The sequence below is a fragment of the Dama dama genome, chromosome 1 (genome assembly GCF_033118175.1).
Source record: "Dama dama isolate Ldn47 chromosome 1, ASM3311817v1, whole genome shotgun sequence".
Taxonomy (NCBI): domain Eukaryota; kingdom Metazoa; phylum Chordata; class Mammalia; order Artiodactyla; family Cervidae; genus Dama; species Dama dama.
Genome location: NC_083681.1, coordinates 307,216 through 379,304, shown reverse-complemented (window position 1 = coordinate 379,304; position 72,089 = coordinate 307,216).

Genomic DNA, 72,089 nt, shown 5'->3' with positions numbered 1-72,089 from the left:
CATGTTTTTCAAAACCGCTTCATGGTCCTCCTATTTTTCAGACCATTTCATGCTTCTCATAATTTTGACACCTTTTGAAGCTCTACATATTTTTCCCATCTTTTCATGCTCTTCATCTTTTTAAAAACCGTTTCATGCTCATCCTATTTTTCAGAAAGTTTCATGCTCCTCATATTTTTCACACCTTTTGAAGCTCTTCATATTTTTCACACCTTTTCAGGCTCTTCATGTTTTTCAAATCCGCTTCATGGTCCTACTATTTTTCATACCGTTACATGCTCCTCATATTTTTGACACCTTTTGAAGCTCTTCATATTTTGACACGTTTTGAGCTCTTCATTATTTCACACCTTTTGAAGCTCTTCATATTTTTCATTAGTTTTCAGGCTCTTCATGTTTTTCAACATCACTTCATGCTCCTCCTATTTTTCAGACCGTTTCATGCTCCTCATATTTTGACACCTTTTGAAGCTATTCATATTTTTCACACGTTTTCAGGCTCTTCATGTTTTCCAACACCGCTTCATGCTCTTCCTATTTTTCAGACCGTTTCATGCTCATCTCATTTTTGACACCTTTTGAAGCTTTTCATATTTTTCAAAACATTTCAGCTCTTCATGTTTTTGAAAACCGCTTCATGCTCCTCCTATTTTTCAGAGACTTTCATGCTCCTCATGTATTTCACACCTTTTGAAGCTCTTCAAATTTTTCACACCTTTTCAGGCTCTTCATGTATTTCCACTCCACTTCATGCTTCTCTTATTTTTCATCCCCTTTCATGCTCCTCATGTATTTCACACCTTTTGAAGCTCTTCATATTTTTCACACCTTTTCAGGCTCTTCATGTTTTTGATCACCGTTTCATGATCCTCCTATTTTTCAGACGTTATCATGCTCCTCATATTTTTCACACCTTTTGAACCTCTTCATATATTTCACAACTTTTCAGGCTCTTCATGTTTTTGAACACCACTTCATGCACCTCCTATTTTTCAGACAGTTTCATGCTCCTCATGTATTTCAGACCTTTGAAGCTCTTCATATATTTCACACCTTTTCAGGCTCATCATATTTTTCAACACAACTTCATTCCTCTGCTATATTTCAGACCGTTTCATGCTCCTCATATTTTTGACACCTTTTGAAGCTCTTCAAATTTTTCACATCTTTTGAAGCTCTTCATATTTTTCATACTTTTTCAGGCTCTTCATGTTTTTCAACACCGCTTCATGCTCCTCTTCTTTTTCAGACCGTTTCATGCTCCTCATATTTTTGACACCTTTTGAAGCTCTTCATATTCTTCACACTTTTCAGGCTCTTCATGTTTTTGAACACCGCTTCATGCTCCTCGTATTTTTCAGATCGTTTCATGCTCCTCATATTTTTCACACCTATTGAAGCTCTTCATATTTTTCACAACTTTTCAGGCTCTTCATGTTTTTGAACAACGCTTCATGATCCTCGTATTTTTCAGACCGTTTAATGCTCCTCAAGTATTTCAAACCTTTTGAAGCTCTTCATATTTTTCATAACTTTTCAGGCTCTTCATGTTTTTGAACACCGCTTCATGCTCCTCCGATTTTTCAGATCGTTTCATGCTCCTCATATTTTTAACACCTTTTGAAGCTCTTCATATTTTTCACACGTTTTCAGGCTATTCATGTATTTGAACACGCTTCATGCTTCTCCTTGTTTGCAGACCGTTTTTTGCTCCTCATATTTTTGACACCTTTTGAAGCTCTTCATATTTTTCACACGTTTTCAGCTCTTCATGTTTTTCAACACTGCTTCATGCTCTTCCTATTTTTCAGACCGTTTCAAGCTCAGCTCATTTTTGACAACTTTTGAAGCTTTTCATATTTTTCACAACATTTCAGGCTCTTCATGTTTTTGAACACCGCTTCATGCTCTTCCTATTTTTCAGACCGTTTCATGCTCATCTAATTTTTGACACCTTTTGAAGCTCTTAATATTTTTCACACCTTTTGAAGCTCTTCATATTCTTCACACGTTTTCAGGCTCTTCATGTTTTTCAACACCGCTTCATGCTGCTTCTATTTTTCAGACCGTTTCATGCTCCTCATATATTTGACACCTTTTTAAGCTCTTCATATTTTTCACACCTTTTCAGGCTCTTCCTGTTTTTGATGACCGCTTCATGCTCCTCATATTTTTCAGACCGTTTCATGCTCCTCATCTTTTTCAGACCGTTTCATGCTCCTCATATTTTTCACACCTTTTCAGGCTCTTCATTTTTTTCACACCTTTTCAGGCTCTTCATGTTTTTGACGACCGCTCGATGCTCCTCATATTTTTCAGACCGTTTCCTGCTCCTCATATTTTTCAGACTTTTTGAAGCTCTTCATTTATTTCACACTTTTTCAGGCTCTTCATGTTTTTCAACAACACTTCATGTTCCTCCTATTTTTCAGACCATTTCATGCTTCTCATAATTTTGACACATTTTGAAGCTCTACATATTTTTCCCATCTTTTCATGCTCTTCATCTTTTTAAAAACCGTTTCATGCTCATGATATTTTTCAGAAAGTTTCATGCTCCTCATATTTTTTACACCTTTTGAAGCTCTTCATATTTTTCACACCTTTTCAGGCTCTACATGTTTTTCAAAACCGCTTCATGCTCCTACTATTTTTCAGACCGTTACATGCTCCTCATATTTTTGACACCTTTTGAAGCTCTTCATATTTTGACACCTTTTGAGATCTTCATTATTTCACACCTTTTGAAGCTCTTCATATTTTTCATTAGTTTTCAGGCTCTTCATGTTTTTCAACATCACTTCATGCTCCTCCTATTTTTCAGACCGTTTCATGCTCCTCATATTTTTCAGACCGTTTCATTCTCCTCATAATTTTCACACCTTTTTCTGGCTCTTCATGTTTTTCAACACCACTCCATGCTCCTCCTATTTTTCAGACCGTTTCATGCTCCTCATATTTTTGACACCTTTTGAACTCTTGATATATTTCACACCTTTTCAGGCTCTTCATGTTTTTGAACACTGTTTAATGCTCCTCCTATTTTTCAGACCGTTTCATGCTCCTCATATTTTGGACACCTTTTGAAGCTCTTCATATTTTTCACACCTTTTCAGGCTCTTCATGTTTTACAACAACACTTCATGCTCCTTCTTTTTTTCAGAGAGTTTCATGATCCTCATGTATTTCACACCTTTTGAAGCTCTTCATATATTTCACACCTTTTCAGGCTTATCATTTTTTTCAACACCACTTCTTGCTCCTCCTATTTTTCAGACCTTTTCAGGCTCATCCCTTTTTGATAACTTTTGAAGCTCTTCATATTTTTCACACCTTTTCATGCTCTTGATGATTTTCAACACCGCTTCATTCTCCTCCTGTTTTTCAGACCGTTTACTGCTCATCTCATTTTGACACCTTTTGAAACTCTTCATATTTCTCATATTTTTGAAGCTCTTCTATTTTCACACGTTTTCAGACTCTTCATTTTTTTTCAACACCACTTCATGCTCCTGCAATTTTTCAGACCGTTTTATGCTCCTCATATTTTTGACACTTTTTGAGGCTTTTACTATTTTTCACACCTTTTCAGGCTCTTCATGTTTTTGAACACCGCTTCATGCTCGTCCTATTTACAGACCGTTTCATGCTCCTCATAATTTGACACCTTTTGAAGCTCTTCATATTTTCCACACCTTTTCAGTCTCTGCATTTTTTTGAACAACGCTTCATGATCCTCCTATTTTTCAGACCGTTTCATGCTCCACATGTATTTCACACCTTTTGAAGCTCTTCATATTTTGCACACATTTTCAGGCTCTTCATGTTTTTCACAACCACTTCATGCTCCTCCTATTTTTCAGACCGTTTCATGCTCTGCATATTTTTCACACCTTTTGAAGCTCTTCATATTTTTCACACCTTTTCAGGCTCTTCATGTTTTTGAACACTGCTTCATGCTCCTCCTATTTTTCAGACCGTTTCATGCTCCTCATATATTTAACACCTTTTGTAGCTCTTCATATTTTTCTCACCTTTTCAGGCTCTGCATGTTTTTCAACACTACTTCATGCTCCTCCTTTTTTTCAGACCGTTTCATGCTCATCTCATTTTTGACACATTTTGAAGCTTTTCATATTTTTCACTCCTTTTGAAGCTCTTCAAATTTTTCACACGTTTTCAGGCTCTTCATGTTTTCCAACACCGCATCATGCTCCTCATATATTTCTGAACGTTTCTTGCTCTTCATATTTTTCATACCTTTTTAAGCTCGTCATATTTTTCACACGTTTTAAGGCTCTTCATGTTTTTCAACACCGCTTCATGCTCCTCCTATTTTTCAGACCGTTTCATGCTCCTCATATTTTTGACACCTTTTGAAGTTCTTCATATTTTTCACACCTTTTCATGCTCTTCATGTTTTGAACACCGCTTCATGCTCCTCCTATTTTTCAGACCGTTTCATGCTCCTCATATTTTTCACACTTTTGAAGCTCTTCATATTTTTCAGACCTTTTCAGGCTCCTCATGTTTCTGAACACTGCTCATGATCCTTCAAATTTTCAGACCGTTTCATGCTCTTCATATTTTTGACACCTTTTGATACTCTTCATATTTTTCACACGTTTTCAGGTTCTTCATGTTTTTCCACACCACTTCATGCTTCTCGTATTTTTCAGACCGTTTCATGCTCCTCATTAATTTCACACCTTTTGAAGCTCTTCATATTTTTCAAACGTTTTCAGGCTGTTCATTTTTTTCAACACCGCTTCTTGCTCCTCCTATTTTTCAAACCTTTTCATGCTCATCTCTTTTTTGACACCTTTTGAAGCTCTTCATATTTTTCACATCTTTGGAAGCTCTTCATATTTTTCACACCTTTTCAGTCTCTTCATGTTTTTCAACACCCTTTCTTGCTCTTCCTTTTTTCAGACCGTTTCATGCTCCTCATATTTTTGATACGTTTTGAATCTCTTCATCTTTTTCACACCATTTCAGGCTCTTCATGTTTTTGAACACCGCTTCATGCTCCTCCTATTTTTCAGACCGTTTCATGTTCCTCACATTTTTGACACCGTTTGAAGCTCTTCATATTTTTCACACCTTTTCAGGCTCTTCATGTTTTTGAGGACCGTTTCATGCTCCTTCTATTTTTCAGACCATTTCTTGCTCCTCATATTTTTGACACCTTTTGAAGCTCTTCATATTTTTCACACCTTTTCAGGCTCTTCATGTTTTTGAACACCGCTTCATGCTCCTCCTATTTTTCAGACCTATTCATGCTCCTCATATTTTTGACACCTTTTGAAGCTCTTCATATTTTTCACACCTTTTCAGGATCTTCATGTTTTTGAACACCATTTCATGCTCCTCCTATTTTGCAGACCGTTTCATTCTCCTCATATTTTTGACACCTTTTGAATCTCTTCATATATTTCACACCTTTTCAGGCTCCTCATGTTTTTCAACACCACTTCATGCTCCTCCTATTTTTCAGACCGTTTCATGCTCATGTCATTTTGACACCTTTTGAAGCTCTTCATATTTTTCACATCTTTTGAAGCTCTCCATATTTTTCACACCTTTTCAGGCTCTTCATGTTTTTCAACACCGCTTCATGCTCCTCCTCTTTTTCAGACCGTTTCATGCTCCTTATATTTTTGACACCTGTGAAAGCTCTTCATATTTCTCACACCTTTTCAGGCTCTTCATGTTTTTGAACACCGCTTCATGCTCCTCCTGTTTTTCAGACCTATTCATGCTCCTCATATATTTGACAACTTTTGAACCTCTTCATATTTTTCACACCTTTACTGGCTCTTCACGTTTTTGAACAATGCTTCATGCTCCTCCTATTTTTCAGACCGTTACATGCTCCTCGTATTTTTGACACCTTTTGAAGCTCTTCATATTTTTCACACCTTTTCAGGCTCTTCATGTTTTTGAACACCGCTTCATGCTGCTTCTATTTTTCAGACCGTTTCATGCTTCTCGTATTTTTGACACCTTTTGAAGCTCTTCATATTTTTCACACCTTTTCAGGCTCTTCACGTTTTTGAACAATGCTTCATGCTCCTCCTATTTTTCAGACCGTTACATGCTCCTCGTATTTTTGACACCTTTTGAAGCTCTTCATATTTTTCACAACTTTTCAGGCTCTTCATGTTTTTGAACACCACTTCATGCTCCTCCTATTTTTCAGACAATTTTATGCTCCTCATATTTTTCAAACCTTTTCAGGTTCTTCATGTTTTTGAACACAGCTTCATGCTCCTCCCATTTTTCAGACAGTTTCACGCTCCTCATATTATTGACACCTTTTGAATCTCTTCATATTTGCACACCTTTTCAGGCTCTTCATGTTTTTCAACACCGCCTTATGCTCCTCCTATTTTTCAGACAATTTCATGCTCCTCATATTTTTCACACCTTTTCAGGCTCTTCATGTTTTTGAACACAGCTTCATGCTCCTCACATTTTTCAGACAGTTTCATGCTCCTCATATTATTGACACCTTTTGAATCTCTTCATATTTTCCACACCTTTTCAGGCTCTTCATGTTTTTCAACACCATTTCATGCTCCTCCTATTTTTCAGACCGTTTCATGCTCTTCTAATTTTTAACACCTTTTGAAACTCTTCATATATTTCACACCTTTTGAAGCTCTTCATAATTTTCACATTTTTGAAGCTCTTTATATTTTTCACAACTTTTCAGGCTCTTCATGTTTTTCAAAACCATTTCATGCTGCTTCTATTTTTCAGACCTTTTCATGCTCCTCATATTTTTCACACCTTTTGAAGCTCTTCATATTTTTCACACCATTTCAGGCTCTTCATGTTTTTCAACACCCTTTCTTGCTATTCCTTTTTTCAGACAGTTTCATGCTCCTCATATTTTTGACACGTTTTGAATCTCTTCATATTTTTCACACCATTTCAGGCTCTTCATGTTTTTGAACACCACTTCATGCTACTCGTATTTTTCAGACCGTTTCATGCTCCTCACATTTTTGACACCTTTTGAACCTCTTCATATTTTTCACTCCTTTTCAGGCTCTTCATGTTTTTGAAGATCGTTTCATGCTCCTTCTATTTTTCAGACCATTTCTTGCTCCTCATATTTTTGACACCTTTTGAAGCTCTTCATATTTTTCACAGCTTTTCAGGCTCTTCATGTTTTTGAACACCGCTTCATGCTCCTCCTATTTTTCAGACATATTCATGCTCCTCATATTTTTGACACCTTTTGAAGCTCTTCATATTTTTCACACCTTTTCAGGATCTTCATGTTTTTGAACACCATTTCATGCTCCTCCTATTTTGCAGACCGTTTCATTCTCCTCATATTTTTGACACCTTTTGAAGCTCCTCATATATTTCACACCTTTTCAGGCTCCTCATGTTTTTCAACACCACTTCATGCTCCTCCTATTTTTCAGACCGTTTCATGCTCATGTCATTTTGACACCTTTTGAAGCTCTTCATATTTTTCACATCTTTTGAAGCTCTTCATATTTTTCACACCTTTTCAGGCTCTTCATATTTTTCAACATCGCTTCATGCTCCTCCTCTTTTTCATACCGTTTCAAGCTCCTTATATTTTTGACACCTGTGAAAGCTCTTCATATTTCTCACACCTTTTCAGGTTCTTCATGTTTTTCAACACCGCTTCATGCTCCTCCTATATTTCAGACCGTTTCATGCTCATCTCATTTTTGACACCTTTTGAAGCTTTTCATATTTTTCACAACTTTTTAGACTCTTCATGTTTTTGAACACCGCTTCATGCTCCTCCTATTTTTCAGAGAGTTTCATGCTCCTCATGTATTTCACACTTTTTGTAGCTCTTCACATTTTTCACACCTTTTCAGGCTCTTCATGTTTTTCCACACCACTTCATGCTTCTCCTATTTTTCAGACCGTTTCATGCTCCTCATATTTTTGACACCTTTTGAAGCTCTTCATATTTTTCACTACTTTTCAGGCTCTTCATGTTACTGATCACCGTTTCATGCTCCTCCTATCTTTCAGACCGTTTCATGCTTCTCATATTTTTGACACCATTTGAAGCTCTTCATATTTTTCACACCTATTCAGAATCTTCATATTTTTGAACACCGCTCATGATCTTCCAAATTTTCAGACCGTTTCATGCTCTTCATATTTTTGACACCTTTTGAAGCTCTTCATATTTTTCACACCTTTTCAGGCTCTTCATGTTTTTCCACACCACTTCATGCTTCTCCTATTTTTCAGACCGTTTCATGCTCCTCATGAATTTCACACCTTTTGAAGCTCTCCATATTTTTCACAACTTTTCATGCTCTTCATGTTTCTGATCACCGTTTCATGCTCCTCCTATCTTTCAGACCGTTTCATGCTTCTCATATTTTTGACATGATTTGAAGCTCTTCATATTTATGACACCTTTTCAGGCTCCTCATGTTTTTGATCACCGTTTCATGCTCCTCCTATTTTTCAGAACGTTACATGCTCCTCATATTTTTGACACCATTTGAAGCTCTTCATATTTTTGACACGTTTTCAGGCTCTTCATGTTTTTCCACACCACTTCATGCTTCTATTTTTCAGGCCCTTTCATGCTCCTCATATTTTTCACACCTTTTGAAGCTCTTCATATTTTTCACACCTTTTCAGGCTCTTCATGTTTCTCAACACAGCTTCCTGTTCCTCCTATTTTTCAGACCCTTTCCTTCTCCTCATATTTTTGACACCTTTTGAAGCTCTTCATATATTTCACACCTTTTCAGTCTCTTCTTTTTTTTCAACACCACTTCATGCTCCTCCTATTTTTCAGACCGTTTGATGCTCATCTTATTTTTGACACCTTTTGAAGCTCTTCATATATTTCACACATTTTCAGGCTTTTCATGTTTTTGAACACCGCTTCATGCTCCTCATATTTCTCAGACCGTTTCATGCTCCTCTTTCTTTTGACACCTTTTGAAACTCTTCATATTTTTCAAAACTTTTCAGGCTCTTCCTGTTTTTGAACACTGCTTCACGCTCCTCCTATTTTTCAGACCGTTTAATGCTCCTCCTGTATTTCACACCTTTTGAAACTCTTCATATTTTTCAAAACTTTTCAGGCTCTTCCTGTATTTGAACACCGCTTCATGCTCCTCCTATTTTTCAGACCGTTTCATGCTCCTCATGTATTTCACACCTTTTGAAGATGTTCATATTTTTCACACGTTTTCAGGCTCTTCATGTTTTTGAACATCGCTTCCTGCTCCTCCTATTTTTCAGACCGTTTCATGCTTCTCATATTTTTGACACCTTTTGAAGCTCTTCATATTTTTCACATCTTTCAGGCTCTTCATGTTTTTGCACACCGCTTCATGCTCCTCCTATTTTTCAGACCGTTTCAAGCTCCTCATATTTTTGACACCTCTTGAAACTGTTCATATATTTGACACTTTTTCATGGTCTTCATGTTTTTCAACACCGTTTCATGACACTCCTATTTTTCAGACCGTTTCATGCTCCTCATATTTTTGAAACCTTTTGATACTCTTCATATATTTCAAACCTTTTCAGGCTCTTCATGTTTTTGAACACCGCTTCATGCTCCTATTATTTTTCAGACCGTTTCATGCTCATCATATTTTTGACACCATTTGAAACTCTTCATATTTCTCACAGCTTTTCAGGTACTTCATGTTTTTCCACACCGCTTCATGCTCCTCCTATTTTTCAGACCATTTCATGCTCCTCATATTTTTGACACTATTTGAAGCTCTTCATATTTCTCACAGCTTTTCAGGTTCTTCATGTTTTTCAACACCGCTTCATGCTCCTCCTATTTTTCAGACCGTTTCATGCACATCTCATTTTTGACACCTTTTGAAGCTCGTCATATTTTACCACATCTTTTGAAGCTCTTCGTATTTTTCAACACTACTTCATGCTCCTTTTTTGCAAACCTTTTCATGGTATTCATATTTTTGACACCTTTTGAAGCTCTTCATATTTTTCACACCTTTTCGGGCTCTTCATGTTTTGAACACCGCTTCATGCTCCTCCTATTTTTCAGACCGTTTCATGCTCATCTCATTTTTGACACATTTTGAAGCTCTTCATATTGTTCACACCTTCTTAAGCTCTTCATATTTTTCACACTTTTTCAGGCTCTTCATGTTTTTCAACACTGTTTCCTGCTGCTTCTATTTTTCCGACCGTTTCATGAACCTCATATATTTCACACTTTTTGAAGCTCTTCATATTTTTCACACCTTTTTAGGCTCTTGATGTTTTTGAACACAGCTACATGCTCCTCCTATTTTTCAGACTGTTTCATGCTCCTCAAATTTTTGACACCTTTGGAAGCTCTTCATATTTTTCACAACTCTTCAGGCTTTTCATATGTTTCAACACCGTTTCATGATCCTCCTATTTTTCAGACCGTTTCATGCTCCTCATAATTTTGACACGTTTTGATGCTTTTCATATTTTTCACACCTTTTCAGGCTCTTCATGTTTTTGAACACCGTTTCATAATCCTCCTATTGTTCAGACCATTTCATGCTCCTCATATTTTTGACACCTTTTGAAGCTCTTCATATTTTTCACACCTTTTCAGGCTCTTCATGTTTTTCAACACCACTTCATGCTCCTCCTATTTTTCAGACCGTTTCATGCTCCTCATATTTTTGACACGTTTTGAAGCTCTTCATACTTTTCAAACCTTTTCAGGCTCTTCATGTTTTTGAACACCGCTTCATGCTCTTCCTATTTTTCAGACCGTTTCATGCTCCTCATATTTTTGACACCTTTTGAAACTTTTCATATTTTTCACACCTTTTCAGGCTCTTCATGTTTTTCAACACCACTTCATGCTCCTTTTTTGCAAACCTTTTCATGGTATTCATATTTTTGACACCTTTTGAAGCTCTTCATATTTTTCACACCTTTTCGGGCTCTTCATGTTTTGAACACCGCTTCATTCTCCTCCTATTTTTCAGACCGTTTCATGCTCATCTCATTTTTGACACATTTTGAAGCTCTTCATATTGTTCACACCTTCTTAAGCTCTTCATATTTTTCACACTTTTTCAGGCTCTTCATGTTTTTCAACACTGTTTCCTGTTGCTTCTATTTTTCAGACCGTTTCATGAACCTCATATATTTCACACTTTTTGAAGCTCTTCATATTTTTCACACCTTTTCAGGCTCTTGATGTTTTTGAACACTGCTACATGCTCCTCCTATTTTTCAGACTGTTTCATGCTCCTCAAATTTTTGACACCTTTGGAAGCTCTTCATATTTTTCACAACTTTTCAGGCTTTTCATATGTTTCAACACCGTTTCATGATCCTACTATTTTTCAGACCGTTTCATGCTCCTCATAATTTTGACACGTTTTGATACTTTTCATATTTTTCACACCTTTTCAGGCTCTTCATGTTTTTGAACACCGTTTCATAATCCTCCTATTGTTCAGACCATTTCATGCTCCTCATAATTTTGACACCTTTTGAAGCTCTTCATATTTTTCACACTTTTGAAGCTCTTCATATTTTTCACACATTTTCATGCTCTTCATGTTTTTGAACACAGCTTCATGCTCCTCCTATTTTTCTGACCGTATCATGCTCCTCATATTTTACATACCTGTTGAAGCTCTTCATATTTTTCACACCATTTCAGGTTCTTCTTGTTTTTCAACACCATTTCAAGCTCCTCTTATTTTTCAGACTGTTTCATGCTCCTCAAATTTTTGACACCTTTTGAAGCTCTTCATATTTTTCACACCTTTTCAGGCTCTTCATGTTTTTCAACACCGCTTCATGCTCCTCCTATTTTTCAGACTGTTTCATGCTCCGCATATATTTGACACCTTTTGAAGCTCTTCGTATATTTCACACATTTTCAGACTCTTCATGTTTTTCAACACCACTTCATGCTCTTCGTATTTTTCCGACCGTTTCATGCCCCTCATATTTTTGACACCTTTTGAAGCTCTTCATATTTTTCACACTTTTCAGGCTCTTCATGTTTTTCAACAACACTTCATGCTCCTCCTATTTTTCAGACTGTTTCATGCTCCTCACATTTTTGAAACCTTTAGAATCTCTTCATATTTTTCACAACTTTTTAGGCTCTTCATGTTTTTCAACACCGTTTCATGATCCTCCTATTTTTCAGACCGTTTCATGCTCCTCATATATTTGACACCTTTTGAAGCTCTTCATATATTTCACACCTTTTCAGGCTCTTCATGTTTTTCAACACTACTTCATGCTCTTCGTATTTTTCAGACCGTTTCATGCTCATGCCATTTTTGACACCTTTTGAAGCTCTTCATATGTTTCACACGTTTGAAGCTCTTCATATTTTTCACACATTTTCAGGCTCTTCATGTTTTTGAACACAGCTTCATGCTCCTCCGATTTTTCTGACCGTATCATGCTCCTCATATTTTTGACACCTTTTGAAGCTCTTCATATTTTTCACACCTTTTCAGGCTCTTCATGTTTATCAACACCGTTTCATGATCCTCCTATTTTTCAGACCGTTTCATGCTCCTCATATATTCGACACCTTTTGAAGCTCTTCATATAGTTCACACCTTTTCAGGCTCTTCATGTTTTTCAACACCACTTCATTCTCCTCGTATTTTTAAGATCGTTTCATGCTCCTCATATTTTTGACACCTTTAGAACCTCTTCATATTTTACACACTTTTCAAGCTCTTCATGTTTTTCAACACGCTTCATGCTCCTCATCATTTTCAGAAAGTTTCATGCTCCTCATATTTTTGACACCTTTTGAAGCTCTTCATATTTCTCACACCTTTTCAGGCTCTTCATGTTTTTCAACACCGCTTCATGCTCCTCCTATTTTGCAGACCGTTTCATGCTCCTAATAATTTTGACACGTGTTGAAGCTCTTCATATTTTTCACACCTTTTCAGGCTCTTCATATTTTTGAACACCGCTTCATGCTCCTCCTATTTTTCAGAACGTTTCATGCTCCTCATATTTTTCACACCTTTTGAAGCTCTTCATATTTTTCACACCTTTTGAAGCTCTTCATATTTTTCATATTTTTCAAGCTCTTCATATTTTCACACGTTTTCAGATTCTTCATGTTTTTCAACACCGCTTCATGATCCTGCTATTTTTCAGACCGTTTCATGCTCCTCATATATTTCACACCTTTTGAGGCCCTTCATATTTTTCACATCTTTTGAAGCTCTTCATATTTTTCACATTTTTTTAAGCTCTTCATATTTTTCACACCTTTTCAGGCTCTTCATGGTTTTCAACACGGTCATGCTCCTCCTATTTTTCAGACCGTTTCATGCTCCTCATATTTTTGACACCTTTTGAAACTCTTCATTTTTCTCACACCATTTCAGGCTCTTCATGTTTTTCAACAGCGCTTCATGCTCCTCCTATTTTTCAGACAGTTTCATGCTCTCTCATTTTTGACACCTTTTGAAGCTTTTCATGTTTTTCACAACTTTTCAGGCTCTTCATGTTTTTGAACACCGCTTCATGCTCCTCTTAATTTCAGACCGTATCAGGCTCCTGATATATTTGACACCTTTTGAAGCTCTTCATATTTTTCACACCTTTTCAGGCTCTTCATGTTTTTGAACACCGCTTCATGCTCCTCTTATTTTTCAGACCGTTTCATGCTCCTCATATTTTTGACAGCCTTTGAAGCTTTTCATATTTTTCACACCTTTTCAGGCTCTTCATGTTTTTCAACACCACTTCATGCTCCTCCTTTTTTGCAGACCGTTTCATGCTGCTCATATTTTTGACACCTTTTGAAGCTCTTCGAATTTCTCACACCTTTTCAGGCTCTTCATGTTTTTCAACACCGCTTCATGCTCTTCCTATTTTTCAGACCGTTTAATGCTCCTCATATATTTGACACATTTTGAAGCTCTTCATATTTTTCACACCTTTTCAGGCTCTTCATGTTTTTCAACACCGCTTCATGCTTCTCCTATTTTTCCGACCGTTTCATGCTCCTCATATTTTTGACACCTTTTGAAGCTCTTCATATTTCTCACATATTTTCAGTCTTTTCATATTTTTCAACACCGCTTTATGCTCCTCCTATTTTTCAGACCGTTTCATGCTCATCTCATTTTAGACACCTTTTGAAGCTTTTCATATTTTTCACAACTTTTCAGGCTCTTCATGTTTTTGAACACCGCTTCATGCTCCTCTTAATTTCAGACCGTATCAGGCTCCGAATATTTTTGACACCTTTTGAAACTCTTCATATTTTTCACACCTTTTCAGGCTCTTCATGTTTTTGAACACCTCTTCATGCTCCTCCTATTTTTCAGACCGTTTCATGCTCCTCATATTTTTGACAGCTTTTGAAGCTTTTCATATTTTTCACACGGTTTCAGGCTCTTCATGTTTTTCAACACCACTTCATGCTCCTCCTTTTTTGCAGACCATTTCATGCTCCTCATATTTTTGACACCTTTTGAAACTCTTCATATTTCTCACACATTTTCAGGCTCTTCATGTTTTTCAACACTGCTTTATGCTCCTCCTAGTTTTCAGACCGTTTCATGCTCATTTCATTTTAGACACCTTTTGAAGCTTTTCATATTTTTCACAACTTTTCAGGCTCTTCATGTTTTTGAACACCGCTTCATGCTCCTCCTTTTTTCAGACAGTATCATGCTCCTCATATTTTTCACACCATTTGAAGCTCTTCATATTTTTCACAACTTTTCAGGCTCTTCATGTTTTTGAACAGCACTTCATGCTTCTTCTATTTTTCAGAGAGTTTCATGCACCTCATGTATTTCACACCATTTGAAGCTATCCATATTTTTCACACCTTTTCAGGCTCTTCATGTTTTTGAACAGCACTCCATGCTTCTCCTATTTTCAGTCCGTTTCATGCTCCTCATGTATTTCACACCATTTGAAGCTATCCATATTTTTCACACCTTTTCAGGCTCTTCATGTTTTTCATCACGGTTTCAGGCTCCTCCTATTTTTCAGACCTTTTCATGCTCCTCATATTTTTGAATCCTTTTGAAGCTCTTCATATTTTTCACACCTTTTCAGGCTCTTCATGTTTTTGAACACCACTTCATGCTCCTCCTATTTTTTAGACCGTTTCATGCTCCTCATATTTTTGACACCTTTTGAAGCTCTTCATATTTCTAACATCTTTTCAGGCTCTTCATGTTTTTCAACACCGCTTCATGCTCCTCCTAATTTTCAGACCGTCTCGTTCTCCTCATATTTTAGACACCTTTTGAAGCTCTTCATATATTTCACACCTATTCAGGCTCTTCATTTTTTTCAACACCACTTCATGCTCCTCCTATTTTTCAGACCGTGTCATACTCGTCTCATTTTTGACACCTTTTGAAGCTCTTCATATTTTTCACACCTTTTGAAGCTCTTCATATTTTTCACACCTTTTGAAGCTCTTCATATTTTTCACACGTTTTCAGGCTCTTCATGTTTTTCAACACCGCTTCATCCTCCTCCTCTTTTTCAGACCTTTTCATGCTCCTCAAATTTTTGACACCTTTTGAAGCTCTTCATATTTTTCACACTCTTCAGGCTCTTCATGTTTTTCAACACCGCTTCATGCTCCTCCTTTTTTTCAGACTGTTTCATGCTCCGCATATATTTGACACCTTTTGAAGCTCTTCGTATATTTCACACCTTTTCAGGCTCTTCATGTTTTTCAACACCGCTTCATCCTCCTCCTCTTTTTCAGACCTTTTCATGCCCCTCATATTTTTGACACCTTTTGAAGCTCTTCATATTTTTCACACTTTTCAGGCTCTTCATGTTTTTCAACAACACTTCATGCTCCTCCTATTTGTCAGACTGTTTCATGCTCCTCACATTTTTGAAACCTTTAGAATCTCTTCATATTTTTCACAACTTTTTAGGCTCTTCATGTTTTTCAACACCGTTTCATGATCCTCCTATTTTTCAGACCGTTTCATGCTCCTCATATATTTGACACCTTTTGAAGCTCTTCATATATTTCACACCTTTTCAGGCTCTTCATGTTTTTCAACACTACTTCATGCTCTTCGTATTTTTCAGACCGTTTCATGCTCATGCCATTTTTGACACCTTTTGAAGCTCTTCATATTTTTCACACTTTTGAAGCTCTTCATATTTTTCACACATTTTCATGCTCTTCATGTTTTTGAACACAGCTTCATGTCCTCCTATTTTTCTGACCGTATCCTGCTCCTCATATTTTTGACACCTTTTGAAGCTCTTCATATTTTTCACACCTTTTCAGGCTCTTCATGTTTATCAACACCGTTTCATGATCCTCCTATTTTTCAGACAGTTTCATGCTCCTCATATATTCGACACCTTTTGAAGCTCTTCATATAGTTCACACCTTTTCAGGCTCTTCATGTTTTTCAACACCACTTCATTCTCCTCATATTTTTAAGACAGTTTCATGCTCCTCATATTTTTGACACCTTTAGAACCTCTTCATATTTTACACACCTTTTCAAGCTCTTCATGTTTTTCAACACGCTTCATGCTCCTCATCATTTTCAGACAGTTTCATGCTCCTCATATTTTGACACCTTTGGAAGCTCTTCATATTTCTCACACCTTTTCAGGCTCTTCATGTTTTTCAACACCGCTTCATGCTCCTCCTATTTTTCAGACCGTTCATGCTCCTAATAATTTGACACGTGTTGAAGCTCTTCATATTTTTCACACCTTTTCAGGCTCTTCATATTTTTGAACAACGCATCATGCTCCTCCTATTTTTCAGACCGTTTCATGCTCCTCATATTTTTCACACCTTTTGAAGCTCTTCATATTTTTCACACGATTTCAGGCTCTTCATGATTTTGAACACCATTTCATGCTCCTCCTATTTTGCAGACCGTTTCATTCTCCTCATATTTTGACACCTTTTGAAGCTCTTCATATTTTTCACACCTTTTGAAGCTCTTCATATTTTTCATATTTTTGAAGCTCTTCATATTTTCACACGTTTTCAGATTCTTCGTGTTTTTCAACACCACTTCATGATCCTGCTATTTTTCAGACCGTTTCATGCTCCTCATATTTTTGACACCTTTTGAAGCTTTTCATATTTTTCACACCTTTTCAGGCTCTTCAAGTTTATCAACACCACTTCATGCTCCTCCTTTTTTGCAGACCGTTTCATGCTCCTCATATTTTTGACACCTATTGATGCTCTTAATATTTTTCACACCTTTTCAGGCTCTTCATTTTTTCAACACCACTTCATGCTCCTCCTATTTTTCAGACCGTTTCATGCTCCTCATATTTTTGACACCTTTTGAAGCTCTTCATATTATTCACAACTTTTCAAGCTCTTCATGCTTTTCACCACCGTTTCATGTTCCTCCTATTTTTCAGACCGTTTCATGCTCATCTCATTTTCGACAACTTTTGAACCTCTTCATATTTTTCACACCTTTTGAAGCTATTCATATTATTCACAACTTTTCAGGCTCTTCATGATTTTCAACACCGCTTCATGCTCCTCCTATTTTTCACACCGTTTCATGCTCTTCTCATTTTTTACACCTTTTGAACCTCTTCATATTTTTCACACCTTTTGAAGCTCTTCATATTATTCACAACTTTTCAGGCTCTTCATGATTTTCAACACCGCTTCATGCTCCTCCAATTTTCACACCGTTTCATGCTCTTCTCATTTTTTACACCTTTTGAACCTCTTCATATTTTTCACACCTTTTGAAGTTATTCATATTATTCAAAACTTTTCAAGCTCTTCATGTTTTTGAACACCGCTTCATGCTCCTCATATTTTTCACACCTTTTGAAGCTCTTAATATTTTTCACACATTTTCAGGCTCTTCATGTTTTTGAACACCGTTTAATGCTCCTCCTATTTTTCAGACCGTTTCATGCTCCTCATATTTTTCACACCTTTTGAAGCTCTTCATATATTTCTCACCTTTTCCTGTTCTTCAGTTTTTTCAACATCGTTTAATGCTCCTCCTATTTTTCAGACCGTTTCATGCTCCTCATATTTTTTCCCCTTTGAAGCTCTTCTTATTTTTCACACCTTTTCAGGCTCTTCATGTTTTTGAACACCGTTTCATGCTCCTCTTTTTTTTCAAACCTTATCATGCTCCTCATATTTCTGACACCTTTTGAAGCTCTTCATATATTTCACACCTTTTCAGACTCTTCATGTTTTTCAACATCGCTTCATCCTCCTCCTATTTTTCAGACAGTTTCATGCTCCTCATATTTTTGACACCTTTAAGCTTTCATATTTTTCACACCTTTTGAAGCTCTTCATATTTTTCACAACTTTTCAGGCTCTTCATGTTTTTCAACAACACTTCATGCTCCTCCTATTTTTCAGACTGTTTCATGCTCCTCACATTTTTGAAACCTTTAGAATCTCTTCATATTTTTCACAACTTTTTAGGCTCTTCATGTTTTTCAACACCGTTTCATGATCCTCCTATTTTTCAGACCGTTTCATGCTCCTCATATATTTGACACCTTTTGAAGCTCTTCATATATTTCACACCTTTTCAGGCTCTTCATGTTTTTCAACACTACTTCATGCTCTTCGTATTTTTCAGACCGTTTCATGCTCATGCCATTTTTGACACCTTTTGAAGCTCTTCATATTTTCACACGTTTTCAGATTCTTCGTGTTTTTCAACACCACTTCATGATCCTGCTATTTTTCAGACCGTTTCATGCTCCTCATATTTTTGACACCTTTTGAAGCTTTTCATATTTTTCACACCTTTTCAGGCTCTTCAAGTTTATCAACACCACTTCATGCTCCTCCTTTTTTGCAGACCGTTTCATGCTCCTCATATTTTTGACACCTATTGATGCTCTTAATATTTTTCACACCTTTTCAGGCTCTTCATTTTTTCAACACCACTTCATGCTCCTCCTATTTTTCAGACCGTTTCATGCTCCTCATATTTTTGACACCTTTTGAAGCTCTTCATATTATTCACAACTTTTCAGGCTCTTCATGTTTTTCAACACCGCTTCATGCTCCTCCTATTTTTCAGACCGTTTCATGCTCATCTCATTTTCGACACCTTTTGAACCTCTTCATATTTTTCACACCTTTTGAAGCTATTCATATTATTCACAACTTTTCAGGCTCTTCATGATTTTCAACACCGCTTCATGCTCCTCCTATTTTTCACACCGTTTCATGCTCTTCTCATTTTTTACACCTTTTGAACCTCTTCATATTTTTCACACCTTTTGAAGCTCTTCATATTATTCACAACTTTTCAGGCTCTTCATGATTTTCAACACCGCTTCATGCTCCTCCTATTTTTCACACCGTTTCATGCTCTTCTCATTTTTTACACCTTTTTAACCTCTTCATATTTTTCACACCTTATGAAGCTATTCATATTATTCACAACTTTTCAGGCTCTTCATGATTTTCAACACCGATTCATGCTCCTCCTATTTTTCACACCTTTTGAAGATCTTCAAAAATTTCAAAACTTTTCAAGCTCTTCATGTTTTTGAACACCGCTTCATGCTCCTCATATTTTTCACACCTTTTGAAGCTCTTAATATTTTTCACACATTTTCAGGCTCTTCATGTTTTTGAACACCGTTTAATGCTCCTCCTATTTTTCAGACCGTTTCTTGCTCCTCATATTTTTCACACCTTTTGAAGCTCTTCATATATTTCTCACCTTTTCCTGTTCTTCAGTTTTTTCAACATCGTTTCATGCTCCTCCTATTTTTCAGACCGTTTCATGCTCCTCATATTTTTTCCCCTTTGAAGCTCTTCTTATTTTTCACACCTTTTCAGGCTCTTCATGTTTTTGAACACCGTTTCATGCTCCTCTTTTTTTTCAAACCTTATCATGCTCCTCTTATTTCTGACACCTTTTGAAGCTCTTCATATATTTCACACCTTTTCAGACTCTTCATGTTTTTCAACATCGCTTCATCCTCCTCCTATTTTTCAGACAGTTTCATGCTCCTCATATTTTTGACACCTTTAAGCTTTCATATTTTTCACACCTTTTGAAGCTCTTCATATTTTTCACAAGTTTTAAGGCTCTTCATGTTTTTCAACACCGTTTCATGCTCCTCCTATTTTTCAGACCGTTTCATGCTCCTCATATTTCTGACACCTTTTGAAGCTCTCCATATTTTTCACATATTTTCAGGCTCTTCATGCTTTTCAACACCGTTTCATGCTCCTCCTATTTTTCAGACCGTTTCATGCTCCTCATATTTCTGACACCTTTTGAAGCTCTCCATATTTTTCACATATTTTCAGGCTCTTCATGCTTTTCACCACCGTTTCATGCTCCTCCTATTTTTCAGACCGTTTCATGCTCCTCATATTTTTGACACCTTTTGAAGCTCTTCATATATTTCACACCTTTTCAGACTCTTCATGTTTTTCAACATCGCTTCATCCTCCTCCTATTTTTCAGACCGTTTCATGCTCCTCATATTTTTGACACCTTTTGAAGCTCTTCATATTTTTGACACCTTTTGAAGCTCTTCATATTATTCACACATATTGAGGCTCTTCATGTTTTTGAACACTACTTCATTCTCCTCCTATTTTTCAGACCGTTTCATGCTCCTCATATATGTGAAACATTTTGAAGCTCCTCCTATTTTTCACACCTTTTCAGACTGTTCATGATTTTCAACACCGTTTCCTGCTCCTCCTATTTTTGAGACCGTTTCATACTCCTCCTATTTTTCAGACCATTTCATGCTCCTCATATTTTTGACACCTTTTGAAGCTCTTCATATTTTTCACACCTTTTGAAGCTCTTCATATTATTCACAAATTTTCAGGCTCTTCATGTTTTTCAACAACACTTCATGCTCCTCCTATTTTTCACACCGTTTCATGCCTCTCATATTTTTCACACATTTTGAAGCTCTACATATTTTTCACACCTTTTCAGGCTCTTCATGTTTTTCAACACCGCTTCATGCTCCTCCTAATTTTCAGACCGTTTCATGCTCCTCCTATTTTTCAGACTGTTTCCTGCTCCTCCTATTTTTCAGACCGTTTCATGCTCCTTATGTTTTTGACACCTTTTTAAAATCTTAATATTTTTCACACCTGTTCATGCTCTTCATGTTTTTCAACACCATTTCATGCTCCTCCTATATTTCAGATTGTTTCATGCTTCTCATATTTTTGACACCTTTTGTAGCTCTTCATATTTTTCACACCTTGTCAGGCTCTTGATGTTTTTCAACACGGTTTCATGTTCCTCGTATTTTTCAGACCATTTCATGCTCCTCATATTTTTCAGGCCGTTTCATGCTCGTCATAATTTTGAAACCTTTTGAAGCCCTTCATATATTTCACACCTTTTCAGGCTCTTCATGTGTTTCAACAACGTTTTATGCTCCTCCTATTTTTCAGACCGTTTCATGCTCCTCATATTTTTGACACCTTTTGAAGCTCCTCATATATTTCACACCTTTTCAGGCTCTTCATGTTTTTCAACACCGCTTCATGCTCCTCCTGTTTTTCATACCGTTTCATGCTCCTCATAATTTTGACACTTTTTGAAGCTCTTTATATTTTTCACACCTTTTCATACTCTTCATGTTTTTCACCACCGTTTCATGCTCCTCATATTTTTCATACCATTTCGTTCGCGTCATATTTTTGACACATTTTGAAGCTCTTCATATTTTTCTCACATTTTCAGGCTCTTCATGCTTTTCAAGAACACTTCATGCTCCTCTTTTTTTTGAGACTGTTTCATGCTCCTCGTGTTTTTGACACCATTTGCAGCTCTTCATATTTTTCACAACTTTTCAGGCTGTTCATGTTTTTTAACTCCGTTTCACGATCCTCCTATTTTTCACACCATTTCATGCTCCTCCTATTTTTGACACATTTTGAAGTTCTTCATATTTTTCACACCTTTTCAGGCTCTTCATGTTTTTCAGCACCGCTTCATGCTCCTCCTATTTTTCAGACTGTTTCATGCTCCGCATATATTTGACACCTTTTGAAGCTCTTCGTATATTTCACACCTTTTCAGGCTCTTCACGTTTTTCAACACCACTTCATGCTCTTCGTATTTTTCAGACCGTTTCATGCCCCTCATATTTTTGACACCTTTTGAAGCTCTTCATATTTTTCACAATTTTCAGGCTCTTCATGTTTTTCAACAACACTTCATGCTCCTCCTATTTTTCAGACTGTTTCATGCTCCTCACATTTTTGAAACCTTTAGAATCTCTTCATATTTTTCACAACTTTTTAGGCTCTTCATGTTTTTCAACACCGTTTCATGATACTCCTATTTTTCAGACCGTTTCATGCTCCTCATATATTTGACACCTTTTGAAGCTCTTCATATATTTCACACCTTTTCAGGCTCTTCATGTTTTTCAACACTACTTCATGCTCTTCGTATTTTTCAGACCGTTTCATGCTCATTCCATTTTTGACACCTTTTGAAGCTCTTCATCATTTTCACACTTTTGAAGCTCTTCATATTTTTCACACATTTTCAGGCTCTTTATGTTTTTGAACACAGCTTCATGCTCCTCCTATTTTTCTGACCGTATCATGCTCCTCATATTTTTGACACCTTTTGAAGCTCTTCATATTTTACTCACCTTTTCAGGCTCTTTATGTTTTTCAACACTACTTCATGCTCTTCGTATTTTTCAGACCGTTTCATGCTCATTCCATTTTTGACACCTTTTGAAGCTCTTCATCTTTTTCACACTTTTGAAGCTCTTCATATTTTTCACACATTTTCAGGCTCTTCATGTTTTTGAACACAGCTTCATGCTCCTCCTATTTTTCTGACCGTATCATGCTCCTCATATTTTTGACACCTTTTGAAGCTCTTCATATTTTACTCACCTTTTCAGGCTCTTCATGTTTATCAACACCGTTTCATGATCCTCCTATTTTTCAGACCGTTTCATGCTCCTCATATATTCGACACCTTTTGAAGCTCTTCATATTTTCACACCTTTTCAGGCTCTTCATGTTTTTCAACACCACTTCATTCTCCTCGCATTTTTAAGACCGTTTCATACTCTTCATATTTTTGACACCTTTAGAACCTCTTCATATTTTACACAGCTTTTCAAGCTCTTCATGTTTTTCAACACGCTTCATGCTCCTCATCATTTTCAGACCGTTTCTTGCTCCTCATACTTTTGACACCTTTTGAAGCTCTTCATATTTCTCACACCTTTTCAGGTTCTTCATATTTTTGAAAACCGCTTCATGCTCCTCCTATTTTTCAGACCGTTTCATGCTCCTCATATTTTTCACACCTTTTGAAGCTCTTCATATTTTTCACACGATTTCAGGCTCTTCATGTTTTTGAACACCATTTCATGCTCCTCCTATTTTGCAGACCGTTTCATTCTCCTCATATGTTTGACACCTTTTGAAGCTCTTCATATTTTTCATATTTTTGAAGCTCTTCAGATTTTCACACGTTTTCAGATTCTTCATGTTTTTCAACACCGCTTCATGATCCTGCTATTTTTCAGACCGTTTCATGCTCCTCATATATTTCACACCTTTTGAAGCTCTTCATATTTTTCACATCTTTTGAAGCTCTTCATATTTTTCACATTTTTTTAAGCTCTTCATATTTTTCACACCTTTTCAGGCTCTTCATGTTTTTGAACACCGCTTCATGCTCCTCTTATTTTTCAGACCGTTTCATGCTCCTCATATTTTTGACACCTTTTGAAGCTTTTCATATTTTTCACACCTTTTCAGGCTCTTCACGTTTATCAACACCACTTCATGCTCCTCCTTTTTTGCAGACCGTTTCATGCTCCTCGTATTTTTGACACCTATTGATGCTCTTAATATTTTTCACACCTTTTCAGGCTCTTCATTTTTTCAACACCACTTCATGCTCCTCCTATTTTTCAGACCGTTTCATGCTCCTCATATTTTTGACACCTTTTGAAGCTCCTCATATTATTCACAACTTTTCAGGCTCTTCATGTTTTTCAACACCTCTTCATGCTCCTCCTATTTTTCAGACCGTTTCATGCTCATCTCATTTTCGACACCTTTTGAACCTCTTCATATTTTTCACACCTTTTGAAGCTATTCATATTATTCACAACTTTTCAGGCTCTTCATGATTTTCAACACCGTTTCATGCTCCTCCTATTTTTCACACCGTTTCATGCTCTTCTCATTTTTTACATCTTTTGAACCTCTTCATATTTTTCACACCTTTTGAAGCTCTTCATATTATTCACAACTTTTCAGGCTCTTCATGTTTTTCAACACCGCTTCATGCTCCTCCTATTTTTCAGACCATTTCATTCTCATCTCATTTTCGACACCTTTTGAACCTCTTCATATTTTTCACACCTTTTGAAGCTATTCATATTATTCACAAATTTTCTGGCTCTTCATGATTTTCAACACCGATTCATGCTCCTCCTATTTTTCACACATTTTGAAGATCTTCAAAAATTTCAAACCTTTTCAAGCTCTTCATGTTTTTGAACTCCGCTTCATGCTCCTCATATTTTTCTCACCTTTTGAAGCTCTTTATATTTTTCACACATTTTCAGGCTCTTCATGTTTTTGAACATCGTTTGATGCTCCTCCTATTTTTCAGACCGTTTCATGCTCCTCATATTTTTCACACCTTTTGAGGCTCTTCATATATTTCTCACCTTTTCCTGTTCTTCAGTTTTTTCAACACCGTTTCATGCTCCTCCTATTTTGAGACTGTTTCATGCTCCTCTTATTTTTGACACCTTTAGAAGCTCTTTATATATTTCACACCGTTTAAGGCTCTTCATGTTTCTGAACACCACTTCATGCTCCTCCTATTTTTCAGACCGTTTCATGCTCCTCATATTTTTGACACCTTTTGAAGCTCTTCATATTATTCACAACTTTTCAGGCTCTTCATGTTTTTCAACACCTCTTCATGCTCCTCCTATTTTTCAGACCGTTTCATGCTCATCTCATTTTCGACACCTTTTGAACCTCTTCATATTTTTCACACCTTTTGAAGCTATTCATATTATTCACAACTTTTCAGGCTCTTCATGATTTTCAACACCGTTTCATGCTCCTCCTATTTTTCACAACTTTTCATGCTCTTCTCATTTTTTACATCTTTTGAACCTCTTCATATTTTTCACACCTTTTGAAGCTCTTCATATTATTCACAACTTTTCAGGCTCTTCATGTTTTTCAACACCGCTTCATGCTCCTCCTAATTTTCAGACCGTTTCATTCTCATCTCATTTTCGACACCTTTTGAACCTCTTCATATTTTTCACACCTTTTGAAGCTATTCATATTATTCACAACTTTTCAGGCTCTTCATGATTTTCAACACCGATTCATGCTCCTCCTATTTTTCACACCTTTTGAAGATCTTCAAAAATTTCAAACCTTTTCAAGCTCTTCATGTTTTTGAACACCGCTTCATGCTCCTCATATTTTCTCACCTTTTGAAGCTCTTTATATATTTCAAACCTTTTCAAGCTCTTCATGTTTTTGAACACCGCTTCATGCTCCTCATATTTTCTCACCTTTTGAAGCTCTTCATATATTTCACCACTTTTAAGGCTCTTCATGTTTTTGAACACCGCTTCATGCTCCTCCTATATTTCACAACTTTTGAAGCTCTTCATATATTTCACACCTTTTTAAGCTTTTCATGTTTTTGAACACCGCTTCATGCTCCTCCTATATTTTTCAGACCGTTTCATGCTTCTCAAATTTTTGACACCTTTTGAAGCTCTTCATATTTTTCACACCATTTCAGGCTTTTCATTTTTGTCAACAAAGCTTCACGCTCCTCCTATTTTTCGGACCGTTTCATGCTCCTCATATTTTACACACCTGTTGAAGCTCTTCATATTTTTCACACCATTTCAGGTTCTTCTTGTTTTTCAACACCATTTCAAGCTCCTCTTATTTTTCAGACTGGTTCATGCTCCTCATATTTCTGACACCTTTTGAAGCTCTTCATATATTTCACACCTTTTCAGGCTCTTCATGTTTTTGAACAACGCTTCATGCTCCTCCTATTTTTCACACCTTTTGAAGATCTTCATATATTTCACACCTTTTCAAGCTCTTCATGTTTTTGAACACCGCTTCATGCTCCTATATTTTTCACACCTTTTGAAGCTCTTCATATATTTCTCACCTTTTCCTGTTCTTCAGATTTTTCAACACCGTTTCATGCTCCTCCTGTTTTTCAGACCGTTTCATGCTCCTCATATTTCTCACACCTTTTGAAGCTCTTCATATATTTCACACCTTTTCAGACTCTTCATGTTTTTCAACATCGCTTCATCCTCCTCCTATTTTTCAGACCGTTTCATGCTCCTCATATTTTGACACCATTTGAATTCTTCATATTTTTCACACTTTTTGAAGCTCTTCATATTTTTCACAAGTTTTTAGGCTCTTCATGTTTTTCAACACCGTTTCATGCTCCTCCTATTTTCAAACTGTTTCATGCTCCTCTTATTTTTGACACCTTTAGAAGCTCTTCATATATTTCACACATTTTAAGGCTCTTCATGTTTCTGAACACACTTCATGCTCATCCTATATTTCACACCTTTTGAAGCTCTTCATATATTTCACACCTTTTCAGGCTCTTCATGTTTTTGAACAACGCTTCATGCTCCTCCTATTTTTCACACCTTTTGAAGATCTTCATATATTTCACACCTTTTCAAGCTCTTCATGTTTTTGAACACTGCTTCATGCTCCTATATTTTTCACACCTTTTGAAGCTCTTCATATATTTCTCACCTTTTCCTGTTCTTCAGATTTTTCAACACCGTTTCATGCTCCTCCTGTTTTTCAGACCGTTTCATGCTCCTCATATTTCTCACACATTTTGAAGCTCTTCATATATTTCACACCTTTTCAGACTCTTCATGTTTTTCAACATCGCTTCATACTCGTCCTAATTTTCAGACCGGTTCATGCTCCTCATATATTTGACACCTTTTGAAGCTCTTCATATTATTCACAAATTTTCAGGCTCTTCATGTTTTTCAACAACACTTCATGCTCCTCCTATTTTTCAGACCATTTCATGCCTCTCATATTTTTGACACATTTTGAAGCTATACATATTTTTCACACCTTTTCAGGCTCTTCATGTTTTTCAACACCGCTTCATGCTCCTCCTAATTTTCAGACCGTTTCATGCTCCTCCTATTTTTCAGACTGTTTCCTGCTCCTCCTATTTTTCAGACCGTTTCATGCTCCTTATGTTTTTGATACCTTTTTAAAATCTTAATATTTTTCACACCTGTTCATGCTCTTCATGTTTTTCAACACCATTTCATGCTCCTCCTATATTTCAGATTGTTTCATGCTTCTCATATTTTTGACACCTTTTGTAGCTCTTCATATTTTTCACACCTTGTCAGGCTCTTGATGTTTTTCAACACGGTTTCATGTTCCTCGTATTTTTCAGACCATTTCATGCTCCTCATATTTTTCAGGCCGTTTCATGCTCGTCATAATTTTGAAACCTTTTGAAGCCCTTCATATATTTCACACCTTTTCAGGCTCTTCATGTGTTTCAACAACGTTTTATGCTCCTCCTATTTTTCAGACCGTTTCATGCTCCTCATATTTTTGACACCTTTTGAAGCTCTTCATATATTTCACACCTTTTCATACTCTTCATGTTTTTCACCACCGTTTCATGCTCCTCATATTTTTCATACCGTTTCGTTCGCGTCATATTTTTGACACATTTTGAAGCTCTTCATATTTTTCTCACATTTTCAGGCTCTTCATGCTTTTCAAGAACACTTCATGCTCCTCTTTTTTTTGAGACCGTTTCATGCTCCTCGGGTTTTTGACACCATTTGCAGCTCTTCATATTTTTCACAACTTTTCAGGCTGTTCATGTTTTTTAACTCCGTTTCATGATCCTCCTATTTTTCACACCATTTCATGCTCCTCCTATTTTTGACACCTTTTGAAGTTCTTCATATTTTTACACCTTTTCATGCTCTTCATGTTTTCAACAACATTTCATGCTCCTCCTACTTGTCAGACCGTTTCATGCTCCTTATATTTTTGACACATTTTGAACCTCTTCATAATCTCACATCTTTTCAGGCTCTTCATATTTTTCATAACCGTTTCATGCTCCTCCTATTTTGCAGACCGTTTCATGCTCCTAATATTTTTGACACGTTTTGAAGCTCTTCATATTTTTCACACCTTTTCAGGCTCTTCATATTTTTGAACACCGCTTCATGCTCCTCCTATTTTTCAGACCGTTTCATGCTCCTCATATTTTTCTCACCTTTTGAAGCTCTTTATATTTTTCACACATTTTCAGGCTCTTCATGTTTTTGAACACCATTTCATGCTCCTCCTATTTTGCAGACCGTTTCATTCTCCTCATATGTTTGACACCTTTTGAAGCTCTTCATATTTTTCACACCTTTTGAAGCTCTTCACATTTTTCATATTTTTGAAGCTCTTCATATTGTTCACAACTTTTCAGACTCTTCATGTTTTTCCACACCGCTTCAATCTTCTCCTATTTTTCAGATCGTTTCACGCTCCTCATATTTTTGACACGTTCTGAACCTATATATATATTTCACACCTTTTCAGGCTCTTCATATTTTTCAACACCGTTTCATGCTCCTCCTATTTTTCAGACCGTTTCATGCTCCTCATATTTTTGACACCTTTTGAAGCTCTTAATAGTTTTCACAACTTTTCAGGCTCTTCATGTTTTTCAACACCGCTTCATGCTCCTCATATTTTTCAGACCGTTTCATGCTCCTCATAATTTTGACACCTTTTGAAGCTCTTCATATATTTCACTCATTTCAGGCTCTTCATGTTTTTCAACACCACTTCATGCTCCTCCTATTTTTCAGACCGTTTCATGCTCCTCATATATTTGACACTTTTTGAAGCTCTTCATATTTTTCACACCTTGTCAGGCTCTTGATGTTTTTCAACACCGTTTCATGCTCCACCTATTTTTCAGCCCGTTTCATGCTCCTCATATTTTTGACACCATTGAAGCTCTTCATATTTTTCACACCTTCTCAGGCTCTTCACGTTTTTGAACACCGCTTCATGCTACTCATATTTTTCAAAACGTTTCATGCTCTTCATATATTTGACACCTTTTGAAGCTCTTCATATTATTCACAAAATTTCAGGCTCTTCATGTTTTTCAACACCGTTTCATGCTCGTCCTATTGTTCAGACCGTTTCATGCTCCTCATATTTTTTCCCCTTTGAATCTCTTCATATTTTTCACACCTTTTCAGGCTCTTCATGATTTTCAACACTGTTTCATGCTCCTCGTATTTTCAGACTGTTTCATGCTGCTATATTTTTGACACCTTTTGAAGCTCTCCATATTTTTCACACATTTTCAGGCTCTTCATGCTTTTCAACACCGTTTCATGCTCCTCCTATTTTCAGACTGTTTCATGCTCCTCTTATTTTTGACACCTTTAGAAGCTATTCATATTTTTCACATCTTTTCATGCTCTTCATGTTTTTCAACAAGATTTCATGCTCCTCCTATTTTTCAGACTATTTCATGCTCCTCATATTTTTGACACCTTTTGAAGCTCTTCATATATTTCACCACTTTTAAGGCTCTTCATGTTTTTGAACACCGCTTCATGCTCCTCCTATATTTCACAACTTTTGAAGCTCTTCATATATTTCACACCTTTTTAAGCTTTTCATGTTTTTGAACACCGCTTCATGCTCCTCCTATATTTTTCAGACCGTTTCATGCTTCTCAAATTTTTGACACCTTTTGAAGCTCTTCATATTTTTCACACCATTTCATGCTCCTCCTATTTTTGACACCTTTTGAAGTTCTTCATATTTTTACACCTTTTCATGCTCTTCATGTTTTCAACAACATTTCATGCTCCTCCTACTTGTCAGACCGTTTCATGCTCCTTATATTTTTGACACATTTTGAACCTCTTCATAATCTCACATCTTTTCAGGCTCTTCATATATTTCATAACCGTTTCATGCTCCTCCTATTTTGCAGACCGTTTCATGCTCCTAATATTTTTGACACGTTTTGAAGCTCTTCATATTTTTCACACCTTTTCAGGCTCTTCATATTTTTGAACACCGCTTCATGCTCCTCCTATTTTTCAGACCGTTTCATGCTCCTCATATTTTTCACACCTTTTGAAGCTCTTCATATTTTTCACACGATTTCAGGCTCTTCATGTTTTTGAACACCATTTCATGCTCCTCCTATTTTGCAGACCGTTTCATTCTCCTCATATGTTTGACACCTTTTGAAGCTCTTCATATTTTTCACACCTTTTGAAGCTCTTCATATTTTTCATATTTTTGAAGCTCTTCATATTGTTCACAACTTTTCAGACTCTTCATGTTTTTCCACACCGCTTCAATCTTCTCCTATTTTTCAGATCGTTTCACGCTCCTCATATTTTTGACACGCTCTGAACCTATATATATATTGCACACATTTTCAGGCTCTTCATATTTTTCAACACCGTTTCATGCTCCTCCTATTTTTCAGACCGTTTCATGCTCCTCATATTTTTGACACCTTTTGAAGCTCTTAATAGTTTTCACAACTTTTCAGGCTCTTCATGTTTTTCAACACCGCTTCATGCTCCTCCTATTTTTCAGACCGTTTCATGCTCCTCATAATTTTGACACCTTTTGAAGCTCTTCATATATTTCACTCATTTCAGGCTCTTCATGTTTTTCAACACCACTTCATGCTCCTCCTATTTTTCAGACCGTTTCAAGCTCCTCATATTTTTGACACCTTTTGAAGCTCTTCATATATTTCACTCATTTCAGGCTCTTCATGTTTTTCAACACCACTTCATGCTCCTCCTATTTTTCAGACCGTTTCATGCTCCTCATATATTTGACACTTTTTTAAGCTCTTCATATTTTTCACACCTTTTCAGGCTCTTAATATTTTTCAACAACGCCTCATGTTCCTCCTTTTTTTCAGACCGTTTCATGCTCGTCATATTTATGACACCTTTTGAAGCTCTTCATATCTTTCACAGCTTTTCAGGCTCTTTTTGTTTTCAACACCGTTTCATGCTCCTCCTATTTTTCAGACGGTTTCATGGTCCTCATATTTTTCACACGTTTTCAAGCGCTTCATGTTTTTCACACCTTTTCAGGCTGTCATGTTTTTGAACACCATTTCATGCTCCTCCTATTTTTCAGACCGTTTCATGCTCCTCATATTTTTGACCCCTTTTGTAGCTCTTCATATTTTTCATACCTTTTCAGGCTCTTCATGTTTTCAACACCACTTCATGCTCCTCCTATTTTTCAGACCGTTTCATGCTCCTCATATTTTTGACACTTCTTGAAGCTCTTCATGTTTTTCACACCTTTTCAGGCTTTTCAAGTTTTTCAACACCGCTTTATGCGCCTCCTAATTTTCAGACCTATTCAGGTTCCTAATATTGTTAACACCTTTTCAGGCTCTTCAAGTTTTTCAACCCCACTTCATGCTCCACCTATTTTTCAAACCGTTTCATGCTCCTCATATTTTTCCCACCTTTTCAGGCGCTTCATATTTCTGAACACCGCTTCATGCTCCTCCTATTTTTCTGGCCGTTTCATGCTCCTCATATTTTTGACACCTTTTGAAGCTCTTCATGTTTTTCACAACTTTTCAGGCTGTTCATGTTTTTCAACACCGCTTCATGCTCCTCCTTCTTTTCAGCCCGTATCATTCTCCTCATATTTTTCACATCTTTTGAAGCTCTTCATATATTACACAACTTTTCAGGCTCTTCATGTTTTTCAACCCCGCTTCATGCTCCTCCTATTTTTCAGACCGTTTCATGTTCCTCATATTTTTGACACCTTTTGAAGCTCTTCATATATTTCACTCTTTTCAGGCTCTTCATGTTTTTCAACACCGTTTCATGCTCCTCCTATTTTTCAGACCGTTTCATGCTCCTCATATTTTTGACACTTTTTGAAGCTCTTCATGTTTTTCACACTTTTTCAGGCTTTTCAAGTTTTTCAACACCGCTTTATGCGCCTCCTATTTTTCAAACCGTTTCAGGCTCCTAATATTGTTAACACCTTTTCAGGCTCTTCAAGTTTTTCAACACCACTTCATGCTCCACCTATTTTTCAAACCGTTTCATGCTCCTAATATTTTTAACACCTTTTCAGGCTCTTCATCTTTTTCAACACCGCTTCATGCTCCTCCTATCTTTCAGACCATATCATGCTCCTCAAATTTTAACACCTTTTGAAGCTCTTCATATATTTCACACTTTTTCAGTCTCGTCATGTTTTTCAGCACCGCTTCACGCTCCACCTATTTTTCAGACCGTTTCATGCTCTTAATAATTTTAACACCTTTTCAGGCTCTTCAAGTTTTTCAACACCGCCTCATGACCCACCTTTTTTTCAGATCGTTTCATGCTCGTCATATTTTTGACACCTTTTGAAGCTCTTCATATATTTCACTCCTTTTAGGCTCTTCATATTTTTCACACCTTTTCAGGCTCTTCAAGTATTTCAACACCGCTTCATGCTCCTCCTATTTTTCAGACCGTATCATGCTCCTCAAATTTTAACACCTTTGAAGCTCCTCATGTTTTTCACACCTTTTCAGGCTCTTCATGTTTTTCAACACCGCGTCATGCTCCTCCTTTTTTTCAGCCCGTATCATTCTCCTCATATTTTTCACATCTTTTGAAGCTCTTCATATATTACACAACTTTTCAGGCTCTTCATGTTTTTCTACACCGTTTCATGCTCCTCATATTTTTGACACCTTTTGAAGCTCTTCATATATTTCACTCTTTTCAGGTTCTTCATGTTTTTCAACACCGTTTCATGCTCCTCCTATTTTTCAGACCGTTTCATGCTCCTCATATTTTTGACATTTCTTGAAGCTCTTCATGTTTTTCACACCTTTTCAGGCTTTTCAAGTTTTTCAACACCACTTTATGCGCCTCCTATTTTTCAGACCGTTTCAGGCTCCTAATATTTTTAACACCTTTTCAGGCTCTTTATGTTTTTCCACACCGCTTCATGCTCCTCCTATCTTTCAGACCGTTTCATGCTCCTCAAATTTTAACACCTTTTGAAGCTCTTCATATATTTCACACTTTTTCATTCTCGTCATGTTTTTCAACACCGCTTCATGCTCCTCCTATTTTTCAGACCGTTTCATGCTCCTAATATTTTTAACACCTTTTCAGGCTCTTCAAGTTTTTCAACACCGCTTCATGACCCACCTATTTTTCAGATTGTTTCATGCTCCTCATATTTTTGACACCTTTTGTAGATCTTCATATATTTCACTCTTTTCAGGCTCTTCATATTTTTCACACCTTTTCAAGCTCTTCAAGTATTTCAACACCGCTTCATGTTCCCTCTATTTTTCAGACCCTTTCATGCTCCTCATATTTTTGACACTTTTTGAAGCTCTTCATATTTTTCACACCTTTTCAGACTCTTCATGTTTTTCAACACCGCTTCATGCTCCTCCTATTTTTGAGACCATTTCTGCTCCTCATATATTTGATACATTTTGAAGCTCTTAATATATTTAACACCTTTTCAGGCTCTTCATGTTTTTGAACACCACTTCTTGCACCTCCTATTTCTCAGACTGTTTCATTCTCCTTATATTTTTGACACATGTTGAAACTCTTTATATTTTCCACACCTTTTCAGACTCTTCATGTTTTTCAACACTGCTTCTTGCTCCTCCTATTTTTCAGACCGTTTCATGCTCCTCATATTTTTGATTCTTTTTGAAGCTCTTCATATTTTTCACACCTTTTCAGACTCTTCATGTTTTTCAACACCGCTTCATGCTCCTCCTGTTTCTCAGAGCGTTTCAGGTTCCTCATATATTTCACGCCTTTTTAAGCTCGTCATATATTTCACACCTTTTCAGGCTCTTCATATTTTTCAACACCGCTTCATTCTCCTCCTGTTTCTCAGAGCGTTTCAGGTTCCTCATATATTTCACGCCTTTTTAAGCTCTTCATATATTTCACACCTTTTCAGGCTCTTCATATTTTTCAACACCGCTTCATGCTCCTCCAATTTTTCAGACCGTTTCATGCTCCTAAAATTTTTGACACCTTTGGAAGCTCTTCGTATATTCCACAACTTTTCAGGCTCTTCATATTTTTCAACACCGCTTCATTCTCCTCCTGTTTTTCAGAGCGTTTCAGGTTCCTCATATATTTCACGCCTTTTTAAGCTCTTCATATATTTCACACCTTTTAAGGCTCTTCATGTTTTTCAACACCGCTTCATGCTCCTCCTATTTTTCAGACCGATTCATGCTCCTCATATTTTTGACACTTTTTGAAGCTCTTCATATTTTTCACACCTTTTCAGACTCTTCATGTTTTTGAACATCGCTTAATGCTCCTCCTACTTTTCAGACCGTTTCATGCTCCTCAAGTATTTCACACCTTTTGAAGCTCTTCATGTTTTTCAACACAGTTTCATACTCTTACTTTTTTTCAGACTGTTTCATGCTCCTGTTATTTTTCAGACTGTTTCATGTTCGTCATATATGTAACACCTTTTGAAGCTATTCATATTTTTCACACCTTTTCATGATCTTCATTTTTTTCAACACCGTTTCATGCTCCTCATATTTTTGACACCTTTTAAAACACCTCATATTTTTCACACCTTTTCATGCTCTTCCTGATTTTCAACGCCGTCTCATGTTCCGCCTATTTTTTAACCGTTTCATGCTCCTCATATTTTTGACACCTTTTGCAGCTCTTCATGTTTTCACACCCTTTCATGCTCTTCGTGTTTTTCAACACCGTTTAATGGCCTACTATTTTTAAGAACGTTTCGTGGTCGTCCGATTTTTCAGACCGTTTCTTGCTCCTCATATTTTTGACACCTTTTGAAGCTCTTCATATTTTTCACACCTTTTCAGGCTCTTCATGTTTTACAACACCACTTCATTCTCCTCCTATTTTTCAGAACATTTCATGCTCCTCATATTTTTCACACCTATTGAAGCTCTTCATATTTTTCACACATTTTCAGGCTCTTCATATTTTTGAAAACCGCTTCATGCTCCTCCTATTTTTCTGACCGTTTCATGCTCCTCATACTTTCACACCTTTAGAAGCTCTTACTTAATATTTTTCACTGCCTTTCAGGCTCTTCATGTTTGTCCACACCGCTTCATGCTCCTCCAGTTTTTCAGACCGTTTCATGCTCCTCATATTTTTGACACCTTTTGAAGCTCTTCATATTTTTCACACCTTATCAGGCTCTTCATTGTTTCAACACCATTTCATGCTCCTCCTATTTTTCAGACTGTTTCATGCTCTTCATATTATGACACCTTTTGAAGCTCTTCATATTTTTGACACCTTTTGAAGTTAGTCATATTTTTCACACCTTTTCAGGCTCTTCATATTTTTGAACACTGCTTCATGCTCCTCCTATTTTCCAGACCGTTTCATGCTCCTCATATTTTTGACACCTTTTGAAGCTCTTCATATTTTTCACACCTTTTCAGGCTCTTCATGTTTTTGAACACCGTGTCATGCTCCTCCTATTTTTTACACATTTTGAAGCTCTTCATATTTTTCACACATTTTCACGCTTTCCATGTTTTTCAACACCGTTTCATGCTGCTCCTATTTTTCAGAACGTTTCATGCTCCTAATATTTTTGACAACTTTTGAAGCTCTTCATAATTTTCACACCTTTTTAGGCTCTTCATGTTTTTGAACATCGCTTAATGCTCCTCCTACTTTTCAGACCGTTTCATGCTCCTCAAGTATTTCACACCTTTTGAAGCTCTTCATGTTTTTCAACACAGTTTCATACTCTTACTTTTTTTCAGACTGTTTCATGCTCCTCTTATTTTTCAGACCGTTTCATGTTCATCATATATGTGACACCTTTTGAAGCTCTTCATATTTTTCACACCTTTTCATGATTTTCATTTTTTTCAACACCGTTTCATGCTCCTCAGATTTTTGACACCTTTTAAAACACCTCATATTTTTCACACCTTTTCATGCTCTTCCTGATTTTCAACGCCGTCTCATGTTCGGCCTATTTTTTGACCGTTTCATGCTCCTCATATTTTTGACACCTTTTCAAGCTCTTCATATTTTTTACACATTTTCAGGGACTTCATGATTTTCAACACCACTTCATGCTCCTCCTTTTTTTCAGACCGTTTCATGCTCCTCATATTTTTGACACCTTTTGAAACTCTTCATATATTTCACACCTTTTCAGGCTATTAATGTTTTTCAACACCAGTTCATGCTCCTCCTATATTTCAATGGTTTCATGCTCCTCGCATTTTTGACACCTTTTGAACCTCTTCATATATTTCACACCTTTTCAGGCTCTTCATGTTTTTCAACACCACTTCATGCTCCTCCTATTTTACAGACCGTTTCATGCTCATCTTATTTTTGTCACATTTGGAAGCTGTTCATATTTTTCACACCTTTACTGGCTCTTCATGTTTTTGAACACCGTTTCATGCTCCTCCTATTTGTGACACTTTTGAAGCTCTTCATATTTTTCACACCTATTCAGGCTATTCATATTTTTCAACACCGTTTGATGCTCCTCCTATTTTTCAGACCGTTTCATGCCCCTCATAATTTTGACACCTTTTGTTAGTCTTCATATTTTTCACATCATTTCAAGCCCTTCATGTTTTTGAACAACATTTCATGCTCCTCCTATTTTTCAGACCGTTTCATGCTCCTCATATTTTTGACACCCTTTGAAGCTCTTCATATATTTCACACCTTTTCAGGCTCTTCATGTTTTTCAAAACCGTTTCATGTTCCTCATCTTTTTGAAACCCTTTGAAGCTCTTCATATATTTCACACCTTTTCAGGCTCTTCATGATTTTGAACATGGCTTCATGCTCCTCCTATTTTCAGACCGTTTAATGCACCTCATATTTTTCACACCTTTTGAAGCTCTTCATACTTTTCACACCTTTTCAGGCTCTTCATGTTTTTCAACACTGCTTCATGCTCCTCCTATTTTTCAGAACGTTTCTTGCTCCTCATATTTTTGACACGTTTTGAAGCTCTTCATATTTTTCACACCTTTTCAGTCTCTTCATGTTTTTGAACACCGCTTCATGTTCCTCCTATTTTTCAGACCGTTTCATGCTCATCTAATTTTTGACACCTTTTGAAGTTCTTCATATTTTTCACACCTTTTGAAGCTTTTCATATTTTTCACATCTTTTCAGGCTCTTCATGTTTTTCAACATCGCTTCATGCTCCTCCTATTTTTCAGACCGTTTAATCCTCCTCATGTATTTCACACTTTTTGAAGCTCTTCATATTTTTCACACCTATTCAGGCCCTTCATGTTTTGTAACACCGTTTCATAATCCTCCTATTGTTCAGACAGTTTCAAGATCCTCATATTTTTGACACCTTTTGAAGCTCTTCATATTTTTCACACTTTTTCAGTCTCTTCATGTTTTTGAACACCGCTTCATGTTCCTCCTATTTTTCAGACCGTTTCATGCTCCTCATATTTTTGACACCATTTGAAGCTCTTCATACTTTTCACACCTTTTCAGGCTCTTCATGATTTTGAACATGGCTTCATGCTCCTCCTATTTTCAGACCGTTTAATGCACCTCATGTTTTTCACACCTTTTGAAGCTCTTCATATTTTTCACACCTTTTCAGGCTCTTCATTTTTTTCAACACCACTTCATGCTCCTCCTATTTTTCAGACCGTTTCATGCTTATGAATTTTTGACACCTTTTGCAGCTCTTCATATTTTTCACACCTTTTGAATCTCTTCATATTTTTCACACGTTTTGAGGCTCTTCATGTTTTTCAACACCGCTTCATGCTCCTCCTATTTATCAGACCGTTTAATGCACCTCATGTTTTCACTCCTTTTGAAGGTCTTCATATTTTTCACAACTTTTCAGGCTCTTCATGTTTTTGAACACCATTTCATGCTCCTCCTATTTTGCAGACCGTTTCATTCTCCTCATATTTTTGACACCATTTGAAGCTCTTCATATATTTCACACTTTTCAGGCTCTTCATGTTTTTGAACATGGATTCATGCTCCTCCTATTTTCAGACCGTTTCATACTCCTCATAATTTTGACACCTTTTAAGCTCTTCATATTTTTCACACCTTTTCACGCTCTTCATGTTTTTCAACACCCCTTCATGCTCCTCCTATTTTTCAAACCGTTTAATCCTCCTCATGTATTTCACACTTTTTGCAGCTCTTCATATTTTTCACACCTTTTCAGCCTCTTCATGTTTTGTAACACCGATTCATAATCCTCCTATTGTTCAGACAGTTTCAAGATCCTCATATTTTTGACGCCTTTTGAAGGTCTTCATATTTTTCACACCTTTTCAGGCTCTTCATGTTTTTGAACACCGCTTCATGCTCCTTCTATTTTTCAGACTGTTTCCTGCTTCTCATATTTTTGACACCTTTTGAAGTTCTTCATATTTTTCACACCTTTTCAGTCTCTTCATTTTTTGGACCACCCTTCATGCTCCTCCTATTTTTCATACCGCTTCCTGTTCCTCATATATTTCACACCTTTTGAAGCTCTTCATATTTTTCACACCTTTTCAGGCTCTTCATGTTTTTGAACACCCCTTCATGCTTCTCCTATTTTTCATACCGTTTCCTGCTCCTCTTATTTTCCACACCTTTTGAAGCTCGTCATATATTTCACACTTTTTCATGCTCTTCATCTTTTTCAAAACCGTTTCATGATCATCCTATTTTACAGAAAGTTTCATCCTGCACATATTTTTGACTCCTTTAGAAGCTCTTCATTTTTTTTCACACCTTTTCAGGTTCTTCATATTTTTCAACACGACTTCATGCTCCTCGTATTTTTCAGACCGTTTCATGCTCCTCATATTTTTGACACAATTTGAAGCTCTTCATATTTTTCACACCTTTTCAGGCTCTTCCTGTTTTTCAACACCGTTTCCTGTTCCTATTATTTTTCAGACCTTTTCAGGCTCCTCATATTTTTGACACATTTTGAAGCTCTTCACATTTTCACACCATTTGAAGCTCTTCATGTTTTTCAACACCGTTTCATGCTCCTCATATTTTTCAGACCGTTTCCTGCTCCTCATATTTTTCAGACCTTTTGAAGCTCTTCATATATATCATAATTTTTCAGGCTCTTCATGTTTTTCAACAACACTTCATGTTCCTCCTATTTTTCAGACCGTTTCATGCTTCTCATATTTTTGACACCTTTTGAAGCTCTTCATATTTTCACACCTTTTCAGGCTCTTCATGTTTTTGAACACCGCTTCATGCTCCTCCTATTTTTCAGACGTTTCATGCTCCTCATATTTTTCACACCTGTTGATACTCTTCATATTTTTCACACCTTTTCAGGCTATTCATGTGTTGGAACACCGTTTCATGCTCCTCCTATTTTTCAGACCGTTTCATGCTCCTCATATATTTGACCCCATTTGAAGCTCTTCATATTTTTCACACCTTTTCAGGTTCTTCATGTTTTTCAACACCGCTTCATGCTCCTCCTATATTTCAGACCGATTCTTGCTGCTCATATTTTTGACACCTTTTGAAGCTCTTCATATTTTTCACACCTTTTGAAGCTCTTCATATTTTTGACATGTTTCAGACTGTTCATGTTTTTCAACACCATTTCATGCTCCTTCTTTTTTTCAGACCGTTTCATGCTCCTCATATTTTTGACACCTTTTGAAGCTCTTCATATTTTTGACACCTTTTCAGTCTCTTCATGTGTATGAGCCCAGCTTCATGCTCCTCCTATTTTTCAGACAGTTTCATGCTCCTCATGTGTTTAACACCCTTTGAAGCTCTTCATATATTTGACACCTTTGAAGCTCTTCATATTTTTCACACGTTCTCAGGCTCTTCATGTTTTTCAACCCCGCTTCATGCTCCTCCTATTTTTCAGACCGTTTCATGCTCCTCATAATTTGGACACCGTTTGAAGCTCTTCATATATTTGACACCTTTGAAGCTCTTCATATTTTTCACATTTTTGAACCTCTTCATATTTTTCACACCTTTTCAGGGTCTTCATGGTTTTGAACACCGCTTCATGCTCCTTCTATTTTTGAAACCGTTTCTTGCTCCTCATATATTTAACACCTTTTGAAGCTCTTCATATTTTTCACACTTTTTCAGGCTCTTCATGTTTTTCAACATCGCTTCATTCTCCTCCAATTTTTCAGACCGTTTCAAGCTCATGTCGTTTTTGACACCTTTTGAAGCTCTTCATATTTTTCACACCTTTTCAGGCTCTTGATATTTTTCAACACCACTTCATGCACCTCCTATTTTTCAGATCGTTTCATGCTCCTCATATTTTTGACACATTTTCAAGTTCCTCATATATTTCACACCTTTTCAGGCTCTTCATCATATTCAACACCACTTCATGCTCCTCCTATTTTCCAGACCGTTTCATTGACCTCATATTTTTGACACCTTTAGAAGCTCTTCATGTTTTTCAACACAGCTTCATGCTCCTCCTATTTTTCAGATAGTTTCATTTCTCTGATGTATTTCACACCTTTTGAAGCTCTTCATATTTTCACACTTTTTCAGGCTCTTCATGTTTTTGAACACCACTTCAACCTCCTCCTATTTTTCAGACAGTTTCATGCTCCTCATGTATCTCACACCTTTTGAAGCTCTTCATATTTTCACACCTTTTCAGGCACTTCATGTTTTTGAACACCGTTTCATGCTCCTCCTATTTTTCAGACCTTTTCATGCTCCTCATATTTTTGACACCTTTTGAAGCTCTTCATATTTTTCACAACTTTTCAGGCTGTTCATGTTTTGGAACACCGTTTCATGCTCCTCCTATTTTTCAGACCGTTTCATGCTCCTCATATCTTTGACACCTTTTGAAGCTCTATATTTTTCACACCTTTTCAGGATCTTCATGTTTTTGAACACCGCTTCATCCTCCTCCTATTTTTCACACTTTATGAAGCTCTCCATATTTTTCACATCTTTTCAGGCTCTTACTGTTTTTGAACACCGCTTCATGCTCCTCCTATTTTTCACAACGTTTAATGTTCCTCATGTATTTCACACCTTTTGAAGCTCTTCATATTTTTCACACATTTTCAGGCTCTTCTTTTTTTTCAACAGCACTTCATGCTCCTTCTATTTTTCATACCGTTTTCATGCTCCTTTCATTTTTCACACCTTTTGAAGCTCTTCATATTTTTCACAACTTTTCAGGCTTTTCATGTTTTTGCATGCCGCTTCTTGCTCCTACTATTTTTCAGACCGTTTCATGCTCCTCATATTTTTGACACCTTTTGAAGCTCCTCCTATTTTTCACACGTTTTCAGGCTCTTCATGTTTTTCAACAACGTTTCAATGTCCTCCTTTTTTTCCGACTGTTTCAGGCTCCTCCTATTTTTCATACCGTTTCATGCTCCTCATATTTTTGACCCCTTTTGAAGCTCTTCATATTTTTCACACCTTTTCAGGCTCTTCATGATTTTCAATACCGCTTCATGATCCTCCTATTTTTCAGACCGTTTCATGCTCATCTCATTTTTCACACCTTTTGAAACTCTTCATGTTTTTCACACCTTTTCAGGCTTTTCATGTTTTTGAGCACCGCTTCATGCTCCTCCTATTTTCTCACTTTTTGAAGCTCTTCATATTTTTCACACCTTTTCAGGCTCTTCATGTTTTTGAACACCGTTTCATGCTGCTCCTATTTTTCAGACTCTTTCATGCTCGTCATATTTTTGACACCTTTTGAACCTCTTCGTATTTTTCACACCTTTTCAGGCTCTTCTTGTTTTTGAACAACGTTTCATGCTCCTCCTATTTTTCAGACCGTTTCATGCTCCTCATATTTTGACACCTTTTTAAGCTCTTCACATTTTTCACACCTTTTCAGGCTCTTCATGTTTTTCAAAACCGCTTCATGCTCCTCCTATTTTTCAGACCGTTTCATGCTCCTCATATTTTTCACACCTTTTGAAGCTCTTCGTATTTTTCACACCTTTTCAGACTCTTCATGTTTTTCAACACTGCTTCATGCTCCTCCTATTTTTCAGACCGTTACATGCTCATCTCTTTTTTGACACCTTTTGAAGCTCTTCATATTTTTCACACCTTTTCAGGCTCTTCATATTTTTGCACACCGTTTCATGCTCCTCCTATTTTTCAGACCATTTCATGCTCCTCATATTTTTGACACCTTTTGAAGCTCTTCATATTTTTCACACCTTTTCAGGCTTTTCATGTTTTTGAACACCGCATCATGCTCCTCCAATTTTTCACACCTTTTGAAGCTCTTCATATTTTTCACACCTTTTCAGACTCTTCAGGTTTTTGAACCCCCCTTCATGCTCCTCCTATTTTTCAGACCGTTTCATGCTCCTCATGTATTTCACACCTTTTGAAGCTCTTCATATTTTTCACACCATTTCAGGCTCTCCATGTTTCTGAACACCACTTCATGCTCCTCCTATTTTTCCGACGGTTTCATGCTCATCTCATTTTTGACACCTTCTGAAGCTCTTCATTTTTTCAAAACTTTCGAGCTCTTCACATTCTTCACACGTTTTCAGGCTCTTCATGTATTTCAATAACGGTTCTTACTCCTCCTATTTTTCAGAAAGTTGCATGCTTCTCATATTTTTGACACGTTTCGAAGCTGTTCATATTTTTCACACCTTTTCAGGCTCTTCATGTTTTTCAACACCACTTCATGCTCCTCCTATTTTTCAGACCGTTTCTTGCTCCTCATATTTTTGACACGTTTTGAAGTTCTTCATATTTTTCACACCTTTTCAGGCTCTTCATGTTTTTGAACACCGCATCATGCTCCTCCCGTTTGTCAGACCGTTTCATGCTCATCTCATTTTTGACACCTTTTGAAGCTCTTCATATTCCTCACTCCTTTTGAAACTCTTCATATTTTTCACACCTTTTCAGGCTCTTCATGTTTTTCAACACCGCTTCATGCTCCTCCTATTTTTCACAACGTTTAATGTTCCTCATGTATTTCACACATTTTGAACCTCTTCATATTTTTCACACCTTTTCAGGCTCTTCATGTTTTTGAACACCGCATCATGCTCCTCCTGTTTGTCAGACCGTTTCATGCTCATCTCATTTTTGACACCTTTTGAAGCTCTTCATATTCTTCACTCCTTTTGAAACTCTTCATATTTTTCACACCTTTTGAAGCTCTTCATATTTCTCACACCTTTTCAGACTCTTCATGTTTTTCAACACCGCTTCTTGCTCCTCCTATTTTTCAGACCGTTTCATGCTCCTCATATTTTTGACACGTTTTGAAGTTCTTCATATTTTTCACACCTTTTCAGGCTCTTCATGTTTTTGAACACTGTTTCATGCTGCTCCTATTTTTCAGACTCTTTCATGCTCGTCATATTTTTGACACCTTTTGAACCTCTTCGTATTTTTCACACCTTTTTAGGCTCTTCTTGTTTTTGAACAACGTTTCATGCTCCTCCTATTTTTCAGACCGTTTCATGCTCCTCATGTATTTCACACCTTTTGAAGCTCTTCATAATATTCACACCTTTTCAGGCTCTACATTTTTTTCAACACCACTTCATGCTTCTCTTATTTTTCAGACCGATTCATGTTCCTCATATTTTTGACACCTTTTGAAGCTCTTCATATTTTTCACACCTTTACAGGCTCTTCATGTTTTTCAACGCCGCTTCATGCTCCTCATCTTTTTCAGACCTTTTCATGCTCCTCATATTTCTCACACATTTTGAAGCTCTTCATATTTTTCACAACTTTTCAGGCTCTTCATATTTTTGATCACCGTTTCATGCTCCTCCTATTTTTCAGACCGTTTCATGCTCCTCATATTTTTGACACCTTTTGAAGATCTTCATATTTTTCACACTTTTTCAGGCTCTTCATATTTTTGATCACCGTTTCATGCTCCTCCTATTTTTCAGAACGTTTCATGCTGCTCATATATTTGACACCTTTTGAAGTTCTTCATCATTTCACAACTTTTCAGGTTCTTCATGTTTTCAACACAACTTCATGCTCCTGCTATATTTCTGACCGTGTCATGCTCCTCATATTTTTCACACCTTTTGAAGCTCTTCATATTTTTCACAACTTTTCAGGCTCTTCATGTTTTTGAACACCGTTTCTTGCAGCTACTATTTTTCAGAACTTTTCATGCTCCAAATAATTTTGACACCTTTTGAAGCCTTTCATATTTTTCACACCTTTTCAGGCTCTTCTTGTTTTTCAACACCACTTCATGCTCCTCTTATTTTTCAGACCGTTTCATGCTCCTCATATTTTTGACACCTTTTGAAGCTCTTCATATTTTTCACACATTTTCAATCTCTTCATGTTTTTCAACACAGTTTCATGCTCCTCTTTTTTTTTCAGTCTGTTTCATGCTCCTCATATTTTTGACACCTTTTGAAGCTCTTCATATTTTTCACACCTTTTCAGGTTCTTCACGTTTTTAAACAACGATTCATGCTCCTCCTATTTTTCAAAACTTTTCATGCTCCTCATATTTTTGACAACTTTTGAAGCTCTTCATATTTTTAACACCTTTCATTCTCTTCATGTTTTTCCAAAGAGCTTCATGCTCCCCCTCTTTTACAGACCGTTTCATCCTCCTCATATTTTTGACACCTTTTGAAGCTCTTCATATTTTTCACACCTTTTCATTTTCTTCATGTTTTTCAGCACAGCTTCATGCTCGTACTATTTTTGAGACCGTTTCATGCTCCTCATATTTTTGACACCTTTTGAAGCTCTTCATATATTTCACACCTTTTCAACCTCTTCATGTTTCTCAACAGCGCTTCATGCTCCTCCTATTTTTAAGACCGTTTCCTGCTCCTCATGTTTTTCACACCTTTTGAAGCTTTTCATATTTTTCACAGCTTTTCAGGTTCTTCATGTTTTTCAACACCGCTTAATGCTCCTCCTATTTTTCAGTCCGATTCATGCTCCTCATATTTTTGACACCTTTTGAAGCTCTTCATATTTTTCACACCTTTTCAGGCTCTTCATGTTCTTCAACAACGCTTCATGCTCCTCCTATTTTTCAGACCGATTCATGCTCCTCATATTTTTGACACCTTCTGAAGATCTTAATATTTTTCACACCTTTCCAAGTCTTCATGTGTTTGAACACCATTTCATGCTCCTCCTACTTTTCTGACTGTTTCATGCTCCTCATATTTTTTACACCTTTTCATGCTCTTCATATTTTTCACACCTTTTCAGGTTCTTCATGTTTCTCAACACCGTTTTATGCTTCTCCTATTTTTCAGACCGTTTCATGCTGCTCATATTTTTGACATCTTTTGAAGCTCTTCATATTTTCACACCTTTTCAGGTTCTTCATGTTTCTCAACACCACTTCATTCTACTCCTATATTTCAGACCGTTTCATGCTCCTCATATTTTTGACACCTTTTGAAGCTCTTCATATATTTCGCACCTTTACACGCTCTTCATGTTTTTCAAAACCGCTTCTTGCTCCTCTTTTTCAGACCGTTTCATGCTCCTCAAATTTTTGACACCATTTGAAGCTCTTCATATTTTTTCACACCTTTTCATGCTCGTCATATTTTTCAACACGGCTTCATGCTCCTCCTATTTTTCCGACCATTTCATGCTCCTCTTAGTTTTGACACCTTTGAAGCTCTTCATATATTTCACACATTTTCAGGCTATACATGTTTTTCAACATCGCATCATGCTGCTCCTATTTTTCATACCGTATCATGCTCCTCACTTTTTTCACACATTTTGAAGCTTTTCATATTTTTCACAGCTTTTCAGGCTCTTCATGTTTTTCAACAACGCTTCATGCTCCTCCTTTTTTTCAGACCGTTTCATGCTCCTCATATTTTTGACACGTTTTGAGGCTCTTCATATTTTTCACACCTTTTCAGCCTCTTCATGTTTTTCAACACCGTTTCATGTTCCTCCTATTTTTCAGACCGTTTCATGCTTCTCATATTTTGAAACCTTTTGAAGCTCTTCAAATTTTTCACACCTTTTCAGGCTCTTCATGTTTTGAACACCGCTTCATGCTCCTCTTATTTTTTACACCTTTTGAAGCTCCTCATATTTTTCACACCTTTTCAGGCTCTTCATGATTTTGAAGACCGTTTCATGCTCGTCCCATTTTTCAGACCGTTTCATGCCTCTCATATATTTGACACCTTTTCAAGCTCTTCATATTTTTCACAACTTTTCAGGCTCTTCACGTTTTTGAACACCGGTTCATGCTCCGCCTATTTTTCAGACTGTTTCATGCTCCTCATATTTTTGACACCTTTGAAGCTCTTCATATATTTCACACCGTTTCAGGCTCTTCATTTGTTTGAACACCGCTTCATGCTCCTCCTATTTTTCAAACTGTTTCATGCTCCTCATATTTTTGACACCTTTTGAAGCTCTTCATATTATTCACACCTTTTCACGCTCTTCATTTTTTTGAACACCACTTCATGCTCCTCCTATTTTTCAGACTGTTTTATGCTCATTTCTTTTTTGACACCTTTTAAAACTCTTCATATTTTTCACACCATTTGAAACTCTTCGTATTATTCCACGTTTTCAAGCTCGTCATGTTTTTCAACACCACTTCAGCCTCCTCCTATTTTTCAGACCGTTTCATGGTCGTCATATTTTTGACACGTTTTGAAGCTCTTTATACTTTTCACAGCTTTTCAGGCTCTTCATGTTTTTCAACACCGCTTCCTGCTCCTCCTATTTTTCAGACTGTTTCATGCTCCACTTTATTATAGACACCTTTTGAAGCTCTTCATATTTTTCACACCTTTTCAGACTCTTCATGTTTTTCAACACCGCTTCATGCTCATCCTATTTTTCAGACCGTTTCATGCTCCTCATATTTTTGACACCTTTTGAAGCTCTTCATATTTTTCACACCTTTTGAAGCTCTTCATATTTTTCACACCTTTTCAGCCTCTTCATGTTTTTCAACACCAGTTCATGATCCTCCTATTTTTCACACCGGTTCATGCTCATCTCATTTTATACACCTTTTGAAGCTGTTCATATTTTTCACACCTTTTGAAACTCTTCATATTTTTCACATGTTTTCTGGCTCTTCATGTGTTTCAACACCACTTCATGCTCCTCCTATTTTTCAGACCGATTCATGCTCCTCATATTTTTCACACCTTTTGAAGCTCTTCATATTTTTCACCCCTTTTCAGGCTCTTCATGTTTTTAAACACCGCTTCATGCTCCTCCTATATTTCAGACCGTTTCATGCTCCTCATGTATTTCACACCTTTTGAAGCTCTTCAGTTTTTCACACCTTTTCAGGCTCTTCATGTTTTTCAATATCACTTCAGCCACTTCCTAGTATTCAGACCGTTTCATGCTCCTCATATTTTGACACCATTTGAAGCTCTTCATATTTTTGACACCTTTTCAGGCCCTTCATGTTTTTCAATACCACTTCATGCTCCTCCTATATTTCAGACCGTTTCATTCTCCTCATATTTTTGAACACCTTTAGAAGCTTTTCATATTTTTCACACCTTTTCAGGCTCTTCATGTTTTTCAACACCGCTTCATCCTCCTCCTGTTGTTCAGACCGTTTCATGCTCATCTCATTTTGACACCTTTTGAAGCTCTTCATGTTTTTCACATCTTTTGAAGCTCTTCATATTTTTCACACCTTTTCAGGGTCTTCATGATTTTCAACACCGCTTTATGCTCCTCCTATTTTTCAGACTGTTTCATGCTCATCTCATTTTAGACACCTTTTGAAGATCTTCATATTTTTCACACCTTTTGAAGTTCTTCATATTTTTCACATTTTTGAAGCTATTCATATTTTTCACTTATTTTCAGGCTCTTCGTGTTTTTCAACACCGCTTCATGCCCCTCCAATTTTTCAGACCGTTTCATACTCCTCATATTTTTGATATTTTTTGAGAGTCTTCATATTTTTCACACCTTTTCAGTCTCTTCATGTTTTTGAACACCGCTTCATGCTCCTCCTATTTTTCAGAACGTTTCATGCTCCTCATATTTTTCACACATTTTAAATCTCTTCATATTTTTCACATCTTTTCAGGCTCTTCATGTTTTTGAACACCGCTTCATCCTCCTCATATTTTTCAGACCATTTCATGCTCTTCATATTATTGACACCTTTGGAAGCTCTTCATATTTCTCACACCTATTCAAGCTCTTCATGTTTTTGAACACCGCTTCATGCTCCTCCTATTTTTCAGACCGTTTCATGCTCCTCATATTTTTGACAGCTTTTGTAGCTCTTCATATTTTTCACACCTTTTCACGCTCTTCATTTGTTTGAACACCGTTTATTGCTCCTCCTATTTTCAGACTGTTTCATGCTCCTCATATTGTTAACACCTTTAGAAGCTTTTCAAATTTTTCACTCCTTTTCAGGCTATTCATGTTTTTGAACAGTGCTTCATGCTCCTCGTTTTTTTTTCAGACCGTTTCATGCTAATCTCATTTTTGACACCTTTTGAAGCTCTTCATATATTTCACACCTTTTGAAGCTCTTCATATTTTTCACACGTTTTCAGGCTCTTCATGTTTTTCAACTCCGCTTCATGATCCTCCTATTTTTCAGTCCGTTTCATGCTCTCCATATTTTTGACACCTTTTGAAGCTCTTCATATACTTCACAACTTTTCAGGCTCTTCATGTTTTTGAACACAGCTTCATGCTACTCCTATTTTTCAGACCGTTTCATGCTCCTCATATTTTTCACACCGTTTGAAGCTCCTCATATTTTTCACAACTTTTGAAGCTCTTCATATTTTTCACACCTTTTCAGGCTCTTCATGTTTTTGAAAACAGTTTCATGCTCCTCCTATTTTTCAGACCGTTTCATGCTCCTCATATTTTTGACACCTTTTCAAACTCTTCATATTTTTCACAACTTTTGAAGCTCTTCATATTTTTCACACCTTTTCAGGCTCTTCATGATTTTCAACACCGCTTCATGCTCCTCCAATGTTTTTTGACCGTTTCAAGTTCATCTCATTTTTGACATCTTTTGAAGCTCTTCGTATTTTTCACACCTTTTGAAGCTCTTCATATTTTTCACATTTTTGAAGCTCTTCATATTTTTCACACGTTTTCAGGCTCTTCATGTTTTACAACACCGCTTCATGCTCCTCCTATTTTTCAGACCGTTTCATGCTCCTCATGTATTACACACCTTTTGAAGCTCTTCATATTTTTCACACCTTTTCAGGCTCTTCATGATTTTCAACACCGCTTCATGCTCCTCCTATTTTTCAGACCGTTTCATGGTAATCTCATTTTTGACACCTTTTGAAGCTCTTCCTATTTTTCACACCTTTTGAAGTTCTTCATATTTTTCACATTTTTGAGGCTCTTCATATTTTTCACACGTTTTCATGCCCTTCATGTTTTTCATCACCGCTTCATGCTCCTCTTATTTTTCAGACCGTTTCATGCTCCTCATATTTTTGACACCTTATGAAGCTTTTCATATTTTTGACACCTTTTCGGGCTCTTCATGTTTTTGAACAAAACTTCTTGCTCCTTATATTTTGCAGATCCTTTCATACTCCTATTATTTTTGACACCTTTTGAAGCTCTTCATGTTTCTCATACCTTTTCAGGCTCTTCATGTTTTTCAACACCGATTCATGCTGCTCATATTTTTCAGACCGTTTCATGCTCATCTCATTTTTGACACCTTTTGAAGCTTTTCATATTTTTCACAACTTTTCAGACTCTTCATGTTTTTGAACACCGCTTCATGCCAATCCTATTTTTCAAACCATATCATGCTCCTCATATTTTTCACACCTTTTGAGGCTCTTCATATTTTTCACACCTTTTCAGGCTCTTCATGTTTTTGAACACAACTTCATGCTCCTCCTATTTTTCAGACCGTTTCATGCTCCTCATATTTTGACACCTTTTGAAGCTCTTCAAATTTTTCACAACTTTTTAGGCTCTTCATGTTTTTGAACACCACTTCATGCTCCTCCTATTTTTCAGACTGTTTCATGCTCCTCATATTTTTGACACCTTTTGAAGCTGTTCATATATTTCACCCCTTTTCAGGCTCTTCATTTTTTTCAACACCACTTAATGCTCCTCCTATTTTTCAGACCGTTTCATGCTCATTTCATTTTTGACACCTTTTGAATCTCTTCATATTTTTCACACCTTTTGAATCTCTTCATATTTTTCACACGTTTTCAGGCTCTTCATGTTTTTCAACACCGCTTCATACTCCTCGTATTTTTCAGACCTTTTCTTGAACCTAATCTTTTTCACACCTTTTGAAGCTCTTCATATTTTTCACACCTTTCAGGCTCTTCATGTGTTTGAACACCATTTCATACTCTTCCTAATATGCAGACCGTTTCATTCTCCTCATATTTTTACACCTTTTGAAGCTCTTCATATATTTCTCACCTTTTCAGGCTTTTCATTTTTTTCAACATCACTTCATGCTCCTCCTATTTTTCAGACCGGTTCATGCTCATCTCATTTTGACACCTTTTGCGGCTCTTCATATTTTTCACACCTATTCAGGCTCTTCATGATTTTGAACACCGCTTCATGCTCCTCCTATTTTTCAGACCCTTTCTTACTCCTCATATTTTTGACACATTTAGAAACTCTTCATATCTTTCACACCTTTTCAGGCGTTTCATGTTTTTCAACACGGCTTCATGCTCCTCCTATTTTTCAGACCGCTTCATTCTCCTCATATTCTTGACACCATTTGAAGCTCTTCATATATTTCACACCTTTTCAGGCTCTTCATTTTTTTCAACACCACTTCATGCTCCTCCTATTTTTCAGACAGTTTCATGCTCATCAATTTTTTGACACCTTTTGAAGCTCTTCATATTTTTCACACCTTTTGAAGCTCTTCCTATTCCTCACACTTTCTCAGGCTCTTCATGTTTTTCAACAGCGCTTGATTCTCCTCCTATTTTTCAGACCGTTTCATGCTCCTCATATTTTTGACACCTTTTGAAGCTCTTCATATTTTTCACACCTTTTAAGGCTCTTCATGTTTTTGAACACCGCTTCATGCTCCTCTTATTTTTCAGACCGTTTCATGCTCCTCATATTTTTGACACGTTTTGAAGCTCTTCATATTTTTCACACCTTTTTAGGCTCTTCATTTTTTCAACAACGCTTCATGCTCCTCCTATTTTTCAGACCGTTTCATGCTCTTCATATTTTTGACACCTTTAGAAGCTTTTCATATTTTTCACACCTTTTCAGGCTCTTCATTTTTTTCAACGCTACTTCTTGCTCCTCCAATTTTTCAGACCGTTTCATGCTCATCTAATTTTTGACACCTTTTGAAGCTTTGCATATTTTTCACAACTTTTCAGGCTCTTCATGTTTTTGAACACCGCTTCATGCTCCTCCTATTTCTCAGACAATATCATGCTATTCATATTTTTCACCCCTTTTGAAGCTCTTGATATTTTTCACATTTTTTCTGGCTCTTCATGTTTTTGAACACCACTTCATGCTCCTCCTATTTTTCAGAGAGTTTCATGCTCCTCATGTATTTCACACCTTTTGAAGCTCTTCATATTTTTCACACCTTATCAGGTTCTTCATGTTTTTCCACACCACTTCATGCTTCTACTATTTTTCAGCCCGTTTCATGCTCCTCATGTATTTCACATCTTTTGAAGCTCTTCATATTCTTCACACCTTTTTAGGCTCTTCATGTTTTGAACACCGCTTCATGCTCCTCCTAATTTTCAGATCGTTTAATCCTCCTGATGTATTTCACACCTTTTGAAGCTCTTAATATATTTCAAACCTTTTCATGTTCTTCATGTTTTTGAACACCATTTCATGCTCTTCCTATTTTGCAGACCGTTTCATTCTCCTCGTATTTTTACACCTTTTGAAGCTCTTCATATATTTCACACCTTTTCAGGCTTTTCATTTTTTCAACACCACTTCATGCTCCTCCTATTTTTCAGACCGTTTCATGCTCATCTCATTTTGACACCTTTTGAAGCTCTTCAGATTTTTCACACCGTTTCAAGCTCTTCATATTTTTCATATTTTTGAAGTTCTTCATGTTTTCACACGTTTTCAGACTCTTCATGTTTTTCAACACCGCTTCATGCTCCTGCTATTTTTCAGACCGTTTCATGCTCTTCATAATTTTAACAGGTTTTTAGGCTTTTCATATTTTTCACACCTTTTCAGGCTCTTCATGTTTTTGAACACCGCTTCATGCTCCACCTATTTTTCAAACCGTTTCATGCTCCTCATATTTTGACACATTTTGAAGATCTTCATATATTTCACACCTTTTCAGGCTCTTCCTGTTTTTCAACACCACTTCATGCTCCTCCTATTTTTCAGACCGTTTCCTGCTCCTCATAATATTGACAACTTTTGAAGCTCTTCATATTTTTCACACCTTTTCAGGCTCTTCATGTGTTTGAGCCCAGCTTCATGCTCTTCCTATTTTTCAAGCCGTTTCATGTTCCTCATATATTTCACATCCTTTGAAGCTCTTCATATTTTTCACACCTATTCAGGCTCTTCATCTTTTTGAACAAATCTTCATGCTCCTCTTATTTTTCAGACCGTGTCATGCTCATCTCATTTTTGATACCTTTGAAGCTCTTCATATTTTTCACAGCTTTTGAAGCTCTTCATATTTCTCAAACCTTTTCAGGCACTTCATGATTTTGAACACCGCTTCACGCTTCTCCTATTTTTCAGACCGTTTCATGCTCCTCATATTTTTCACACTTTTTGAAGCTCTTCATATTTTTCAAACCTTTTCAGGCTTTCATGTTTTTCAGCACCAGTTCATGCTCCTCCTATTTTTCAGACCGTTTCATGCTCCTCATGTTCTTGACACCTTTTGAAGCTCTTCATATTTTTCACAACTTTTCAGGCTCTTCATGTTTTTCAGCTCCACTTTATGCTCCTCTTATTTTTCAGACCGTTTCATGCTGCTCTCATTTTTTACACCTTTTGAAGCTCTTCATATTTTGCACACCTTTTCAGGCTCTTCATGTTTTTTAGCACCAGTTCATGCTGCTCCTATTTTTCAGACCGTTTCATGCTCATCTCATTTTTTACACCTTTTGAAGTTCTTCATATTTTGCACACCTTTTCAGGCTCTTCATGTTTTTCAGCACCATTTCATGCTCCTCCTATTTTTCAGACCGTTACATGCTCATCTCATTTTTTACACCTTTTGAAGCTCGTCATATTTTGCACACCTTTTCAGGCTCTTCATATTTTTCAGCTCCACTTCATGCTCCTCCTATTTTTCAGACCGTTTCTTGCTCCTCATATTTTTGACACTTTTTGAAGCTCTTCATATTTTTCACACCTTTTCTGGCTCTTCATGTTTTTGAACACAGCTTCATCCTCCTCCTATTTTTCAGACCGTTTCATTCTCCTCATGTTTTTGACACCTGTTGAAGCTCTTCACATTTTTCACACCTTTTCAGGCTCTTCATGTTTTTGAGCCCAGCTTCATGCATTCCTATTTTTCAGGCCGTTTCATGCTCCTCATGTATTTCACACCTTTTTAAGCTCTTCATATTTTTCACAGCTTTTCAGGCTCTTCATGTTTTTGATCACCGTTTTAGCCTGCTTTTATTTTTAACACCGTTTCCTGCTCCTAATATTTTTGACACCTTTTTAAGCTGTTCATGTTTTTCACACCTTTTCAGGCTCTTCATGTTTTTCAACACCGCTTCATGTTCTTCCTATTTTTCAGACCATTTCATGCTCCTCATATTTTTGACACTTTTTGAAGCTCTTCATATATTTCACACCTTTTCAGCCTCTTCATGTTTTTCAACACCACTTCGTGCTCCTCCTATATTTCAGACCGTTTCTTGCTCATCTCATTTTTGACACCTTTTGAAGATCTTCATATTTTTCACAGCTTTTGAAGCTCTTTATATTTTTCACACTTTTTCAGGCTCTTCATATTTTTAACACCGTTTCATGCTTCTCCTTTTATTCAGACCGTTTCATGCTCCTCATATTTTTGACACCTTTTGAAGCTTCATATTTTTCACACCTTTTCATGCTCTTCACGATTTTCAACACCACTTAATGCTCCTTTTTTTGTCAGACCGTTTCTTGCTCATCTCATTTTTGACACCGTTTGAAGCTCTTCATAATTTTCACATCTTTTCAGGCTCTTCATATTTTTCACACCTTTTCAGTCTCTTCATGTTGTTGAACACAGCTTCATGCTCCTCCTATTTTTCAGACCGTTTAATGCTCCTCATAATTTTGACACCTTTTTAAGCTCTTCATATTTTTCAGCCCTTTTCAGGCTCTTCATGTTTTTGAACACTGCTTCATGCTCCTGCTATTTTTCAGACCGTTTTATGCTCATCTCATTTGACAGCTTTTGAAGCTCTTCATATTTTTCACACCTTTTCAGGCTCTTCATGTTTTTCAACACCACTTGATGCTCCTCCTATTTTTCAGACCGTTTGATGCTCCTCATATTTTGACACGTTTTGAAGCTCTTCATATTTTTCACACCTTTTCAGGCTCTTCATGTTTTTGAACACCGTTTCAGGCTCCGCCTATTTTTCAGACCGTTTCATTCTCCTCATATTTTTGACACCTTTTGAACCTCTTCATATTTTTCACACCTTTTGAAGCTCCTCATATTTTTCACACCTTTTCAGGCTCTTCATGTTTTTCAACACCGCTTCATGCTCCTGCTATTTTACAGACCATTTCATACTCCTCATAATTTTGACATTTTTTAAGGCTCTTCATATTTTTCACACCTTTTCAGGATCTTCATGTTTTTGAACACGGTTTCATGATCCTCCTATTTTTCAGAAAATTTCATGCTCCTCATATTTTTGACACCTTTTAAACCTCTTCATATTTTTCACACCTTTTCAGCTTCTTCATGTTTTTCAACACCGGTTCATGCTCCTCCTCTTTTTCAGAAAGTTTCATGCTCCTCATATTTTTGAAACCTTTTGAAGCTGTTCATATTTTTCTCACATTTTCAGGCTCTTCCTGTTTTTCAACACCATTTCATGCTCCTCTTATTTTTCAGACCGTTTCATGTTGCTCCTATTTTTCAGACCGTTTCATGATCCTCATATTTTTGAAACCTTTTGAAGCTCTTCATATTTTTCACACCTTTTCAAGCTCTTCAAGATTTTCAACAACGCTTCATGCTCCTCCTTTTTTTCAGACCGTTTCATGCTCATCTCATTTTTGACAGCTTTTGAAGCTCTTCATATTTTTCACACCTTTTCAGGCTCTTCATGTTTTTGAACACCACTTCATGCTCCTCCTTTTTTTCAGACCGTTTCTTTCTCCTCTTATATTTGACACTTTTTGAAGCTCTTCATATTTTTCACACCTTTTCAGGCTCTTCATGTTTTTGAACACCGATCCATGCTCTTCCTATTTTTCAGACCGTTTCATGCTCCTCATATTTTTAACACCTTTTGAAGCTCTTCATATTTTTCACACCTTTTCAGGCTCTTCAGGTTTTTCAGCACCAGTTCATGCTCTTCCTATTTTTCAGATTGTTTCATGCTCATCTCATTTTTTACAGCTTTTGAAGTTCTTCATATTTTGCACACCTTTTCAGGCACTTCATATTTTTGAGCTCCACTTCATGCTCCTCCTATTTTTCAGACCGTTTCATGCTGCTCAAATTTTTTACACCTTTTGAAGCTCTTCATATTTTTCACACCTTTTCAGGCTCTTCATGTTTTTGAACACAGCTTCATGCTCCTCCTATTTTTCAGATCGTTTCATGCTCCTCCTATTTTCCGACCGTTTCTTGCTCCTCATATTTTTGACACTTTTTGAAGCTCTTTATATTTTTCACACCTTTTCTGGCTCTTCATGTTTTTGAACACAGCTTCATGCTCCTCCTATTTTTCAGACCGTTTCATGCTCATCTCATTTTTTACACCTTTTGAAGCTCTTCATATTTTGCACACCTTTTCAGGCTCTTCATGTTTTTCAACACAGCTTCATGCTCCTCCTATTTTTCAGACCGTTTCATGCTCTTCCTATTTTTCAGACCGTTTCATGCTCCTCCTATTTTTCAGACCGTTTTATTCTCCTCATATATTTGACACATTTTGAAGCTCTTCCTATTTTTCCACACCTTTTCAGGCTCTTCATGTTTTTCCACACCATTTAATGCTCCTCCTTTTTTTCAGACCGTTTCATGCTCATCTAATTTTTGAGACCATTTGAAGCTCTTCGTATTTTTCACATTTTTGAAGCTCTTCATATTTTTCAAACCTTTTCAGGCTCTTCATGATTTTCAACACCGCTTAAAGCTCCTCCTATTTTTCAGACCGTTTCATGCTCATCTCATTTTTGACACCTTTTGAAGCTCTTCATAATTTTCACACCTTTTCAGGCTCTTCATAGTTTTCGCACCTTTTCTTTCTCTTCATGTTGTTGAACACAGCTTCATGCTCCTCCTATTTTTCAGACCGTTTAATGCTCCTCATAATTTTGACACCTTTTTAAGCTTTTCATTTATTCACCCCTTTTCAGGCTCTTCATGTTTTTCAACACCGCTTCTTTCTCCTCCTATTTTTCAGACCGTTTCATGCTCCTCATATTTTGACACGTTTTGAAGCTCTTCATATTTTTCACACTTTTTCAGGCTCTTCATGTTTTTCAACACCGCTTCTTTCTCCTCCTATTTTTGAGACCGTTTCATTCTCCTCATATTTTTGACACCTTTTGAAGCTATTCATATTTTTCACACCTTTTGAAGCTCTTCATATTTTTCACACCTTTTCAGGCTCTTCATGTTTTTCAACACCGCTTCATGCTGCTACTATATTTCAGACAGTTTCATGCTCCTCATATTTTGATACCTTTTGAAGCTCTTCATATTTCTCACACATTTTCTGGCTCTTTATGTTTTTGAACACCATTTCTTGCTCCTCCTATATTTCAGACCGTTTCATGCTCCTTATATTTTTGACACCTTTTGAAGCTCTTCATATTTTTCACACCTTTTCTGGCTCTTCAAGTTTTTGAACTCCGCTTCATGCTCCTCCTATTTTTCAGACCGTGTCATGCTCCTCATATATTTGACAACTTTTGTAGCTCTTCATATTTTTCACACCTTTTCTGGCTCTTCAAGTTTTTGAACTCCGTTTCTTGCTCCTCCAATTTTTCAGACCTTTTCATGCCCCTCATATTTTTGACACCTTTTGAAGCTCTTCATATTTGGCACACATTTTCAGTCTCTTCATGTGTTTCAACACCGTTTCATTCTCCTCCTATTTTTCAGACCGTGTCATGCTCCTCATATTTTTGACACCTTTTGAAGCTCTTCATATGTTTCACATCTTTTGAAGCTCTTCATGTTTTTTAACACCGTCTCATGCTCCTCCTATTTTTCTGATCGTTTTCCACTCCTCATATGTTTCTCACCTTTTGAAGCTCTTCATGTCTTTTAACACATTTTCATGCTCCTCCTACATTTCAGACAGTTTCATGCTCCTCATATTTTGACACCTTTTGAAGCTCTTCATATTTTTCACACCTTTTCAGGGTCTTCATGTTTTTCTACACCACTTCATGCTCCTCCTATTTTTCAGACCGTTTCCTGCTCCTCATATTTTTGACACCTTTTGAAGCTCTTTATATTTTTCACACCTTTTGAAGCTCTTCATGTTTTTAAACACCGTTTCATGCTCCTCCTATTTTTCAGACTGTTTCATGCCCCTCATATTTTTGACACCTTTTGAAGCTCTTCATATATTTCACACCTTTCAGGCTCTTCATGTTCTTTAACACCGCTTCATGCTCCTCCTATTTTTCACACCGTTTCCTGCTCCTCATATTTTTCACACCTTTTGAAGCTTGACATAATTTCACAGCTTTCCAGGCTATTCATGTTTTTGAACACCACTTGTGGTCCTCCTATTTTTCAGACCGTTTCCTGCTCCTCATATTTTTCACACCTTTTGAAGCTTGACATTATTTCACAGCTTTTCAGGCTATTCATGTTTTTGAACACCACTTGTGGTCCTCCTATTTTTCACACCGTTTCATGCTCCTCATATTTTTGACACCTTTTGAAGCTCTTCATAGTTTACCCACCTTTTCAGGCAGTTCATGTTTACAACACCGCTTCATGCTCCTCCTATTTTTCAGACCGTTTCATGCTCCTCCTGTATTTCCAACCTTGTGAAGCTCTTCATATTTTTCACACCATTTCAGGCTCTTCATGTTTTTGAACACCGTTTAATGCTCCTCCTATTTTTCAGACCGTTTCATGCTCCTCATATTTTTGACAACTTTTGAAGCTCTTCATATTTTACCCACCTTTTCAGGCTCTTCATGTTTTTCAACACCGCTTCATGCTCCTCCTATTTTTCAGACCCTTTCATGCTCCTCATAATTTTCACACCTTTTGAAGCTCTTCATATTTTACACACCTTTTCCGGTTCTTCATGTTTTTGAACACTGCTTCATGCTCCTCCTATTTTTTAGACTGTTTCATGCTCCTCATGTATTTCACACCTTTTGAAGCGCTTCATATATTTCGCATGTTTTCAGGCTCTTCATGTTTTTCAAAACCAATTCATGCTCCTCCTATTTTTCAGACTGTTTCATGCTCCTCATAATTTTGACATCTTTTGAAGCGCTTCATATTTTTCACACCTTTTCAGGCTCCTCATGTTCTTCAACACCGCTTCATGCTCCTCCAATTTTTCAGACCGTTTCATGCTCATCGTATTTTTCAGACTGTTTCATGCACCTCTTATTACTGAAACCTTTTGAAGCTCTTCATATTTTTCACACCTTTTCAGTCTCTTCATGTATTTGAGCACAGCTTCATGCTGCTCCTATTTTTCAGACCGTTTTATTCTCCTCATGTTTTTGACACCTTTTGAAGCTCTTCATATTTTTCACACCTTTTCAGGCTCCTCATGTTTTTGCTCACCGTTTCATGCTCCTCCTATTTATCAGAACGTTTCATACTCCTCATATTTTTGACACCTTTTGAAGCTCTTCATATTTTTCACACTTTTTCAGGCTCTTCATGATTTTGAACACCGCTTCATGCTCCTCCTATCTTTCAGACCGTTTCATGCTTCTCATATTTTTGACACCTTTTGAAGCTCTTCATATTGTTCACACCTTTTCAGGCTCTTCATGTTTTTGAACACCGCTCATGATCCTCCAAATTTTCAGACCGTTTCATGCTCATCATATTTTTAACACCTTTTGAAGCTCATCATATTTTTCACACCTTTTCAGGCTCTTCATGTTTTTCCACACCACTTCATGCTTCTCGTATTTTTCAGACCGTTTCATGCTGCTCATGAATTTCACACCTTTTGAAGCTTTTTATATTTTTCACACATTTTCTGGCTGTTCAAGTTTTTCAACACCACTTCATGCTCCTCCTTTTTTGCAGACTGTTTCATACTCCCCATATTTTTTACACCTTTTGAAGCTCTTCATATTTTTCACACGTTTTCAGGCTCTTCATGTTTTTCAAGACCGCTTCATGCTCCTCCTATTTTTCAGACCGTTTCATGCTCCTCATACTTTTGCCACTTTTTGAAGCTCTTCATATTTTTCACACATTTTCAGACTCTTCATGATTTTTAAAACCGCTTCATGCTCCTCCTTTTTTTCAGACCGTTTAATGCTCCTCATGTATTTCACACCTTTTAAAGCTCTTCATATTTTTCACACCTTTTCAGGCTCTTGATGATTTTCAACACCGCTTCATTCTCCTCCTGTTTTTCAGACCGTTTCATGCTCATCTCATTTTGACACCATTTTAAGCTCTTCATATTTTTCACACCTTCTGAAGCTCTTCATATTTTTCACACCTTTTGAAGCTCTTCATATTTTTCATATTTTTGAAGCTTTTCATATTTTTCACACCTTTTCAGGCTCTTCATGTTTTTCCACACCACTTCATGCTTCTCCTATTTTTCAGACCGTTTCATGCTCCTCATGTATTCCACACCTTTTGAAGCTCTTCATATTTTTCACACCTTTTCAGGCTCTTGATGATTTTCAACACCGCTTCATTCTCCTCCTGTTTTTCAGACCGTTTCATGCTCATCTCATTTTGACACCATTTTAAGCTCTTCATATTTTTCACACCTTCTGAAGCTCTTCATATTTTTCACACCTTTTGAAGCTCTTCATATTTTTCATATTTTTGAAGCTCTTCATATTTTTCACACCTTTTCAGGCTCTTCATGTTTTTCCACACCACTTCATGCTCCTCCTCTTTTTCAGACCGTTTCATGCTCCTCCTATTTTTCAGACCGTTTCATGCTCATCTCATTTTGACACCATTTTAAGCTCTTCATATTTTTCACACCTTTTGAAGCTCTTCATATTTTTCACACCTTTTGAAGCTCTTCATATTTTTCATATTTTTGAAGCTTTTCATATTTTTCACACCTTTTCAGGCTCTTCATGTTTTTCCACACCACTTCATGCTTCTCCTATTTTTCAGACCGTTTCATGCTCCTCATGTATTCCACACCTTTTGAAGCTCTTCATATTTTTCACACCTTTTCAGGCTCTTCATGTTTTTGATCACCGTTTCATGTTCCGCCTATTTTTCAGACCGTTTCATGCTCCTCGTAATTTGGACACCTTTTGAAGCTTTTTATATTTTTCACACCTTTTCAGGCTCGTCATGTTTTTGAACACCGCTTCATGCTCCTCCTATTTTTCAGACCGTTTCATGCTCCTCATATTTTTCACACATTTTGAAGCTCTTCATATTTTTCACACCTTTTCAGGCTCTTGATTTTATTCAAAACCACTTCATGCTTCTCCTATTTTTCAGCCCGTTTCATGCTCCTCATGTATTTCACCCCTTTTGAAGCTATTCATATTTTTCACACCTTTTCAGGCTCTTGATTTTATTCAACACCACTTCATGCTACTCCTCTTTTTCAGACCGTTTCATGCTCCTCATATTTTTGACACCTTTATAAGCTCTTCATATTTTTAACACCTTTTCAGGCTCTTCATGTTTTTGAACACCGCTTCATGCTCCTCCTATATTCCAGACCGTTTCATGCTCCTCATATTTTTGACACCTTTATACGCTCTTCATATTTTTAACACCTTTTCAGGCTCTTCATGTTTTTGAACACCGCTTCAAGCTCCTCCTATTTTTCAGACCGTTTCATGCTCCTCATATTTTTCACACCTTTTGAAGCTCTTCATATTTTTCACACCTTTTCAGGCTCTTCATGTTTTTCAAAACCGTTTCATGCTGCTTCTATTTTTCAGACCGTTTCATGCTTCTCATATTTTTCACACCTTTTGAAGCTCTTCATATTTTTCACACCTTTTCAGGCTCTTCATATTTTTGAACACAGCTTCATGCTCCTCCTATTTTTCAGACCGTTTCATGCTCCTCATATTTTTGACACCTTTTGAAACTCTTCATATTTTTCACACCTTTTCAGGCTCTTCATGTTTTTCAACACCGTTTTATGATCCTCCCATTTTTCAGACCGTTTAATGCTCATCTCATTTTTGACACCTTTTGAAGCTTTTCATATTTTTCACAACTCTTTAGGCTCTTCAGGTTTTTGAACAGCGCTTCATGCTCCTCCTATTTTTCAGAGAGTTTCATGCTCCTAATGTATTTCACTCCTTTTGAAGCTCTTCATATTTTTCACACCTTTTCAGACTCTTCATGTTTTTCCACACCACTTCATGCTTCTTTTTTTCAGCTCGTTTCATGCTCCTCATGTATTTCACACGTTTTGAAGCTCTACGTATTTTTCACACGTTTTCACTCTCTTCATGTTTTTCAACACCATTTCATGCCGCATCTATTTTTCAGACCGTTTCATGCTCTTCATATTTTTGACACCTTTTGAAGCTTTTCAGATTTTTCACACCTTCTCAGGCTCTTCATGTTTTTCCACACCACTTCATGCTTCTCCTATTTTTCAGACCGTTTCATGCTCCTCATGAATTTCACACCATTTGAAGCTCTTCATATTTTTCACACCTTTTCAGGCTCCTCATGTTTTTGATCACCGTTTCATGCTCCTTCTATTTTTCAGAACGTTACATGGTCCTCATATTTTTGACACCATTTGAAGCTCTTCATATTTTGCACACCTTTTCAGGCTCTTCATGTTTTTCCACACCACTTCATGCTTCTCATATTTTTCAGCCCGTTTCATGCTCCTCATGTATTTCACAACTTTTGAAGCTCTTCATATTTTTCACATCTTTTCAGGCTCCTAATGTTTTGATCACCGCTCATGATCCTCCAAAATTTCAGACCATTTCATGCTCTTCATATTTTTGACCCCTTTTGAAGCTCTTCATATTTTTCACACCTTTTCAGGCTCTTCATGTTTTTGAACACAGCTCATGATCCTCCAAATTTTCAGACCGTTTCATGCTCTTCATATTTTTGACACCTTTTGAAGCTCTTCATATTTTTCACACCTTTTCAGGCTCTTCATGTTTTTGAACACCACTTCATGCTTCTCCTATATTTCAGACCGTTTCATGATCCTCATGAATTTCACACATTTTGAAGCTCTTCATATTTTTCACATCTTTTCAGGCTCCTCATGTTTTTGCTCACCGTTTCATGCTCCTCCTATTTATCAGAACGTTTCATGCTCCTCATATTTTTGACACCTTTTGAAGCTCTTCATATTTTTCACACCTTTTCAGGCTCTTCATGATTTTGAACACCGCTTCATGCTCCTCCTATCTTTCAGACCGTTTCATGCTTCTCATATTTTTGACACCTTTTGAAGCTCTTCATATTGTTCAAACCTTTTCAGGCTCTTCATGTTTTTGAACACCGCTCATGATCCTCCAAATTTTCAGACCGTTTCATGCTCATCATATTTTTAACACCTTTTGAAGCTCATCATATTTTTCACACCTTTTCATGCTCTTCATGTTTTTCCACACCACTTCATGCTTCTCATATTTTTCAGACCGTTTCCTGCTCCTCATGAATTTCACACCTTTTGAAGCTCTTCATATTTTTCACATCTTTTCAGGCTTCTCATGTTTTTGATCCCCGTTTCATGCTCCTCCTATTTTTCAGACCGTTTCATGCTCTTCATATTTTTGACGCCTTTTGAAGCTCTTCATATTTTTCACACCTGTTCAGGCTCTTCATGTTTTCCACACCGTTTCATGCTGCTTCTATTTTTCAGGCCGTTTCATGTTCCTCATAATTTTCACACCTTTTGAAGCTCTTTATATTTTTCAAAACTTTTCAGGCTCTTCATGTTTTTGAACACCGTTTCATGCTCCCCCTATTTTTCAGACCGTTTCATTCTCATCTCATTTTTGATACCTTTTGAAGCTCTTCATATTTTTCACACGTTTTGAAGCTCTTCATATTTTTCACACCTTTTCAGGCTCTTCATGTTTTTCAACACCGCTTCATGCTCCACCTATTATTCAGACCGTTTCATTCTCCTCATATTTTTGACACCTTTTGAAGGTCTTCTTATATTCACATCTTTTCAGGCTCTTCTTTTTTTTTCAACTCCACTTCATGCTCCTCTTATTTTTCAGACCGTTTCATGCTCATCTCATTTTTGACACATTTGAAGCTCTTCATATTTTTCACACCTTTTGAACCTCTTCATATTTTTCACACGTTTTCAGGCTCTTCATGTTTTTCAACACTGCTTCATGCTCCTCCTATTATTCAGAACGTTTCATTCTCCTCATATTTTTGAAACCTTTTGAAGGTCTTCATATATTTCACACCTTTTCAGCCTCTTCTTTTTTTTCAACACCACTTCATGCTCCTCTTATTTTTCAGACCTTTTCATGCTCATCTCATTTTTGACCCATTTGAAGCTCTTCATATTTTTCACACCTTTTCAGGCTCTTCATGTTTTTGAACACCTCTTCATGGTTCTCCTATTTTTCAGAACTTTTCATGCTCCTCGTATAATTCACACCTTTTGAAGCTCTTCGTATTTTTCACACCTTTTCAGGCTCTTCATGTTTTTCAACACACTTTCATGCTCCTCCTATTTTACAGACCGTTTCATGCTCCTCATATTTTTGACACTTTTTGAAGCTCTTCATATTTTTCACACCTTTTCAGACTCTTCATGTTTTTCAACACACTTTCATGCTCCTCCTATTTTTCAGACAGTTTTATGCTCCTCATATTTTTGACACTTTTTGAAGCTCTTCATATTTTTCACACCTTTTCAGACTCTTCATGTTTTTGAAAACCGCTTCATGCTCCTCCTTTTTTTCAGACCGTTTAATGCTCCTCATGTATTTCACACCTTTTGAAGCTCTTCATATTTTTCACACCTTTTCAGGCTCTTGATGATTTTCAACACCACTTCATTCTCCTCCTGTTTTTCAGACCGTTTCATGCTCATCTCATTTTAACAACATTTTAAGCTCTTCATATTTTTCACACCTTTTGAAGCTCTTCATATTTTTCACACCTTTTGAAGCTCTTCATATTTTTCATATTTTTGCAGCTCTTCATATTTTTCACACCTTTTCAGGCTCTTCATGTTTTTGAACACCACTTCATGCTCCTCCTCTTTTTCAGACCGTTTCATGCTCCTCCTATTTTTCAGACAGTTTCATGCTCATCTCATTTTGACACCATTTTAAGCTCTTCATATTTTTCACACCTTTGAAGCTCTTCATATTTTTCACACCTTTTGAAGCTCTTCATATTTTTTATATTTTTGAAGCTTTTCATATTTTTCACACCTTTTCAGGCTCTTCATGTTTTTCAACAACGCTTCATGCTCCTCCTATTTTTCAGATCGTTTCATGCTCCTAATGTATTTCACACCTTTTGAAGCTCTTCATAATTTTCACACCTTTTCAGGCTCTTCATGTTTTTCAACACCGATTCATGCTCCTCCTCTTTTTTAGACCGTTTCATGCTCCTCATATTTTGACACATTTTGAAGCTCTTCATATTTCTCACACATTTTCAGGCTCTTCATGTTTTTGAACACCGTTTCATGCTCCTCCGATTTTTCAGACCGTTTCATGCTCCGCATATTTTTACTACCTTTTGAAGCTTTTCATATTTTTCACACATTTTCTGGCTGTTCAAGTTTTTCAACACCACTTCATGCTCCTCCTTTTTTGCAGACCATTTCATGCTCCCCATATATTTTACACCTTTTGAAGCTCTTCATATTTTTCACACGTTTTCAGGCTCTTCATGTTTTTCAAGACCGCTTCATGCTCCTCCTATTTTTCAGACCGTTTCCTTCTCCTCATATTTTTGACACTTTTTGAAGCTCTTCATATTTTTCACACCTTTTCAGACTCTTCATGTTTTTGAAAACCGCTTCATGCTCCTCCTTTTTTTCAGACCGTTTAATGCTCCTCATGTATTTCACACCTTTTGAAGCTCTTCATATTTTTCACACCTTTTCAGGCTCTTCATGTATTTGAACACCGTTTCATGCTCCTCCTATTTTTCAGACCGTTTCATGCTCCTCATATATTTGACACATTTTGAAGGTCTTCATATTTTTTCAAACTTTTTGACGCTCTTCATATATTTCACACGTTTTCAGGCCCTTCATTTTTTTGAACACCGTTTTATGTCCTCCTATTTTTCAGACCTTTTCATGCTCCTCATAATTTTACACCTTTTGAAGCTCCTCATATTTTTCACACATGTTCAATCTCTTCATTTTTTTGAACACCGCTTCATGCTCCTCCTATTTTTCAGACCGTTTCAGGCTCCTCATATTTTTGACACCTTTTGAAGCTCTTCATATTTTTCACACCTTTTCAGGCTCTTCATTTTTTTGAACACCGCATCATGCTCCTCCTATTTTTCACACCGTTTCATGCTCCTCATATTTTTGACACCTTTTGAAGCTCTTCATATTTTTCACACCTTTTCAGGCTCTTCATGTTTTTGAACACCGTTTCATGCTCCTCCTATTTTTCACACAGTTTCATGCTCATCATATTTTTCACACCTGTTGAAGCTCCTCGTATTTTTCACACCTTTTGAAGCCGTTCATATATTTCACACTTTTTCAGGCATTTCATGTTTTTCACAACGGCTTCATGCTCCTCCTATTTTTCAGACCGTTTCATGCTCGTCATATTTTTGAAACCTTTTGAAGCTCTTCATGTATTTCACACCTTTTCAGGCTCTTCATGTTTTTGAACAGGGTTTCATGCTCCTCCTATTTTTCAGACTGTTTCATGCTCCTCATGTATTTCACACCTTCCGAAGCTCTTCATATTTTTCACACGTTTTGAAGCTCTTCATATTCTTACACGTTATCAGGCTCTTCATGTTTTTCAACACCGCTTCATGCTCCTCCTATTTTTCAAACCGTTTCATGCTCCTCATATTTTTGACACGTTTTGAAGCTGTCATATTTTTCACACCTTTTCAGGCTCTTCATGTTTTTGAACACCGTTTCATGCTCCTCCTATTTTTCCGACCGTTTCACGTTCCTCATAATTTTGACACCTTTTGAAGCTCTTCATATTTTTCACACCTTTTCAGGCTCTTCATGTTTTTAAACACCGCTTCATGATCCTCCTATTTTTCAGACCGTTTCATTCTCCTCATTTTTTTGAAACCTTTTGAAGCTCTTCATATTTTTTACACCTTGTCAGTCTCTTCATGTTTTTCAACACAGCTTCATTCTCCTTCTATTTTTCAGACCGTTTCATGATTCTCATGTATTTCACACCTTTTGACGCTCTCATATTTTCCACACCTTTTCAGGCTCTTCATCTTTTTGAACCCCGATTTATGCTCCTCCTATTTTTCAGATCGTTTCATGCTCCTCCTACTTTTCAAACCGTTTCATGCTCATCTCATTTTTGACACCTTTGAAGCTCTTCATATTTTTCACACCTTTTGAATCTCTTCATATTTTTCAAACCTTTTGAAGCTCTTCATATTATTCACACGTTTTCAGTCTCTTCATGTTTTTCAACACCGCTTCTTGCTCCTCCTATATTTCACACCGTTTCATGCTCCTCATATTTTTGACACTTTTTGAGGCTCTTCATATATTTCACACCTTTTCAGGCCCTTCATATTTTGAGCACCGTTTCATGCTCCTCCTATTTTTCAGACTCTTTCATGTTCCTCATATTTTTGACAAGTTTTGAAGCTCTTCATATTTTTCACACCTTTTCAGGCTCTTCATATTTTTCAACACAGCTTGATGCTCCTTATATTTTTCAGACCGTTTCATGCTCCTCATATTTTTGACACCTTTTGAAGCTCTTCATATATTTCCCACGTTTTCAGGCTCTTCCTGTTTTTCAACAAAGCTTCATGCTTCTCCTATTTTTCAGACCGTTTCATGCTCCTCATATTTTTCACACCTTTTGAAGCTCTTCATATTTTTCACACCTTTTCAGGCTCTTCATGTTTTTCAACACGGCTTCATGCTCCTCCTATTTTTCAGATCTTAACATTCTCCTCATATATTTGACAACTTTTGAAGCTCTTCATATTTTTCACACCTTTTCAGGCTCTTCATGTTTTTCAACACCGCTTCATGCTCCTCCTATTTTTCAGACCGTTTCATGCTCCTCATGTATTTCATACCTTTTGAAGTTCTTAATATTTTTCACACCTTTTCAGGCTCTTCATGTTTTTGAACACGGTTTCATGCTCCTCCTATTTTCCAGACAGTTTCATGCTCCTCATATTTTTGACACCTTTTGAAGCTCTTCATATTTTTCACACCTTTTCAAGTTTTTCATGGTTTTCAACACCGCTTCATGATCCTCCTATTTTTCAGAGCGTTTCATGCTCCTCATATTTTTGACAGCTTTGAAGCTCTTCAAAATTTTGACACCATTTGAATCTCTTCATATATTTCACACATTTTCAGGCTCTTCATGTTTTTGAACACCGTTTCATGCTCCTCCTAATTTCAGACCGTTTCATGCTCCTCATATTTTTGAATCCTTTTGAAGCTCTTCATATTTTTCACACCTTTTCAGCCTCTTCAAGTTTTTCACTACAGCTTCATGCTCCTTCTATTTTTCAGACCGTTTCATGCTCCTCATGTATTTCACACTTTTTGAAGCTCTTCATATTTTTCACACCTATTCAGGCTCTTCATCTTTTTGAACACCATTTCATGCTCCTCCTATTTTTCAGGCCATTTCATGCTCCTCATATTTTTGACACCTTTTGAAGCTGCTCATATTTTTCACACCTTTTGAAGCTCTTCATATATTTCACAGTTTCTCAGGCTCATCATGTTTTTCAACACCACTTCATGCTCCTCCTATTTTTCACACCGTTTCATGCTCATCTCATTTTTTACAGCTTTTGAAGCTCTTCATATTTTTCACACCTTTTGAAGCTCTTCATATTTTTCACACCTTTTCAGGCTCTTCATGTTTTTGAACACCGCTTGTTGATCCTCCTATTTTTCAGACCGCTTCATGGTCCTCAAATGTTTGACAGTTTTTGTAGCTCTTCATATTTTTCACACCATTTCAGGCTGTTCATGGTTTTCTACACCGCTTCATGATCCTCCTATTTTTCAGACCGTTTCATGCTCGTCATACTTTTGACACCTTTTGAAGCTCTTCATGTTTTTGAACACCTTTTCATGCTCCTCCTATATTTCAGAATGTTTCATGCTCCTCATGTATTTCACACCTTTTGAAGCTCTTCATATTTTTCACACCTTTTAAGGGTCTTCATGTTTTTCAACACCGCTTCATGCTCCTCCTATATTTCAGACCGTCTCATGCTCCTCATATTTTTGACACCTTTTGAAGCTCTTCATTTTTTCAAACCTTCTCAGGCTCTTCATGTTTTTCAACACCGCTTCAGTCTCCTCCTATTTTTCAGACCGTTTCATCCTCCTCATCTTTTTGACACCTTTTGAAGCTCTTCATATATTTCACACTTTTTCAGGTTCTTCATGTTTTTCAACAACGCTTCATGCTCCTCCTATTTTTCAGACCATTTCATGGTCCCCATATTTTTGACTCCTTTTGAAGCTCTTCATATTTTTCAACCCTTTTCATTCTCTTCATGTTTTTCAACACCGCCTGATGCTCCTCCAATTTTTCAGACCGTTTCATGCTCCTCATATTTTTCACAGGTTTTGAAGCTCTTCATATATTTCACACCTTTTCAGGCTCTTCATGTTTTTCAACACCGCTTCATGCTTTTCCTATTTCTCAGACCGGTTCATGCTCCTCATATTTTTGACACCTTTTTAAGCTCTTCATGTTTTTTTCACCTTTTCAGGCACTTCATGTTTTTCAACAACGATTCATGCTCCTCCTACTTTTCGGTCCTTTTCATGCTCCTCATATTTTTGACATCTTTTGAAACTCTTCATATTTTTCACACATTTTCAGGCTCTTCATGTTTTTCAACACCGCTTCATGCTCCTCCAATTTTTCAGATCTTTGCATGCTCCTCATATTTTTCACACATTTTGAAGCTCTTCATATATTTCACAGCTTTTCACGCTCTTCAAGTTTTTAAGCACTGCTTCATGCTCTTCCTATTTTTCAGACCTTTTCATGCTCCTCATATTTTTGACACCTTTGGAAGCTCTTCATATTTTTCACACCTTTTCATGCTCTTCATGTTTTTCAACACCGCTTCTTGCTCTTCCTATTTTTCAGACAGTTTCATGCTCCTCATATTTTTGACACTTTTTGAAGCTCCACATATTTTTCACACCTTTTGAGCTCTTCATATATTTCACACTTTTTCAGGCCCTTCATGTTTTTCAACACCACTTCATGCTCCTCCTGTTTTTCAGACCGTTTCATGCTCATCTCATTTTTGACAGCTTTTGAAGCTTTTCATATTTTTCACACGTTTTGAAGCTCTTAATTTTTTTCACACCTTTTCAGGCTCTTCATGTTTTTCAACACCGCTTCATGCTCCTCTTATTTTTCAGACCGTTTCATGCTCCTCATATTTTTGACACCTTTTGAAGCTCTTCATATATTTCACACATTTTCAGGCTCTTCATGTTTTTCAACACCGTTTTATTGTCGTCCTATTTTCTAGACCGTTGCATGCTCCTCATAATTTTGACATCTTTTGAAGCTCTTCATATTTTTCACACCTTTTCAGGCTCTTCATGTTTTTAAACACCCTTCATGATCCTCCTATTTTTCAGACCGTTTCATTCTCCTCATTTTTTTGAAAGCTTTTCAAGCTCTTCATATTTTTTACACCTTTTCATTCTCTTCATGTTTTTCAACACAGCATCATGCTCCTTCTATTTTTCAGACCATTTCACGATTCTCATGTATTTCACACCTTTTGAAGCTCTCATATTTTTCACACCTTTTCAGGCTCTTCATGTTTTTGAACACCGTTTCATGCTCCTCCTATTTTTCAGACCGTTTCATGCTCTCTCATTTCTGACACCTTTTGAAGCTCTTCATTTATTTCACACCTTTTCAGGCTCTTCATGTTTTTCAACACCGCTTCATGCTCATCCTATTTTTCAGACCGTTTCATGCTCCTCTCATTTCTGACACCTTTTGAAGCTCTTCATTTTTTTCACACCGATTCAAGCTCTTTATATTTTTCAAACGTTTTCAGGCTCTTCATGTTTTTGAACACCGATTCTTGCTACTCTTATTTTTCAGACCGTTTCATACTCCTCATATTTTTTACACCTTTTGAAGCTCTTCATATTTTTCACCCCTTTTCAGGCTCTTCATGTTTTTCAACACCGCTTCATGCTCCTCCTATTTTTCAGACCGTTTCATGCTCCTCATATTTTGGACACCTTTTGAAGCTCTTCATATATTTCACACCTTTTCAGGCTCTTCATATTTTTCAACACCGTTTTAAGCTCGTCCCATTTTCTAGACCGTTGCATGCTTCTCATAATTTTGACACATTTTGAAGCTCTTCATATACTTCACACCTTTTCAGGCTCTTCATATTTTTAAACACCGCTTCATGCTCCTGCTATTTTTCAGACCGTTTCATGCTCCTCTTATTTTTGACACCTTTTGAAGCTCCTCATATATTTCACACCTTTTGAAGCTCTTCATATATTTAACACTTTTTTAGGCTCTTCACGTTTTTCAACTCCACTTCATGCTCCTCCTATTATTCAGACCGTTTCATGCTCCTCATAATTTTGACACCTTTTGAAGCTCTTCATATTTTTCACACCTTTTCAGGCTCTTCATGTTTTTCAACACCGATTCATGCTCCTCCTATTTTTCAGACCTTTTCATGCTGCTCATGTATTTCACACCTCTTGACGCTCTGCATATTTTTCACACCTTTTCAGGCTCTTCATGATTTGAACACCGCTTGTTGATCCTCCTATTTTTCAGACCGCTTCATGGTCCTCAAATGTTTGACACTTTTTGTAGCTCTTCATATTTTTCACACCATTTCAGGCTGTTCATGGTTTTCTACACCGCTTCATGATCCTCCTATTTTTCAGACCGTTTCATGCTCGTCATACTTTTGACACCTTTTGAAGCTCTTCATATTTTTGAATACCTTTTCATGCTCCTCCTATATTTCAGAATGTTTCATGCTCCTCATATTTTTCACACTTTTTGAAGCTCTTCTTATTTTTCACACATTTTTAGGCTCTTCACTTTTTTGAACACCGCTTCATGCTCCTTTTATTTTTCAGACCGTCTCATGCTCCTCATATTTTTGACACCTTTTGAAGCTCTTCATATTTTTCACACCTTTTCAGGCCCTTCATATTTTGAACACCGTTTCATGCTCCTCCTATATTTCTGACAATTTCATGCTCGTCATATTTTTGACACCTTTTGAAGCTCCTCATATTTTTCACACCTTTAGAAGCTCTTCATATATTTCACACTTTTTCAAGCTCTTCATGTTTTCCAAACCGCCTCATGCTCCTCCTATTTTTCAGACCGTCTCATGTTCATCTCATTTTTGACAGCTTTTGAAGCTCATCATATTTTTCACACCTTTTGAAGCT